At 40.3% G+C, this 72,089-nt stretch overlaps 1 protein-coding gene across 1 annotated transcript; it reads left to right on the top strand.

Annotated features, from left to right (window-relative positions):
* The first annotated feature begins 39,521 nt into the window (after positions 1-39,521).
* Positions 39,522-70,894, top strand: WDR36 (WD repeat domain 36). Its single transcript, XM_032675796.1, has 23 exons — positions 39,522-39,714; positions 41,416-41,443; positions 43,731-43,831; positions 44,325-44,442; positions 45,287-45,419; positions 47,084-47,138; positions 47,864-47,996; positions 48,957-49,132; positions 49,708-49,828; positions 51,795-51,860; positions 52,765-52,848; positions 54,336-54,490; positions 55,273-55,387; positions 56,595-56,760; positions 57,033-57,141; positions 57,871-57,950; positions 62,955-63,062; positions 64,027-64,124; positions 65,626-65,768; positions 66,115-66,231; positions 66,461-66,542; positions 68,461-68,648; positions 70,040-70,894. The coding sequence occupies exons 1-23, from the start codon at positions 39,568-39,570 to the stop codon at positions 70,187-70,189; spliced, it is 2,673 nt and encodes an 890-aa protein (XP_032531687.1). The 5' UTR covers positions 39,522-39,567; the 3' UTR covers positions 70,190-70,894.
* The last annotated feature ends 1,195 nt before the right edge of the window (positions 70,895-72,089 follow it).

Genomic DNA, 72,089 nt, shown 5'->3' with positions numbered 1-72,089 from the left:
ATAGACCAAACTCCTCTCTCTCAGCAATTGTAAATCCAAAATTAAGGGGCCCCAATCGAGGAAGTGTGGAAAAAAGGAAGAAATAACAACCCTTTATTAAAATATATATGTATGTTGGCAAAGACAGTAACAGAACACAAAAACAACTAGACAATAGTCCCCTTCAAAAAAAAACCCAAACCACAGTCTGAATACTTCTCTGTCCTCTAGCGCGGTTCTAATCACAGTCAGCAGGGGGCGCTGTTGGGTCACTGGAGGAGCAGAGCCTGCAGTGCTCGGTGTTGGCCTGCAGGGGGCGCTGTTGGGCTCTGGCGGTCGCCGTGTGGGGGTCTCGGATCACGGGAGAAGCCGAAAAATGGGGACCCTCCCCCAATGGAAGAAGGGGAAAAGAAAGGCAGTCCACCCCCACGGAACTCACTGTTGTCCTCGGCTGACAGTGTTTCAAGGCTTCTCCTTTTCTCCCAATGAGCACAAAACTCTCCGATGAAATCGCAGCAAGTTCGGGCTGGAGGTAGGGGCAGTGTGCAAGCAAGCCAAGGCAAGTGGTCAGAAAATGACCAGGTCGAGAGCAAGAAAAATGGCCTCAAAGCTTTTTTCAAAGCACACAGACTCCCCCGTCTCTGTAGTAGAGAAAACCCAAACTGTTCCTCCTTTATCACATTATAGAATTAGCCAAAGCCAAGTGAAGATATACTTCAGCTACAATAGGTGTGTTTGTTGTCATTTCCCCTCCATAAAATGGGCAAACCTCTGTTCCAAGCTTAGGTCTCATGCTATTACAGCAGCAAGGCCTCCCATTTTGTATTATAACTGCAGATGAAGGACCAATATAAATAATACGAGATTCATTACTTCTGCAAGTTAATTAGCCATGGAGTCAGATGACGTCGAAGAGCAGTAGTGGTTTTTTGTGACCTTCTGCCTTTCTTCTGTTTTCAGGGGGCCTTTAGAAAATAGATCTGTAGATCAAGCTTTTGATGACTAGAGTTTTGCTGGCTTAGAAACTTGTCTAACAACCTTCATACCAAAAGACTAGGCTAAGCTTCAGTGTGTCTTTTGTTAGGTTGCACTAAGCTTTCTAGAAAATGCTTTGGTTTGCAAAACACACTGTAGAAATCTTACAGCTTGCAGTCCACAGAGACAACTCTCTTGCTGACTGAATACAACCAAATCATCACGCTAGTTAATGTATAACCAGACAGCCCAAGTCTTGTTCCTTCAAAATGTCATTTAAAATGTCATAAAAGTGGTTTGTAGGCCATTTGCTAAACAATGACCTGAAGTGCAAATTTATGACACTATGAACAACAGAGAAATTTTTCAGAGCACCAGAATTCATTTTTGTCTTCAGATGCACCAATTCAAGTCTGAGCTCCTCAAGATGCTGAATTTGGTTTATCATACTTTATTTCTTTAGTGCTTAGCCCAGTGGGGCACTGATGTTGATAGGATGCCTGGAAGCATAATCATAACTTAATCAAACTGTATACAGTACTAAATAGGCCCTTGATGTTTATATGAGCAGAGTAAAGAGCACAGGAAGGGAATAAGATGGCTCAGATTTGCTTTTAGTGCATTTTGCATTTTACCAGGAAATTAATGGTAACATTACAAACTTTCAGAGTCTTGTAAATTGTTCTTATCGATGTTGTGTACCCAAACCTACCCTCAATAATTTTAGCTGCATAAATGCCTTATCCCATATTGGCAATAGCAAAGAAAAATGCAGTAACCAATCAAGTATTTTCAGAACTTGGAAAATAGTTCACAAGTGTTACAAAAATAATTTGTGAAATCATAAAGCAGAAGCAAAAAATGTCCTGTCTGAATTCAGCATATTTAAGAGCTTTTCCAAAGATATGTTAAAAAGTGTTTGCTTCAGGTCAGTCAAATTCCATGTTGCTTTTAATCTTAATTTGTATTATGGGAGTACTCCACAGCCATGGTTAAGCAGAGGGCTCTTCTGCCCTGGGCAAACACGGGGTGAAAAGCTTGTCTTTCCCTAGAGTGTAGGGTAACAGTGAGGATTTGAGACAAGTGGACTGCATAAACCAGGCATTAGCTTCCTAGAGATCTTTCTGCATTATTTTTATCCTGAATGACAAACCCTGGAGTCTGTCAGTGTAAATTTGGCAGCTCTTGAAGTGAATAACTGAATGATCACAAGCACACTTCACTTTACCTACTAAGGTTATTTTATCCTGAGCATCATTTTCTGAATTTCTCTGCAGTTTGTTTATTTTTCATCATTCTATATAATTTTGACATGGTAACGAAGATAATAAATAATTTGCAATTCATCAGCCGCAAAATCAGTTGTAATCCTCCCTCCAACTTATTTTTTAATTTTGTGCTGTTACTACTTGGTGTGGTCATCTGTTTTTTCAGATAAAATTCACTCTAAATTATGCTTTACTTAACCTGCACATTTTGGTGTTCCTTAATGCCAAGAAACATTTGTTCTGAGAACCTTTTATTATCTTCATTTGTAAGCTACTGTCTTAATCATTGATTTCACATGAAGGTAACTTGATCCTCACTCTTATGTCCTCTAATGCTTGGAACACAGCTTTGAGTTGCACATTGCTCAGGAGACTGTTACAGCCATTTAGAAAATATTATGGCTAAAATTTAAACATCTGTGTGAAATTATTTATTGTGGTTGTCAACAATTTGGACCTTTCACTGACAAAATATTAAGACCTGGCAAAATCACCCAGAGGCAATTACAAGCTTCCTATCTAAATTCCACCTGAGAATTCCAATGGGATTTTTAATATCTCCCCTTTTTAAATTAGTGCTTTGAAGAGATAAGATACTCAGGATGAATGTCATTTGTTCCTCAAGGCAATTTTTTTTTCTCTTCCTCATTTCAAACATTTCCCTGTTGCATATTTTTAATTTGTTTCATGAGTCAAGCAGAAAATTAAGGCAGTCAGGACTTTAACTAGAGTCTAATAAAGGCTATTTCCTTAGTCTGCGTCTGTTATGCCCTTGCTTCTCAAATAGAGTGGTAGCAACAGATACTTTTTACAGAAAAAAAACCAAAACACTGGGTGTTTTTTCCTTTCTTTCTTTCTTTGAGGGTAGAAGAGGGAAAAGAAATAAGGCTGCCACATATCATGCTTTGAGACAGGCTTTTCACCTTAGAACTTAACAACTAGTGATTAAAGGCATCAAGTAGATAGATATGTATGACATCTAGGGATGTTGCCTAATGAAGGCTTCTATTTAGGAGTAAGTGTAGACTAGAATTGATGCATGGATATTAAACAAAGCATATACATGAGCTTCCAAGCAACTGTGTCCCATCCATGTGGTCAATTCTGCCTATGGAATTAAAAAGAAACTGTTCTATCAGTGGTGCTTAAGTAAAATGTGTTCTCGTACATGTCTTGCAGACATACATTGAGAGAGGTCAGTGTATTGTATTTCTAATTCTTCTACAAAGAACTCAGAAAATACTGTAAGTAGCGCTTGTTAATTTTTGTTCCGGTACATGTTGCTTCTTGGTGTAGGTAAAGGTATAATGATTAGTTTCAAAAGTGCATTTTCAAGCATTTTATTATTTGCTTCTGAATCTTACTAACCTACTAGAAAGTGATTTTAAGTTAGGATGTGAAGAAATGCTTTGGGTGTGCATTAACATGATCATCAATTAACAGCATCAATGCACCCTGCGTGCCCTTCCCGTGATTCAGTAAAATGTCATCTTATATGAAAATAGTTAGAAGAAAAAATTTCTCATGATCATACTTTCAGCTTTTAAAAGTTGCCATCCCACTTATAACCTGCAAGGATCTGAGACTCCTGTGTATTAACTGTGATATATATATCTTAATCAGTCTACACATCTCAAGGAAATTGGCTAAGAGACCATCTTGTCTCTGGATCAAGACAGGAGTTAGCCACGAGTTCAGCCTGCAGCTGCCAAGTTCAGCTAAGCTGGGACAGTGGGGAGATCCGCACAGAGGCACCACTCCCTGCACTGGTGGAGGGTCTTTACTAAAGGTGAGGGTCTAACAGAGGTGAAGTACCTCAAGGGTAAGGTGTCAGGTGTCTTCCATTTCAAAATCTTGACTTCAGGCATTTAAATTCTTCCTATGTCCCATTTTACGTATCAGCTGTGCTAGACCACAGTTTATCACAGAATCATAGAATCATAGAATTACAGAATCATAGAATCAGCCAGGTTGGAAGGGACCTCTGAGATCATCAAGTCCAATCCTTGATCCACTACTACTGTGGCTACTAGACCATGGCACTAAGTGCCACATCCAGTCTCATCTTAAAAACCTCCAGGGACGGAGAATCCACTACTTCCCTGGGCAGCCCATTCCAACGTCTGATTACCCTCTCTGTAAAGAATTTCTTCCTAATATCCAACATAAACCTCCCCTGTAAGACCATGCCCTCTTGTCTTACTTGTCTTAGCTGCCTGGGAGAAGAGACCAACCCCCATCTGGCTACAATCAGATTCTAGTGTCAGTCAGGTCTTACCTTCCAATGAAGAAAAATTGAGTTCTATCTTTAGCCATGCCTTGAAATAGTGCAACCTTCCAGAAACATAAGCATTTCTGAAAATATTTGTGCTAGAATTATCAACATGTGAGTGCTGTTTAAAGTTTGCAAACCTTACAAGTTAATCCTAAACATTAGGATTACATCCTACACACAGTTTGTATTTGTTTCTTACTGTAAAACATCTTTTTTTTTTTGCACGCTTAGTTTTTATAACTGTTAATGGTCATTTGAGATTTAAACATGAAAACCTGAGCAAGGACAGCCTCTGGGAAACTTCTGAAACTGATATCAAGACCAGACAAAATCTGAATTAAAACAGGGTGTGTTTGATATACTAGTGGGCATACTATGATTACTTTTCTACTGAGATGAACTAGTGAGCCAAAACTAATACTTTTATTAAATATTCTGGTATTTGCTGGGCAAATCAAACACTGAAAAATAGATATATCTAAGGGCAGTGTTTATTATCTTGATGTTATCTGTTATTTTTTAATTCCCATAATATTTGCTGCATTTTTTTCATTAAATAAGCAAATCCTGGAATTGTAAGACTCTACTTTCTCTATAGGAGCAATGCTCATGATACATATAACAGCTTGCAAGCACAGACTCAGAGAAAGATTAAGGTAAAAGGGACCTCTGGAGGCCATTTAGTCCAATTAGCTTGTAAGTTAGACCAGGCTGCTCAGGATTTAGCCAGGTGGGTTTTGAAAAGTCACAGGGATGAAGGTTTTGCAGTATCTGGGCCATGCACCTCTGTGTTCAGTCAGCCTCATGCTGAGAAATCTACATTACTCATGAGGTAAAGCAAAAAACAATGTTTCTTAGCGTAAATGGAACAGTAAATGGAATTAATATAAAATGATACTATCCTTTTTTCATTACTTAATTAAAACAAAGAAACAAAAAACCCTCAACCCACATAATCTCTGTCCCCCTCTCCAAAAAAAACATACCAAGCACAAAAGTCATAAAATAAATAGTTCTATCTAGAGTAATACCCAGGAATGGCAAGAACTTGACTTTCAAAAAATGCTTGAGAAAAAGATGATTCAAGGGTAGGAAGGAAGACTGAAACCTACACTCTCTGTGAACCCTTGTGCACCAAAAGATGTCCAGCAATGAGTCAGCTCCTGCAGGGTGGTAAATGCAGAAACTAAAAAACTGTAAAGAAGAAAATAAGAGCAGGGGAGGAGACATATCCATTTTCACATTCCTAAGCAGCAACAGGACATGCCTTTCATTGAAAAGAAAAAGTAAAAAAGCTATCAGAGTTAATAAATAAATAGCAATAAAAACCTATGAGACATTAACTAAAAGAAAGGGGTAAAGTTTGTAACTAGGTCTAAAGAGGTAGGTATGCCCAAGGCTTGATTTGCACCAAAACCAAAACCTCTGGCAGCTAATAACCTGAACCTTATGCCATCTGCTAGAAGAAAGAATGGAACTAGAACTAAAATTGAACAGAACCAGTGAAATGACAAGTGATTCAGTACACTACATGGCCATTTACTGATGTGACAAAAGATGTTCTGAGATACTAAAGACATGGTGGTAAGAATAAAAGTCAGTATGTTCCAACATGGTTGCAGGGTTTCAAATGAAATCTCACAGATTCATGGTGATGGTTTTGTCTGGAAGTTACTTCTTGATATCATAGAGTTCAATCCAGCTGCTCAAGCAGGGTCACCTAGAGCAGGTTGCTAGTGACCATGTCCAGTAGGGTTTTGAATATCTCTGTGAAAGGAGACTCCACAATCTTTCTAGGCAACTCTCACAGTAAAAAAAAATGTGTTCAGATGGAATACCATGTTTTAATTTTTGCCCAGTGCATCTTCTCCTGTCAGTCGGCACTACTCAGTAGAGTCTGACGCTCCGTATACATGTAAAACGTGTGAACAACAGTTAAGATGGGAAGAATTTAAAGTTAAGCAATCCAAGAAAGGAGAATACCTACATCATTCTGAGGGATAGAACTGCCAGTAAAAACTGCATTAAAGATTTTTACTCTACAAGAATATATCATCAATAGCTAGATTATTGAGAAAAATATTCCCATAAGAGTCACCATCACAGAAAAGAGAGACGTTTCCTGAAAAAATAGAGATACTGTATAACAGCCAAATATGAGTCAGGATATTCCAAATCTACTGTGTAGAAATGACACATATAGGAAATTGCAAGGACCCTTTTTGCTGGAAACTATGCAAATACTACTTTGTTTTGAGTCTTATTCTGATTTCCAGGCAATGTGTCCACAGAAAAACCAATGATGCACAAACATACCTTACTAAGTGCTGTGCATTATCAAAGAAAGAATAATAACTTCCCCGTAATGACATGCAATTTTCCTTGGAAGATGATATCCTTCCTCCTTTGCAGAAGTTCTTCTGGTGTTCTCTTGTCTTCTCTCTTTGAACTGTATCTCACTTTTAAGTACAAGCTCATCTCCCACCTGTGCACTGACAACTCACAGATCTACTTTCTGCTTCCAATGTCTTTTGGTCCCAAGTAAATTCTTGTCCTGTTTCTTTGATATTATCTAATATTATCTAATATATGCCATAATATCTGATAATATTGTAATAATAATTCTTGTGAAACATCAAAAGGAGAGACACTCAAGATCGATTGTGTTGCACAAAAAGTTTGTCACATTTTGAAATTAATCACTAGCCGTAGGTATTTGTCTAGAATATATTGTTTAAAAATATAACTTTTTTTAAAGCATTAAATTTAGCATCCAGAGATCTGCAACATCACTATTCAAAAAGCATCACGCCCTAACATGAGGGGGAAAATGAAAACAGAGTTGTTCTAACACTAGATTTTGGGCTCTGCTCTGGAGAAGTGTGAGGACCCTGCTCACTCACATCTGCCCTGCAACACACTCTTCATCTTCACCAGGTTTCCTGCTTAGCCACTGTGCCACTGAGGTGCAGCAGTCCCCTGCAACACGGCTATGGCAGCAGCCTTTAGACCTCCATGTCTGGGAGTTTCCTGATGGGAGTTTAGTGCATATTGATGACATTTGCTGGCATTTTCAATTCAGAGAGGCGCAGATGTGTTTGTTTCTTGTGTTTGTTGAATTCTTCTCTGCTGATGTGACTTTGTGATCTATCTGCCCCTCTCACTGACTCACAATCTAGGAGATAGCAATATGCATCACACAACTGTGTTATCACAGAGTTTACAGCATAATATTGACTCATCAGCTGGACAAATGCCAGAAGTTTTCCCAATCTTTTAAAATATTTTTTTATATTCATGCATATTTTGAGCAAAGTATATGTCTGTGGTTTCTTCTGAATAAAGATCAGATTTGGCCTTCCTGCTGTATTGCTTTGACCTGGAATTTTACCTGCATTAGAGTTTTTCTCTTTGGTTCAAGGCAAATTCTTAATTTTTCATGGTTGTACCCTATATTACTAATCACCAAAACCCACGAGACTTAAAAGAAAGACTGAATCCTTCCTGAATCCTGGGTCCATCCTACTCAGTCAGAATGTGTATGCATTACTTGTGATAACTTCTTGTTAAATAGTGCAGTTGCAAGACCAAAGTGATGGTCATCAGTCTGGAGCTCCTGCTGGAAGGCAGAGCTCAGAAGTAGTGGCACAAAATTACAGCTAGCCTGCTACTGAGGAACCTCAATTTTTTTTCCCAAACTCAAAATTCAAAGCTATTTATTTGCTGTTATGTGCTGGTTTTGACTGGGACAGAGGTTCGTTTTCTCACATATTAACTTGTATGGGACTATATTTTGGATTTGTGCTGAAAACACATGGATGTTTCCATTACTGCTGAGCAGGGCTCACACACAGAACCAAGGCCTTTTCTGCCTCTCACACCACCCACTCCACCAGTGAGCAAGCTGGGGGTGCACAAGGAGGGGACACAGACAGGACAGCTGACCCCAACTGACCTAAGGAATATTCCATATCATATGGCATCATGCTCTGTACCTAAAGTGGGGGGGATTAGAAGAAGGAATCAGAGTCAGGGACATTCAGAGTGATGGTGTTTGTCTTCCCAATCATTGTCACACATGATGGATCTCTGCTTTACCGGGGTTGGCTGAACAACTGCCTGCCCATAAGAATGAATTCCATGTTTTGCTTTGCTTGTGTGTGCAGCTTTTGGGTTTACCAGCTGTTTTTACTTCAACCCACAAGTGTTCTCTTTTTTATGCTTCCAATTCTCTCTCCGATCCCACCAGGAAGGTGTGAGGAAGTGGCTGTGTGGGGCTTGGTTGATGGCTGGTGTTAAACCCTGACACCTCCATGCCATCAGCTGGCAACTATTTGCCCAGCAAGGAGGTCAACTTGTTATGTTGTGACTGCCTTCCCAGGCAATGGGACTTCTCACTGCTTTGTCCTCGTATCCTTCCTTCCTTCTTCAACCTGTTGCTTTCTTGATGACCACCCCAGGTTTTCTGCTCTCCCACATACCAGGCCTGCCTGTGAGGTCCTGTTCCCTCTAACTGTATCTGTGGCAGTGGTGGGAAAACAGCTCTACAGGTCCTTCCTCCCTCCTACTTTGGTAGGCTTCCTAATGGGGAAACAGAGATGGTGGGTAGAGTGGCATTTCAGTCTTCTTCCTCAGCCTCTCTGGTCTCTCTTACAGTTGTGGAATACTGTCCATCTCTTCTTGTCCCCATCCTTTCACACCGAAAGGAAGAGGGACAGGAGAACAGCCAGTTTGAGAGACTTTTCCTTTTGCTGAAAAAAGAAGGTCTTGCTTCTTCAAGTAAGCTCAGACCCTCCATAGCTCTCAAAATCAGTCTACCCTATACATCAGATTCTCTCTATTTTCAAGACCTGATTTTTCCTCTTAGTCAGTGCTGCAGGATAATTGACTAAGGCTTTGAGTCTAAATGCATGCCATCTTTATGTCCCAACAGAAACTTCATTAGATACTTCTGCTCTCATAAGACACCATTCTCTCAGTCTTCCTTCACCTTGAGTACATATATGAAATCTCTTTACAACAGCCACTGATAATAATGTTGGTAAACAGAGAAGAGCCTTGTAATGCCCTAAAAGAGATCTGTGTGCATATGATATGTATGTGCGTGTGTGTGTCCCTGTCTATGTAAACACACATATGTGGGTTTATGTATATAGACAATCTCTGAATACAATGCTGACAAAACAGCAGTGATTCATGTTACCAAAACTGCCCAGTGTTTGACCACAGAAAAAGTATAAATGAATTTTTGAAAGGACCTAACCACTGCAACAGCCAGATGAAACCCACCTGGAGCTGCTGCCTAGCCTTTTGGTACAGAAGAAGGATCAAATTCTGAATACTCTCTCATTTACTGTGAAAAATGACTCAACAAAAGACGGGGCTCTGAGAAGCCTGATCTACTTGATGTCCCTGCTCATTACAGGGGAGTTGGGCTAGATCTTCTTTAAAGGTCCCTTTCAACCCAAACTGTTCTATGATTCTCTGAAAAAAAGTGAGGTTTGCACCTGTAAATCTTCAGCATAACTTGTTAAAGGTGGGCAATTTAGCTTCATATACTTCATTAAAGCACAAGGCCTGAAAAGGTCTCAGTTTCTTGTGCTATGAAGACCTTAAAGCAATGTTTAGGAGTCCCTTACTCTTTTTTCTTATCAGAACAGGTTGTGCTGTAACAACTGTTTATTCTACTTGAGAAAATGACAATGAGAAGTGTTATTTGTCAACAAGAGATGCTACAGAAGCTTGCCAGCAAGTTATTGCCTTCATGTTCTACATTTGAGGGAGTAGCAGCATTTTTTTTTCTTTTCTGAACATATATATTGACTAGTCTGCATTTTAAAAAGGAGATATCATACCCAGGAGAGAAGACTTTCAAATACATTTACACTGTTACACTGTTCTTGGCATCTCATCTTTTCCGTGCTGCTGCCAAACAAAGTTAATATATTTATTATTTTCTTCCTTCTAAAATTTGGCAATATTTTTCTGTTATTCATAGGAGTGCATCATAAATTGATTGTTTAGCAGAACATATGAAATATTGCATGAATACACAAAATTTATAGAAAATTGTACCAACATATGAAAAAAGTAATTATCTGAGTCCAAAAATTGACCCTAATAGTATTTTGCTCTTCTTTTCTTTGCGTGGTGCACTTGTTACACAGTGTGATGAGAAAAGTACCAATTCTCTTTGATCTCTTCAAAGACCAGGCTCTAGAAGGCTCCCAGAGCCGATACTGAAAGAGACCAGAGCAGGAGAGAGGATGGGCTGGAGAAGATCTATGTGTTTAGAAGCCCCGTTTAGGCTCTTCACAGCATTGATATGATTTTCAATTGTCAGAAATCTGAACTGAAGATGCCATACCATTACAAAGCATTATTCAGTTCCTTACTGTAAAATATTAGGAATTTTGCCTCCTAATGTTTACATACTTTACATAGAACCTTGTAATACTTATGTTTCAGAGCATGATATTTGGCATAACAGGAATTGAGTTCAAACTAATTTGAAACATTTTTAAAAAGTGGTCTGAGCGTTAACTTACTGAGAAAGAAGTTATACATTGTCATTACATTCTCCAAGGTCCCATGATGCTGGTGTCATGGTGACCTGGGCTGCTCCTAGATACTGACTGGCGTTTCCTATACTTGTTGATGATTTTATTAGATGCTGAATTGTATTGAGTTTTGATTACAAAGACAGGCAGAGAAGGTTGGGATTGTTCAGTTTGTAAAAGGGAAGGATCCGGGGAGACCTTATAGCAGCCTTCTAGTACCTGAAGGGAGCCTACATGAAAGCCAGAGAGTGACTTTTGACAAGGACATGTAGTAATAGGAAAAGGTAGAATGACCTTAAACTGTCAGAGAGAAGGTTTACACCAGGTATTAGGAAGAAATTCTTTACTGTGAGTGTGGTGAGACACAGGAATAGGTTATCAAAAGAAGTTGTGGATGCCCCATCCTTGGAGGTGTTCAAGGCCAGGCTGGATGGGGCTCTGAGCAACCTGGTTTGGTGGAAGGAGCCCTCAACCCACGGCAGCAGGGTTGGAATGAGTTGATCTTTAAGTCCCTTCAACCCAGACGATTCTTTAGTTCCGTGATTCAAAGAATTAAGAACTTTCACATGCACGGCATGTAATTGGTAACAGTCTTTTCTCATTATTTTTAGTTTGACTGTCTCATAGCTTTTCTGCAAAAAATCACCTTACTAAAACGAGAAGATGCAAGAAATGAGCTGGAGAGTCAAAGACACATCCTCATCCAGGTACAGTCAAATGGTCTAACTTTATTCCCAAAATACATACATTATCAAGGGTCCTACAGGGTTCACATGCTCTATTCTAACTTTCTATTGGTTACATTTACTTTCACACACTATATCTATAACTTTATTGGCTCTACTAGCCAAGGCACATTTCCAGGCCCCCCCATCTTCTGGTTTCTCACACTCTGGATAACAACCTCCTTCCTTGTTTTCCTCTATGCAGCTTTCTGATATCTGCTGCTCAAGGACACACATCTGCTGCTGGAGAACACAGGTCCCTGCCGTCCGGCACTCAGGCCGGATTGTGCAAGCAGGCCTGAAGCAGTATATGTCCTGCATCATCTAAGATTCTTTCAACACCTTACTTGTCTCTAGTCTACTATTTTGTTTCCTGAATTTGTCATTATCACACTATGCCCAGTTGTCCACCAGTTATGATTCATGAACTTGCCTTAAGCCAAAAATATTAAAATTCCCACTTCCTTGTAGTATACCAAGAATACAGCATGGTGTAAACTGATCACAGTTTACAGAACTGATCCCAGTTCAACACATACTTTTTCACAGAGCTTCCTCCAAACTGATTTATTAATCAGTTCACTATAAACACTCCTGGAAGAAATGCCTTTGTATGTCTGTGTGGTCGTCCTTTTTCCATTGGTTTTATTTGGGGCTTTTCTGTTTGGTTTTCTTCAATACAACTTTGAGACCTCCATTGAATCTTTAAAGTAATTTGTTTGTTCCTGCCTGAAGGGAAAATTTTTCCAGCTTCTTCCCACAAATTTCTATGGATTTTCTGTGGAAGTTCCATGAAGATGACCTTCTTTTACAGCATTAATCAAGCAGATATACACTGCTAGGTGCAGAGTAAAATCACAGCACTTATTTTACCCTCTGTACTTTAATTAGTAGCCACTTTCAGAAACTGTGTTGTCAAGTCAGAAACTAAAATATTAAAGTTTAATTTCATATTTGTAGTTCTGAATAATTTTTTTTAGATAATGCAAATGAAATATTGTTCAGGCTTGCACAGAGTACAAGATCAATTCCAGAAAAAGTAGTGTCTACCAGACTTTCTCTTTTGCAGACTGCATGATGTCCATTACAATAATTTCTCTCTTGTTACTCTCTGTGATACAAAATTTGCATTATTGTTCTCATGGTTTTGCACTTGAGTTTCCGCAGAAACCCTATACCATGTAACCCGATGATTGACTTGGAAAATGGACAATGTCACTTTCTCCTTTCTTGAAATGTGAACATCTGTTTACTTCTCAAGTAGCTTCATTAATTGGGGTCTACTAATCCAACAATTCTAAAATTAACTGTCTAGGTACTACTAGCCAATGATCAGGAATATCCATCCTCATTTAGGATGTTCAGGAGGAAGAAAAAAGTAAAGGAAGAGAATCAAGACTTAAATTTGTTGGCCTTTCTTCAAACAAGCTTCAAACTCCAACTGCAGATTTATGCCCCTGCTATTGCTTCTAAATTTATGTTAAACATTTTTCAATTTGCTTCTTAGAAAAGTAGTTCCAACTATAACCATTACTCCAAATCAGCCTACAAATACCACTATGTAGAGATCTAAATCTAAACTTCTGTAAGCAGTGAAGGTTCTCCCTGGCCAGCAACCACATTCACATAAGGTTACAGTAGTAAATTAACACTATGCTTATTCCTTCTATCACGGATGATGGATTACTCTCATGATTACATAGTTGGTGTTCGATTTTTACTGCAGTGCCACGAATGTCTCTCCATCATTCAGATGCAGTCCAGAAAGCCAAGTATATCCTGGGCTGCATCAAAAGCAGTGTGGGCAGCAGCTACATAGATCCGCATCACCATCATGGCTAGGCTTCGCGAACGAAGATTTGGGAAGGGCTCTACCCACATTTGCTACAGGCATGCTGGTGGCTAAAGAGGCCAATGCAAGATAGATAAGATCAGTTGCAAAAGGTACAGCAGAAAGATTCCTTGTGTGGTATCGGCAGGATACGATTCTTTCTGCGTTGTCTTTTCTCTTTGATGGTGGTCCTGCGTGCATTCTCAAAGGAAGCAGCAGTATTATAGACAGTGTGTCTCCAGACCTCCCAGTTGGACGCCAGGGTAGACCAGCGATGAAGATCAATGTGGTCAAGGCTGAGATGTTGCTTCAGGGAGTCCTTGTATCTTTTCTTTGGGGCTCCTCTCTTGCAGCAGCCGGTGGCAAGTTCACCATAGAGCACGATCTTAGGGAGGTGGTGGTCCTCCATCCTGGAGATGTGTCCTGCCCAACACAGCTGTGTTCTCAGCAAACATGGCCTCAATACTTGTAACTGCTGCTTGTTCTAGAACAGATGTATTAGTCACATAATCTGACCAGTGCATGTTTAGGATTGTATGGAGACAGTATCGATGGAAACATTCTAGGAGACACAGGTCACCACCTGTGTGGTAAATGACCCATGATTCGGACCCATATAAAAGAGTAGACAGCACAATGGCTTTGTAAACACTGATCTTTGTACTTTTCTTCAAGTGTTTATTTTGCCAGACTCTTTTATGGAGTCTTCCAAAAGCTCTATATGCCTTTGCTAACCTGTTGTCTATCTCCCTGTCAATCTTACCATCCAAGGAGATGAGGCTACCTAGGTAATTAAACTGCTGGACTGATTTAAGCTGTGATTCACCAATGGTGATATGGGGATGACAGAAGACTTCCTGAGGTGCAGGTTGATAGAGAACTTCTGTCTTCTTTAAGCTGACTTCCAGCCCAAAAAGCTCAGCAGCATCTGCAAAGCAGGATGTTAAACGCTGCAGAGCTGCTTCTGTGTGAGCGACGAGGGTGTCATCGTTGGCGTAAAGCAGCTTCCGGATGATTTAAGGTCTTAGTGTGGGCCTTCAGTCGCCTTAGGTTGAATAGGCTCCCATCAGTACAATTTCGAACGTAGACACCATCTTCTTCATCGAGGTCTGCCGTGGCCCTTTGGAGCATCCTGCTGAAAAAGATTGTGAATAAGGTTGGAGCAAGAACGCAGCCTTGTTTCACACCACTGGTTATTAGAAAGGGCTCAGAAAGTGCATCACCATATCTGACTTGGCCGTGCTGATCCTCATGGAGTGAGATGATCATTTTAAGGAACTCAGGAGGACATCCTAAATGTTCCAGAATCTGCCACAGACCTTTTCTGTTCACGGTATTGAAAGCCTTTGTAAGACCAACAAAGGTTACATAGAGACCTTTGTTCTGTTCCCTACACTTCTCTTTCAGTCGTCTGAGAACAAACACCATGCCTGTGGTGTTCCTGTTGGCTCTGAAACCACATTGGCTTTCAGGAAGAAGTTCTTCTGCTATAGCAGGTATTAGTCTGTTTAAAAGTATTCTTGCCAGGATCTTGCCAGCAATTGAGAGCAGATTAATACCTCGGTAGTTTGAGCAGTCTGATTTATCTCCCTTCGTCTTATACAAGGTGATGATGACTGCATCACAAAGGTCTGATGGTAGTTTGCCTAGTTCCCAACCTCGCACCACAAACTCGTGGAATTTAGCGTGAATAAGGCACGAACGTCGCTCAGACATGAATGAGTGCCAGAGCAGAATTAAGGTTTATTACAAAACACTTTGGTTTAAATACAGCACTTAAACATGTCACATGATCTTCCAACCAATAACAATCAAGTACTGATTGAGCATGCGTGAGAACCCAGAAAACTACAACTCCCATGATTCCTTGCTACAGCCCCCATGCTTTCAGACTTCAGGTTGAATTTCATCAACCCCAGCTGCCTTGCCGATTTTCACCTATTGTATGGCCTTAAGAGTTTCTTCCATAGTAGGGGCAGTATCCAATTCATTCTTCAGTGGTTGTTCTGTAATGTACTGAATTGTTGAGTCTTGAACTACACAGTTGGTACTGAAAAGAGTCTGAAAGTGTTCAGACCATCGGTTCAGAATGGAGGTTTTATCTGTTAGAAGCATTTGACCATCTGCACTGAGTAGAGGGCTTTGGACCTGGTGTGTAGGCCCGTATGCTGTTTTCAGGGCCTCATAGAATCCTCTGTAATCACCCGTATCTGTGCATAGTTGAACTTTTCCTGCTAGACTGATCCACCACTTGTTCTGGATGTCACGGAGTTTCTGTTGGAGCTTGCTGCACGCGAGATGAAAGGCTGCCTTTCTTACATGACAAGATGGCTGAGCAAGGTGTGCTTGGTGAGCAGTTCTCTTCTTCCTCTACAATTCCTGGATCTCTTGATTGTTTTCATCAAACCAGCCCTTGTTCTTCTTGAAGGACAACCCTAAGGATTCTTCAGAGGATTGCAGGATGCTATTTTTACTATGCGCCAAAGTGATCCAGGAGAGGGATCTATGGAATGATCCTCGAGCCTAGTTTGAAGGTTTGCCTAAAAGCTGTCTCTCACTTTAGCTGATTGAAGATCGTTCAGTTGGAGTCTCCTCCTTGGGATACTGCCCCTTTTAGGTTTGAACTTAAGGTTGAAGTTAAGTTTACAGCGCACAAGCTGATGGTCTGTTTGGCATTCTGCACCAGGCATCACGCGGGTATGGTGGACATCGCGAACATCTGTCGCACCAAGACATAATCAATGAGGTGCCAATGCTTGGACCTAGGATGCATCCAGGTTGTCTTCAATCTATTTTTCTGCTGAAAGACAGTGTTAGTGATGTTTAGCTGATGCTCCGCACAAAACTCTAGCAGACGGCGGCCATTATTGTTGCAGTTTCCAACACCATGCTTGCCTCCTTTCCAGGCTTCAAAGTTCTTTCCTACTCAGGTGTTGAAATCACCAAGGATAATGATCTTATACTGCATTATGAATACCAAGTCCAGTTCTTGTTCCCTCATCTGAAAAAACCAGACAGATGGGAAAAGATGATGGAATCTCTGTAAAAGAAGCTCTTCCACCAGCAAGATACAACTGTGGATGTATCCAAGGGATGGGCAAAGGGGTGACTAGGGAATGTTTACTTATGACAAAAGGCACATGACACTCTCAGACATCAGATTTAACACAGAAAATGGAAGCGTTTTTCTAGTCAAACCATAGTCAACCTCTGGTATAAATTACCTTAGGAGGTATGAAAATGAAGGAATGGAATCAGGTAGGGCTTAGAGCAGATCCACTGAGGGCTATTAAACGTCACTAACTGAAAGCTGTCCCTGGCTGAGGAAGTCCTTGAACCACTGATGTCAGAAACTGGGTTAGTAAGCCAAGGCAGCATCCATTTTCTACACAACCTGTTTCTAGTACTCTTTTCCAAAGTATTAATCACTTGAGACAGGATAATAGAATAATTGCAGCATTATGGACCTTGATCTTGATCTTCTGTTCTTCTGGGTCTGTTTCAGGCCCATGCTGACCCAAAGCAGAGATTAAGTTTGGTCTTGGCCCCTTTGCTACCCCTCATCAAATGTGGGAGGCTGCCAGTGAGTCTTTTGACAGTTTAGCTCATGATAGATGTAGCGGGATTATTTCTGGGGATCTTATTTCTGTCCTTCCACCTCCACAACTTCTCTGGAGCTCTTCTCATTACAGGAATTTTCCCTCCCCAGCTTCTCCAGCTTGGCAGGTATACGTCTTTGCTAAGTCAGGACCAGGCAATCTATACTCTCCAAATGTTCAGGAATCCCAGGACTTTTCACCAGGAAGCACAAAGCCTGGCTGACACTTTGAGTAAGTGTGTACAACCCAAGAAACACATTCCTGAAATGGAGGTTTTCCCTGCTACACCAAGTGAACTCTCAAAGGGATGAGACGACACACAAAAGGGTTGATCCAAGAAAGAAGCAAAGCAGCTCTTGGGAATAAGCTCAGAATTCAGATATGGCCATATAAATTCAGTCCATTCCCTAAGCATGCTATAGAACATGATTTAAAAGTGTATAATCATAACTTAGGAATGTCAACATCATAGAACATCATTTTCACACATAACTTCTCTTGAACATTCACTTCACACACTCCTTACTGTTTGGGTCTTGTATTTCTAAGCATTATGTTTCTTCTCAGACTCTTTGAGGACATTTATAAATTTGTCTTTCTTGTCAATTCTTCTTAAACTTTCAGTTTAATTATGTAATTATTTTCATTTTGAAGACTAAAATGTCAAATCAAGCACCCATTTTGAAAATCATAGAATGATAGAACTGTTTAGGTTGGAAAAGACCTCTAAGATCATCAAGTCCAACCATTAACCTAACAGTGCCAAATCCACCTTTAAACCATGTCCCTGGTACCACATCTACAAGGTTTCTGAACACTTCCAAGGACAGTGATTCCAGCACTTCCTAGGCAGTCTGCTCCCAAACTAAATATCCCCTCATGCAACTTGAGGCCATTTCCTCTTGTCTTACCACTTGTTATCTGGGAGAAGAGACTGACACCTGCCTTACTACAACCTCATTTTAGGTAGTTATAGAGAGCAATAAGGTCACTCCCAGGACTCCATTTCTCCAATCTGAAAACCCCCAGCTCCCTCAGCTCTTCACAGGACTTGCGCTCCAGACCCTTCCTCAGATCTATCACCCTTCTCTGGGCATGCTCCAGAGAAAAACAGGAGAACTCCCCCCTCCCCCCAAGATTTAGGTGGGGATAATGTGGATAATTTCTAAAACAAAGAGAATAAATGTTTATGAAATCTGTGAAATCCCCAAAATTTATTTCTTTTTTTTTTAAGGAATTGTAACAGCTGTCCTCTAACATCCTTGGCATTGGAGGGAAGGAAAGTAATAAATAAAATACTCACTTTTAAAGAACCCTCCAAATTAAACATCTAGCCATAGTTCAACTTTTTGGTTTTAGGACTGAAGCAAAAAATGCTATTAAAACTGAGCATGACTCACCAATGTAAGATAAGGAAAAAGAAAAAGCAAATATCATAATGCAATTTAACCTCAAATGTCATTTTTAACAACAAGACTCATAATCTCTCAGCTGCAGAGTTGAGTCTAGTTTCTGTTGAAAAAAAAATGTTGACCAGGACTGACCTGGTCAGTCTAACTGACCTTTAAAAGTAGTTTGAACAAATTTTAGTTGTTCAATTCAAGAACAAGTACCCTGAGAGAAAATAACATCCCTCAAGAGTACAAAAAACATCTGCAAAGAGCAAAGTGTTTAGTTCTTTTTCTCCCAGGTGGGAAAGATATTGACTAACGGCCTTAAGATCTGTTATGGGTGGTATAGAACGGACACGAGTAAACACTGTTTGAATAGTAGCACTACAGAAACTTGTCTAGAGCAGTCATGTTATTTTCATAGCTGGATGTGATCAAGCACATGGTGACAGGCCCTCTGTCAGATACAGGGTAGATACAGATGATTGTGCCTTGAGGAATGGTGTAAATTATCATCTCTTGACAGCTGTTCTACCTCTGTGTATTTTTATTAATAAAGAAATATTGCCATTGTTTATATTCCCTCCTGAAGTACTAAGTAAGTGTTTCCTTCCCTCATTCACTAACTGCTAACAGATTCATAGAAAGAGCTCCATTGCCCTGTCATAATCCCTGCCAGTTGGAATTAATTTGGAACCTTACATATTATGATTTTTTTTTTAAGTTATCTTATTCCTTTATACTTAACCTTAGTCATGGTAAGTATTGGCTTCAGGGAGACCAGGGCAGAGTTCTTGCTATAAGTAGTACCATCAAAAAGAGGGAAGATAACCACATTACTGTCTTTACTCATCATTGACTTTTCCAGTCCAAACAGCTTCTATCCCAGCTCCCATATTAAAATCTTCCTTGACAAAAATTAACTGTCTTTTTTCTGGGTAAATATTTTATTCTCCATCAGGATTCATCAATGAAGTAAAAGGCTTTCTCAGAGTAGGACACCATTCTCTTTGGATTTTCCTGAAAATCACTCTTCTAATAGGATAAATATTCACAGAGGAAGAATATCATAAGCCAATTATCTAATTCCTTTTGGGATTTGATTATGTTTTTTGGATGCTGAAGATCACATTGGTTTAATCATGAGCAGATAGCTCATGTTAATGCTGTGTTAAATATGGCTTTGGATCTAGGCCTGTCCATAGATTTCCTCTGTTCCCAATAAATGTGGTCATTCCCCACCAGAAAACAGGATTCTCCACAGGTGAGGTGGTGTTGCCTTGGGGAGGTACATAAAATGACATTTATTGGGAAATCTGTGCCATTTGCTTTGTGATCTCCTCTTTGTTGGTCATCTTTCCTTAACATGTCATTGATAATGACCTCAGAGGCTCGTGGGGTAGACTGTCTTCTCTCCTCTTTGTACTCATCCACCATTACATAAAAAAACTGGGAGATTAGGGTAGAATAAACAAATCTGAGAATGTGGGGCTCGAGCTTTTATGACATTTCTGTTTGTGGGCTAAAACGTTTATGCAGAGGTTTACCTGTGGTTAAAGAATGGAGAACTTTATCTCCAGGAGCAATAGTTCTTAAGCATTGCTATTTGTAATCTCAGTTATTTTAGAAGCCATCTAGTTTCCACTCCCCAAAAATACTGGAGTTTAAATGGCATGCTTTCTGGTTTTTTTTTTAATTTCTCTGCAATAGTCTATGGAATATCAGAGTATCAGTATCTGGGCTCATTAGGGGCTAGTTTCATTTCTATTCCTAACAAATGACAGCTTGGGAATTGTATGCTTTCTTTTGTAATGCCTTATCTAGAAATTTTTTAAGACTCTCTTTCCAAATATCTGATTTATTTGTTGTGTGGTGTTACCAAGTGGAGTTGAACACAGTTGTTTGAGTGATTTAGTGGCTGGTTTGTAAAATACCATGTGATTTCTATATCTATGGTGTCATCAATATTTACTTTTCCCTTCTGTGCAACTACAAAGTAAAAATGTAAAAACTCCAGCTTCTTATCTGGAGTTACCCATAAAAATGTAATTAAGTTGTCTTCACTGAAGTACATTAGTTCTCTGTTAGATTTGATCCTTACAAATAAGAATATACAAGACTTCCCCAGAAATTGTTAACCCAACACATAGGATGCAGAATTGAAACATTAAATGTAGGAGGTTCAAACTTCTCATCCCAATTACTTTGAAAAAGGGCCTGGAGCAACATTTTGTCATGGACTTTTCAAGTTCACAGATAAGCTTTCTTGACTAGATCCAAGAGCTGTGATACTCATGATCTTATTTCCCATAAAAGCAGCCGTATCTGGAAACTGATGAAAGGCAGTGTCCAGACTTTATAACTTCCTATTTATTTGTAGTATTTGGCATGATACACTTGGATGTCTGTCCCAACAGAGGAATGGGAGAATGTCTAAAAAGTTTACCATGTGGGCTTTCTGCCCCAAATAGCTGCATTCAAGCCAGTGGTTTCTCAGGCACACCCTTTTTTCTTCAAACTCAAAAGCTAAAGGAAGATTGAGAAATTTTACTTTCAGTTAACTGCTCTTCATTCTAAAATCCAAGTAGGGAAAAGTGTCCTGGAAAATATTTTTACATCCTATCTTATCTGAAACATTCTGTGGTGAGTTACACACTAAGTGTATTTACCTACTTTCTCACAGACTATAATTAGTGTTTCAGTATATAAACATAATCTGCACACACTTAAAGTGGTTTTGTCAACTTTTATCAAACTTGACAAAGCATTTACCAAAACCACAAAAATAGTCTGTCAGAAAGGTATAATCTATAATGGAGTTCTTTCTAGAGACCAATAGAGGGTTTTAGCCATTGGAAACAGACTGGTACCTCTGATACCAGGGATTTTACCTAGTAAAATTATCATAATTTTACCTTCTAATTTCCTGCTTTACTTCTGAATTCTTGACCCGATTTATTTTAAAATGTTTGGAGTCTCAAAAAACCAAGGTTAGAAAGTTTAGCTTCATGTGATCAGATGCTCAGTTTCGGTAGCACTTATATGCTGTCCCCCCCACTCACCAGGAGAACAATTTGACTGCCTGACATTAAGTACTTTCTGAAAGCAGCCCATGAAATCAGTCAAGCTCACAGTCTTGTAGCTCACATTCCCTTAGATATTTAATGCTGACTTGAAATTGTGTTCAGCAGCATAATGCTGTGGAAGCTGTCATTAGAACCTGCCACCAGTCCAATACCAGGATTACTCAAAATGTGGTTAAATCCAGCTTGCTGATCAGGCCAGCATCCAGAGCAAACAAACACGGTGGGATGACTCACCCAACTGAAGTGCTGCAATGGATGACTAAAAACTCTTCAGAAAGGATAGGCAAGAAAGGAGAGGCGGTGGGGTAAATCTATCAGTTAGTGAGGGTTTTTACTGTCTATAGTTTGGCAATGGTGATGAAGGGGTCAATTGTCTATGGAATTCTCTGGACCTGCTCCAGCACCTCAATATCCTTCCTGAACTGAGAGGCCCAGAGCTGGACACAGTACTCCAGGTGTGTCCATCAGCACTGAATACAGCGGAAGAATCACTTCCCTGGTCCTGCTGGCCACATTGTTCCTGATCCAGGCCAGGATGCCCTTGGCCTTCTTGGCCACCTGGGCACACTGCTGGCTCATATTCAGCTTCCTGTCAATCCAAACTCCCAGGTCTCTTTCTGCCTGGCTGCTCTCCAGCCACTCTGTCCCCAGCCTGTAGCACTGCATGGGGTTGTTGTGGCCAAAGTGGAGGACCCGCCACTTGGCCTTGTTGAACCTCATTCTGTTGGAATCAGATCATCTCTCCAGTCTGTCCAGGTCCCTCTGCAGAGCCCTCCTGCCTTCCAGCAGATCAACACTCCCCCCCAACTTGGTGTCATCTGCAAATTTGCTGATGGTGGACTCAATCCCCTCATCCAGATCATTAATAAAGATATTAAGCAGAACTGGGCCCAACACTGATCCCTGGGGGACACCACTAGTGACCAGCTGCCAATTGGATGCAGCACCGTTCACCACCACCCTCTGGGCTCAGCCCTCCAGCCAGTTCTTAACCCAGCAGAGAGTGCCTCTGTCCAAGCCATGGCCTGCCAGCTTTTTCAAGAGAATGCTGTGGGAGATGGTGTCAAAGGCTTTGCTGAAGTCCAGACACACATATCCACAGCCTTCCCCTCATCCATCAGGCGGGTCACCAAATCATAAAAGGAGATCACGTTGGTCAGGCAGGACCTGTCCTTCCCAAACCCGTGCTAGGTGGGTCTGATCCCTTGTCCATCCTGTAGGTGTTGTGTGATTGCACTGAGGGTGGTCTGCTCCATAACCTTGCCAGGCACTGAGGCCAGGCTGACAGGCCTGTAGTTGCCCAGGTCCTTCTTGCAGCCCTTTTTGTGGATGGGTGCGATATTCGCCAACTTCCAATCATCTGGGACCTCCCGAGTGAGCCAGGACTGTTGGTAAATGATGGAGAACAGCTTGGTGAGCTCTTCCTCCAGCTCCCCCTTCGCCCTAAGATGGATCCCATCTGGTCCCATAGACTTGTGAGGATCCAAGTGGCTCAGCAGGCCGTAACTGTTTCCCCCTGGATTACAGGGGGCTATTCGGCTTCCTGCCTGCATCTACCAGCTCCAGAAGCCAGTTGTCATGAGGACAATCTGTCTTACTGTTGAAAACTGAGGCAAAGAAGGTGTTAAGTACCTCAGCCTTCTCCTCATCTTTGGTGACTATGTTCCCCCCCAAGTCCAACAAACAATGGAGGTTTTCCTTGCTCCTTCTTTTGCTATTGATGTATTTGGAGAAGCACTTCTTGTTATCCCTAACAGAAGTGGCTAGATTTGAGTTCAAGTTGTGCCTTTGTCTCTCTAATTTTCTTTCTATGTGACCTAACTATATTCCTAAACTCTTACTGAGTAGCCAGCCCTTTTTTCCATAGCTGATAAACTTTCTTTTTTCCTCTAATTTCCTTCAAAATCTCCCTGTTCAGCCCAACTGGTCGTCTTCCCCACTGGCTCGCCTTTTGGCACACTGGGACAGCCTGCTCCTGTGCTTTCAAGACTTGCTTCTTGAAGCACATCCATCCCTCCTGGACCCCGTTGTTTCCAAGGGCTGTTTCCCAGGGTACCCTCTGAACCAGTCTTCTGCATAGGCTGAAATCTGCCCTGGGGAAGTCCAGGGTAGAAGTTTTATTGATGGCCCTCTTTGTGTCCCTGAGTATTGAAAACTCTATCATTTCATGGTCACTATGCCCCAGACAGCCTCTAACCACCACATCTCCCACCAGCCCCTCTCTGTGAACAGCAGGTCTAGCAGGGCCCCACTCTGGTAGGCCCATTTAGCAGCTGGAGCAGGAAATTGTCCTCTATACACTCTAGTAATCTCCTAGACTGCCTTTTCTCTGCTGTGTTGAGTTTCCAGCAGACATCTAGTAGGTTAAAGTCTCCCACAAGGACAAGGGCTGGTGATTTTGAGACATCTGCCAGCTGCTTGTAGAATAATTCATCACCCTCATCATTCTCATTGGGTGGTCTGTAACAGGCTCCCACTAGGATGTCAGCCTTGTTGGCCTTCCCCTTCATTCTGATCCACAGGCACTCAACCCTATTGTTACTGACTTCAAGTTCTACAGAGTCAAGAGATTCTCTAACACACAAAGCCACCCCTCTACCTCTCCTACCTTGTCTGTCCCTTCTGAAGAGCTTGTAGTCATCCATGACAACACTCCACTCATGACACTCATCCCACCACATTTCCATGATGGTGACTACAGCCGTGCAAGTTTTGAGCTGGCTTCCTGCCAAGTCTCCGAAAACTTGACAACAGGGTCTGCTTCCCAGAGAGGGAAGAAAAAAACCAAGCAGCCAAAACTATAGCAAAAATATATATATTTTACATATAAAACAGATATATATTGTGAGAATATTATATACCTATAACCCCAGAAACCCTAAATAGCTTCCTAAGGGAAGAAGGGAAGGGAGAAGGGAAAAGGACAAAATAGGATGAAAAGGGACAACAACAAAACAAGTCTACACAATCTGAAAACCCGGTAACCAGCAAACTGAAGAACTGGCAAAATCTCACCACTTCCCTTGAGAGAAGCAGGACGGCTGGACACGGCCCAGCACTCTCCCCTCACACGTGGCAGACAACAGCAGTCACTGCAGGCCTCAGCTCCAGACAAGCTAGACCAAGACAGGGACCCACCGTTCTTGAACTTTGCCAGAAAGGAAGAGAGCGAGGTCCCTCCCGCTGGCTTTATTTATACCTCAAGTTACATAAAGGAATAGCATGGAATACTTCTGTGGTCACCTTCCTAGTTCCTTCCTGGTTACAAGCTGGTCTCCAGGAAGGCCTAGAGTGAAACCATCACAACAGCACAGCTTTCCTGCTGCACAATGTTTTCCAGCTCCTATTGTTTGTCACCCACACTGTGTGCATTGGTGTACAGTCACCTCAGCCGGGCTGCTGGTTTCACATCTAACTCTGGCTTTCCACCCTTAGGCTCATCTCTGGAGAGCCTGGTTTCAACTCCTTCCCCCTTCAAACCTAGTTTAAAGCCCTCTTGATCAGCCCCGACAACTTATGAGCTAGAGTCCTTTTGCCCTTGCTAGATAGATGAAGCCCATCTGACTCTAGCAGGCTAGGTACCATAGAATTTGCCCCATGGTTGAAAAAACCAAAATTCTGCCAGTGGCATCAATCCTTTAGCCACCTATTGATAAGATGGGTTTTCCTACTCCTCATTCATTCCTGCTACTACAGGAACTGAGGTGAACACCACTTGTGCTCCTGTCCCATTAACTAACCGACCCAGTGCCTTGAAGTTCTTTTCAGTTAGCCTGGTACCTCTTTCATTAATGTCATCACTGCCAGCCTGGACCACCAGCAGTGGATAATAATCTGAGGGCCGGATTAGCTCAGAGAGTCTGCTACTAATGTCCCTCACCTGGGCCCTGGGAAGGCAGCAGACCTCCCTGTGGGATGGGTCCGGTTGGCATATAGAGCCTTCAGTTCCCCTCAGAAGGGAGTCACTTACTACAAGTACCCTTCTTTTCTTTTGTATAGCTGTGGTTGTAATCCATCTGGTAGATGGGGTGCAACCTGCAGACCCTCCAGACAGACCCTCTTCTTGACTGCCCTCTACCTGACTCTCTGGGTCCAGGGCCTCATACCTGTTCTTTAAGGGCACTGTGGGAGGTGATGGGGGTCCGGGAGGGGCTCTTTTACCTCTCCAGTCAGGAACCTGCCTCTATTCCCCCCCATCTACTTGGTTTGCTCCATCTGCCTGATGGCAGGAGGGGCAGGGCTTCACCATCTTCTGCTGGACTTCTTTTGGGGGGGAAGGGGTGTGAGTCCGCCAGTCTATTTCCCTTTCACTCTCCCTAATACTTTTTAGCCTCTCCACTTCTTCCTTGAGCTCTGCCACCAGGCACAGCAAATCATTCACCTGCTCACATTGTACACAGGCGTCTCTCACACTGTCCTCTGGTACTAACGCCAGGCTCAGACAGCCGGTGCAGCCACTGACCTGAACAGCCCCGTCCTTCCTGGGGGCTTCTATCTGGGTTAGCACACTCCCCCTGAGAGCAGCAGCAACGGCTTTCGCTCGTTTGGAAACCATTGCTAGGTCGAGTTGACTTACAGAAAAAAAAAAAAAAAAACCAACAAAAAACCCAAAAACCGAAAACAAAACAACAACACACCACAGCCACACACCTACCTCATAACCCACCAGAGAGAGCTGGGAGGGGAGCTGTGCCTTTCCTGCTCGCCCTGCCTGCGCGAACTGCCGTGCCACGTTCCAAGTCGCTTGTGCTCCCTGGAGCAGTTTAAATCTTCCGGCAATGACCTCGGCTGCACCTCCCGGTCAGCTAATTAGGCCTGCAGGGCAGTTGGGCTAAGCTGGTCAATGCTCTTAAGGGTCCTTTTCAACCTGTATGGTTCTGTGTTTCTGTGATTCTATGATATTACCGTTAACATATAGTAATTTCTACCACAGAGCTGGTTCTTAGTGCAAAACCAGGAGGAGACCTGCTAGAGCATCTTTCTCTGAGATTCAAGAGAAATAAAAGGAAGTTCTGAAACAGATGGAAATATAGGCTTATGCTCTGAGCCCTATCATGAGATAAGAGCATTGGCACAAGCACTTCTTTCCTTCATTCCACACCACCTTTCATAGCCTACAGGAAAATGAGATTGTGTATACATTCCTTGGAATTAAATAGAACCGCACAGAAGGAGTCATTAACTTGTACTGCCTGTGTTTTGTCTCCTAAGAGAAACAAATCTTGCCATTCAGGCAACTGTTAATATATAAATGAGAAATACTGAATTACAATATGCAAAGTATCTGTTTTAAACATTTCTTCGCAATGAACATCTAAATGTTTTCATCTAAATAGTATGGATCTCTGAGCCACCTGCTCTGGTAAAAGTTGCCCTTACCCACAGTAGGGCTGTTGAAACTAGATAATGTTTGAAGTCCCATTTAACCCAGGCCATTCTATGATTCTGTGATGATTCCATATACTGTTCAGCTCCAGCACAAAGATGATAACTTGTAAACTGAGAAATTAGAAAATACTCATAGATAATGACGGTTTGTCCTTCAAAGAAAACTTAACTTTTTAAAAAATATATTTATCTGAAAAGATTGCCACATCTAAACTCCCTAATGTCTCCTAGTTGTTGAGGTTTTTCCTTGTAATTATATATATAATTATATTTTACTGGAAATGATGTATTTACATTTATACTCTGCAGTCTGTTCTTCTTAGAAAAACATGTTACTTACTAGACAACATTTGTTAACATTTCTAGTTTCTCTTGCCTTTAAGTAATTTTATTAAATCTATATGCTATACTTCTATTTATTAATGTTTCCCTTAAGTTATTTCACCCTTTACAACATTATGCTAAACCTTGCATTAATCTTCCCAAAGACCATGGTCACAAATACTTCTGCTAGTTTTTTGGTAGCTCTCTATTTCAAGGCCATGTGTGCATATAAAATATAACAGGATCAGAGTGAATTTAAGATTCCATAATCTTTTTTTCAGATTGCTTTTTTTTCCCTTTGTACTAGCTACTTTTAACAGAGGGAAAAAAATTAGGAAAATAGTATTTAGAACTTAAAAAGCAAAATCCTGTTCTCAACCAATCTCTGACCAAGCTATTTTTGTGTGAATGCTTGTGTGACAAACACTGAAGACATGCACATGGTGTGTGAAGAACATGCTTGATGTGGAGTCTTAGGCTGCAGGGTTTCCTCCAGTTCCACAAACCATGGCTTTGCTGCTTTTCTTTCTTCTTCCCACAATTAGAAAATCAGAGTGTGGCTGTCTTTAAACAGTGCTGGAATTGAAAGCAAAAGCTTTGATTTCTTTCACACTGCATAACACACAGTGTTTCCAACACATAAACAGTTATAACTTAAAAAATCCAGAGTGAGTTACCTCCAGCTGTTCATAATTTTCATCAGGAGACATTAAACAGAGATGGACTTGCATGAATAAGAAGACATTTCCAGTCACAACGCTTTTGAACCTGGTCATCCAGGCTGTAAGAACAATGTCTCCTAGTTCAGTTTAACCTACCAGACCCCACTTCCATTTGCAGCAGCAAGTGGCTCCCAGTTTCCTCTAAATTCCCACTGCCTATGAAAGGACACCGAGCAGCTGCAGTTGAGCAAATATTTGGGTTTTAATTCCCTGCAGGTCATGACCCTACTGTCCAAGTGCAATTCCCAGTAAGGCATTCCACATCTCCTGTGCCACAGGGAAGGAGACAGAAAAAATCCCCATGATTTACATTTCCTCTCCCTATGACCTTCTTCTTTCCTGCTTAACGTTGAGTGAAACAGGCACCTTGCTTTGACATCAGAGGATGTAGGTTTACTCACTGTTACGTTTTTGTTATGTGGCCACCTGTCAGGCTGTGTGCAGTCAGTCATACTGCTACATGGCTCCTGTCATGCTTCACATGACAGGACATTCTAGGGCCATGGACATAAGATTTCTGTCTCTCTATAGGGGAGAACTGCTTAAGTATCTAAATTCAAACTCTTATTTTCTTGTCCATCCACTTACTTCACATCGTGCTTTGAATGTCAGACACCTCTACCTTGCAGCTGTCAAGACTATGCACAGACTTGAGCTCTTCATTCCCTGAGCTCAGGGTACACCCCCTCTGGGAAATTAAATTTGTTATGGTTCAAACTCTATACTGATGTCTCTACCACATACACTTGTGGGAAACATTTTGCTCCAGTCAAGCCATGATTCCAACCAAACAACACCAACAGCAGGTCTGAACTTGTGCTTCCTACTTGGGAATGGGTGCAAGAGACACAGCATTCCCTACCCTCTGCCCTTCACCCAGCCTGGCTGCTAACAAGAGGCATTAGCATGTAAGAGGGAAATTAAAGACAGAGAGATGGCTGGCATTTGGGTTATCTGAAAGCAGACTTCTGGAGGGAGCAAGCAGGGGTGGCAGCAGGACTGAGAGAGCATGTGGCTACCTGCAGCCAGGCTGGGGCAGAGAGCGTAGCTCAGGGACTGCAGTCAGGGACTGTGCAGAGGTGTGGTGTGTACCCAGGAATTGAAAGGACACAAAACTTGGAACAGGACATAATATGTAAACAAGATGAAATGGATATGCACATTTTACCTGAACTTCAGCTTTGTTTGTCTCACACAAGGTGCAGGTTACCTTATCCAATGGAATCCGGTGGCTTTTGGCAATAGATGTATCTTGAAGCACACCATCAGGCCAACTAGTGAAAAAAGTATCAGCAGGAGAGAGGGTCCTGGCGGGAGGTAAAATCCCCATTTTCAGGCTCCAGTCCCCCCAGGAGTGATGCCAAAGAAGCTGCAATCCCTAGAGGGGAAGCAGCAGCTCCTTACATTGCTAGTCTGGTCTCTAGAGTGAGTGGGAAATACCATTGTCCTCCCCATGCACAGGACAGGCAGAGACAGCCTGTCTCTGCTGTTGGGCTGGCAAGGGTGGGAGCCATGAATGCAGGAACAAAAGCGAACTGCTGTGCTGTCAGCGCAGATTTTCCTCCAGCTCTCTCAGGCTGACAAGTAGGACAGTCCAAAGCAGTGATCTGTAAGGTGCTACCATGTGCTATATCTTCCCTGGCCTGTCTTGAAACTCTGGGTCATTTGCAGTGATGCAAATCCAAGACCATGAGACGTGTCCTTCAGGGGTCCATATTGGAAGCAGAGCTATTCAGTGTCTTTATTAATGACACAGATGGAGGGATCAAGTGAACCCTCAGCAAATTTGCGATGACTCCAAGCTGAGTGGTGCTATTGACACACTTGAAGGATGGATGCCATCCAGAGGGACCTGGACAAGCTCAGGAAATGGGCCCATGGAAGTCCCATGAGGTTTTACAAGACCAAGTGCAAGGAGCTGCACCTGGGTCTGGGCAACCCCCCTGTATCAGCACAGGCTGGATGATGAATAGATCAAGAGCAGCCCTGCTGAGGAGGACTTGGGGGAGCAGGTGGGTGAAAGGCTGGACATGAGCCATCAGTGTGCACTCACAGCCCAGAAAGCCAAACATATCCTGGGCTGCATCCAAAGCAGTGGGGGCAGCAGGTTGAGGGAGAGGATTCTGCCCCTCTGCTCTGCTCTGGTAAGACCCACCTGCAGTGCTGCAGTGAGACCCAGCTCTGGAATTCCCAGCACAGGAAGGACATGGACCTGTTAGAGCGAGTCCAGAGAAGGCCACCAAAATGATTAGGAGGATGGGGCTCCTTTCCTACAAGGAAAGGCTGAGGAAGTTGGAATTGCTGAGACTGGGAAAGAGAAGGCTCTTAGGGTGACCTAATTGCAGCCTTCCAGTACCTGAAGAGAGCCCATAGAAAAGATTGAGAGGGACTTTTTACATGAGCATGTAGTGACAGGACAAGGGGGAATGGCTTCAAATTGAAAGAAGGTAGGTTTAGATTAAATACTGGAAAAAATTCTTTACTGTGAGGGTGGTGAGGCACTGGAACAAGCTGCCCAGAGAAGTTGTGGATGCCCCACCCCTGGAAGTGTTCAAGGCTAAGTTGGATGGGGTTTGGAGGAAGCTGGTCCAGTAAAAGGTTTCCTTGCCCACCATAGGGGGGTTGGAACCAAATGATCTTTAAGGTCCCGTCCAACCAAAGCCATTCTATGATTCTATAACTATTCAGAATGTCATTAAGGAAGAGTTAAAAAGCCTGGGTAGAGGGTTTCCTATAGGGAGTGAGTATTACTGGGATATTCAACAGCTGAGAATCATAGCTCTGAGTGAAGATACTTTAAAGCAGGAGCAGAGTGAGAGTTGGATGTCCTCTTGGTTCCAATTACCAGGAATCTCCGTTTGCTTTCTCTGGGGCTGCACTGCATCTATGTCTGACTCTACTTGGCAGTCTTTCTTGGCTAGATATAATTCTGCATTATTTACATACAGCAGATTTCTGTCGTATTGCCTTTTTTGAGATCAGAAGGAGAGAAAATTCACCTAATGCCATGTTCCTTTAATGAAAAATAAAGCATGCTGTGGTTGGATCATGTGAAATGGATCCAGTGATTATGAAGAAGCTTAATTCTAATTATTTCTGCAGCCCTAGAAATACAACAGCATAATCCCTTTTTTGATCTGAACCTTCTGGTATTGGCTAGACTCACTTCAAATTTTTACTGAATTAGCACAAAGGCACAGGCTTGTCAACAATGAGCTTCAATCAGGATTGGCAAGATAAGAAGCTGTTTGGTTGCAAATTGTTTGTAATATTAAGGTTGTGTTGCCCTCCATAGTGAATGATGTATCAGTAGTATTAACACTTAATGTAGAATTTATCCTCTCATTCACCCATGTGTCAATTAAATAATTTACTCACTTTACTAATACCTGTGAGAAAAAACATTATTTCAAATCTTTCTTTTCTTTACAGTACTCTTCCATTACACTGATAATATTAAAGCAGTGTTAGTCTAATTATATTTCTCTTGAACAGTAGGCAACCAAAAGGTTCAGAAACATTTTATAAAATCATCATTGTTCAAAGTTAAACTAAGCAACACATTGTATAGAAGAGCAAATATAGGAGAAGGAACAGGCTACTGTTGAGTTTTAACTATTTTGTATCAGAAAAATTAAATGTTATTTAGCAATCAACATTTCCAGTTGTATATAGGTCATTCCTCCTCTTCTCTAGAAGTTGTAGGTCCTGTGACTGATCAAGGTAATGATGTCCTTTCAGTTTCAGTGCTCTCAATAACATCGAGTTTGGCTTTGTCAAGGCTTCAGAGTCTTTAATTCACCTTGCTGAATAAGTGCCTCAGGGTTTCTCCCTTGACAAACCACATCAATAGTTCAACTGGATTTCTACTGAAATAATTCTTGGATGAGACAAACCCCATGTATTTGGTGAAATATTTCAAATGTAGGAAACTGATTTTTCCTTATCTTTGCTAGCTTGAAAATCTTTGATCCATCTAGCTAAATGTGGTGGCTTCAAAGCTAGGAAAAATTCTTGTGTTGAGCTTCCTAACCTTGTTTTGATGGTTTAAAAAGTGTTTCTTATATGGCATATCCAGTTGTAATGACAGTCAATGGATATCCAATTCTAATGTAATGTTCATTATAGTTCAGCAGTATGCTGAGAGTTTTCATTTTATGTTTGAAATGATGGCTTCCGTTTGTTCAGATTTTATAGGCATACTGGATTTGATCAAAGATAAGTTTCAGTGTAAGTATATCAAATTTTAGAGAGAAGAATAGTGGAGTTACACCGAAGTACTACTGAAAAAAAGGGATTAAAAAAAGATGGCAGCACTGTTATAATGTCATTGTAATTCATTAACTTGAGAAATCCAAGCTATGCTTTAAAGATACTTAAACATATTAATAAGGCATGATCACAGAAGACTAAAATATCTGAACAGCCTTAACTCAGATGATCTAAGAATCTCCAGAATCATTATATGATTACAATTCTGATATTTTAGCATTTGTGAACCAGAATAGATGCAACTGGTGTCTTAGGATACGTTTTTAATAACTTCTCATGGGATTTCACAAAATGAGGAACGGGAGAAAGTAAGGGAGGAGTTTGACAGCCTGCAGGCTCTTCTCTACACATGAAAGGTAAAAGCTTAAAAATAAGCATTTAATAGTGGACTTGGAAAATTGTCAGGACTGGATAAGAACAGAAGAGTAAAAGACTCAGAGGCTGACATTGGAGATGTGGTGGTAGAAGATATCTGGACAGATAAATTGAAGATGGCAAGAGAACAGAGAATGGCAAGGGGTCAGACAAATATGTTTAACCCACAGACTGCAATCCCTTAAGGTCCATAATATTAACTGCAAGTGTGATGAGTCTTTGCAGTCTTCTTCTGGCAATGAATCACTGTGACTGCTCCTGGTAATGTGTATTTTATGCCTTCTAGCAACTGACCTGCATGGAGAATAACATGTCCCCTCTGTCATGATTAGTCAACCCGATTGGAAAAGATCTCAGCTAAGTTGTGGACCCTGCCAAAGCACAGTGGCCACCAGTCTGGCTCCTGATGCTGAAACTTCCCTTCCTGATGGGTGTTAACTTTCCTCAAGAGATGGGAAGTTAGTGTTGGAAACAAATAGTACTGAGAAAAACTTTAGGATTTTTATGAACATTTTGAAAGAAAGCATGCACCAGCTGTTGATGTTGTGGGACTTAGATAACTTGGTGTTCAAACCTAGGGCTTTCTATGTGCTGCCGGTGTTGGGAGGCTTCCAAGAAAGCTATTATGTATTCATGTCAGGACTTACATGCCTAAATCCTGCAGATGTGCTAATGGTCTAGATGACAGCTACCCAAATAAATACCATGGCTATATCAGATAAAAATGGTTAGTTTTTTTCCCAATAATGTGGACACACTTCTGTGTTTTGTTGACATCTCTTTTGCTCTCTGGTGGAAGCTGAGGTTTACCAAAGGCAACACCTTCTAGACCCTCTCAGAGCTGTATTGTTCATTGCCAGCCATCAGCCACCCTCAGGTGTTCCTGACGGGGATATACACACCTTTTCAAAGTGGCACATGGAGGTCATCATCAGCATTCAGCTGCTGCTTGTGTTCAAGAAGGTAAGCTCCTAAACATATGCATAGGAACAGTCTTGTGTGCCTGTGCCCAGGAAGAGCAGGATCCAAGCACTATACAGGAATGTGGAAAAAACATTGTGGCCAACACTTGGAATTTCCATTATGTTGGAAATTATGATATTTCAAAGAAAAAAAATTTGCATCATGTTCTGAAACAGAATTCTTTTAACAAAAACTTAGGAAAAAGTGTAAGGCCATTGAACTTTTTACTCCCATGTTCTAGGAGGGAAGGTTATCTGTAGGATCATCATTGTAGTCTCTCTCCCCACCTCTCCTTTCCAAGTACATAATTTCATAATTTAAATAATTCCCAAATCCTACATGTCCTAAGTATAATATGTTAAGCATCCTGGATACAATGGCATTTCTGCAGCAGTGCGGTACTTTAGGAAAGAATATATTGCTCATGTTTACAAAAAAGAAAAAAAAATACACACACACACACACATATATATATATACACATATACATATATGGAAGTGTCTACCAAAGTCAAAAACTCTGTGTTGGCTTTGAATGCTTCTTTTCCTGGTGAGGGCTGGCAGCATTCCCTCCCACACAGATACCATCTCAACCTGCAGCAAAATAGCAAAAGCTATTTCTTAATCCCATCTTCCAGATACTCAAGTACCATCACAAATGTGAGATGTTCAGTGCAATCAGGAAACAGGAATTAAGGAAAAAAGTAGGTGTACTGTAAGTATAAGGTCCATCAAAAGAAATGCCTCTTGTTACAACTTATTTGTCTTAATGTAAACCACTTACAAGTCCCTTGAATTTGGCCAACTGCTCAGGTCAAAAGCTGCTGTCAGAAGTATGGATGCAGCATTCTTATGGCTGGAGTGAGTAAAAGTTAAAAGTTTTGACTTGCTATAGTTATAGAAATGAACTGATTTTTCTAAATTCCTCTTTTACCCCTGCCTCTCTGGCTCATATATCGATAATTGAACCTTTATCTCCAAAGAAGTTAAAATAGAAAACAAATTTGAACACATATTTATCATAATTTGCCATTTCTGAGGTCACTGTTGAATGTAAATTAGAGAGTAGCAAAGACAGATACTATTTTTTATGGAACTTTCCCATACAAGAAAAGGAATTAAAGAAAAAGTAAGTAAATTCCTTTTTTTCTGAATAGACTTTGACTTGAATTTACTTATAAGCATGTTTTGAATGTCAAATTTTCTTTTATAGCTACATACAAATTTGCTTCCTTTAAAAACACGTTTTTTTCATTTGCTAATTTGATTATATTGCCAGTGTCTTTTCTAACCTTTTTCTACTACTAACTTCAGAGATACAGCTTCAAAAATAAAAGATGTGCATATTAATAGTAATGGAAAAGAATTTCAATCCAGTGTTATTTGCATTAAAACAAAGTTGTACCTTTTACCTACATGGGATTACTATGTTGTGTTTAGTAAGGACAAATAAACACATCCCATTCAGTAAAGAGAAATGAACAATGAAAGGTAAAAATTTACATGTTCCTGGTCCTTAGATCAGTATTAAATATATTCCTGGCATGAATAGGCTTTTCATTGGTTATAATGCTGGTTTTCAGGTGTACAATAAAACTCACCTAAGATGACCTTCTTTAGGTTGGGTGTACCGTTGATTATGAAGCTGTAAGAGGAGAAACACAAAGCTATTTAGAACACTCCCATTTTTATCAGCTTACTAACTTTTAAGAATCCGTTATTAGCGACTTCAGACAGAAAGCTCTGGAGAAAGATGAAGTCACATGACTCTGCAAGTTAAGAAACCCCCTTCTGGAATATGAGAAAAATACATTCTTTAGGAAGCAGGGATTTGTTTGGGAACACTGTAAGAGCGATGAAGGTAAGTAACCTGATAGGATTCTTCAAGTGCTCTGAAGCCCCATCCGAGCTCCGCTGCAGCTCCATGCACCTGCTGTGCAGCCGCATCGGCGTTAGTGCAACAGCTCTTAAGGCATCGATTTTGGCTAGATCTCACACACACACAAGACCAGACACAGAGAGTCACAGGGATGCGGCCACACTTTGAACCGGAGACCGAAATGCTCTGCGGGAGACCGAAATGCTCTGCGGTCCCTCCTGCCGTCCCGCTCGGAGCTCGGGAGCAGCGGCAGGCAGCTCCCGGCTGGGCTGCGAGATGCAGGACGGGAAGAAATAAAGGCAGAGAGCAGGGAGAGATCCAGGAGGAGAGCGGGGAGGGAACTCACTCAAGCGGACAGGCACGCACTGATGACTGACGCGCCTTGGCTCGTCCCCAGCTCAGCGGGTCAGACACGCGTGTTGTCCCACTGTGGCCGCGGCAGCCTTCCAGGGTTTCCCTCGTGATTCATGCCGGAGGAGCATTCCCCGAAAACAAGCACGTCCCCGGACGGGGCTTCCGCAGAGGCTCCCGGGGCACTTCTCGTGAAACACTTCTGCGGGACCAGAGAATAGTTGGTGCAGACCGTGGCAGAGGGGTCGGTGCCGGCCACCCTCGGAGAAGGAGCTCCTAGAGGAGAGGGAGCCAGCAGGGTCCTTTCAGCCCGGCATCCCAGGCATCCTAGTTGGCAGTGCCCCTGGCAGACTGTCCCCCGGCGTCCCTCTCATGCCGATCCCCAATGCCAGGACCAGTCTGTTCCCCGATGTCTCCGACATCCCGATCCACAGTACCTGAGGCAGCCTGTCCTCCGTCGTCCCGAGCATCCCCGTCCCCAGCGGCCAGGGCAGCCTGCTCATCGATATCTCCCACATCCCGGTCCCCAGTGCCCGAGGCAGCCAGCTATCCTGTCAGCTAACGCTGTCAGGAGCAGGCGCTCCTCGCCTGCACTCCCCGCAGCCTGCGCAAGCCAAGGGGCTCCCCGGGAGAGTGGTTTGCAAGGTAAAACGTTCACCTTCGAGAGAAGAAAACCCCCACAACAACTGTAGACGGCGTGGGGAAATAACCACTATCCTCCACCCGCTCCCACGCTACCGTGTTAAAACGATCCACTAGAGATACCCCTGCAATCTCCATGTGGGAAGTAGGGGCGCCTACCCCCGGGCAGTCCCTCTGCAAGATGCCCCGAAGCATTTTTTCTCGTCTTTGAGAGAAAATCGTGTGTTATTGCAACAGTCCACTCTGCAGGTGCACTCCACCTGTTATGAGTGCTATTCCCACTTGTTTGATGCAAGATAGTCTATTGCAGAGCTTCTGTGTTTGCTTTTGTTTGGGTTTGAGTTTAGATACTGCCTTTGATTATTATTCGTTATCCCAGTTTTCTTTTCGAATAAGTGACACAATCTCAAGACTGAGTAATTATTATTTACAGTTCTGGAAAGAGCTGCATGAGACATTCAAATGAGCCCGGTTATGGAATTGGAAACCTTTATTTCCGTAGGCGTACAGGTACATATATGAAGCCAGCAACGATCTGAAGCCTGGGAGGAGAAAAACAACGTGTAAAGACACCATGGATAATCACAAGGGTAACCAAACAGTTTCTCTAGTGCTTCCGAAGCACGGGCATCTCTGTCTTCAGATCTGTCTTCCGTGCCTTGTTGGGTCACGTAGCGGTGCAGGAGAATTAACCTTTGGCTTTTTCTTACGCAGTTCTTTGTGGCTTGATCATCTTTATTCAAATCACCTTCTTTCCACGGGGATCCACTTACAATTTCAGCCTTTGTAACCACGAGGAGATACAAGAGGATCTACTAAACGTTTTGGATCCAGACAAGACCTTCACACAAGAGGTTGGTGCTTTCTCTAGTGGCATCGGAGGGAAACGGTCGGGACGGCACTGCCTCCACGTTTTTATTCTTGACCACCGGCAGCTACTTTCTGAAAATCTCCATTAGCAAGCCGGGAGTCGGCTAGTTTAGTAAATCGGTGCCTGTGAAACAGGACCTTGAGGTTACGCCCAACTGTCCTCCCGCGACCTTCCTAAAATGCGCTTCACTGAAGCTGGGACTGTCAGGGACGGAGAGCTCGAGCCCGGGCGGCCGCTGGGAGAGCGCTTCCCGACGCTTCCCAGCGCCTTGCAGACTCTTAAGACTGAAAGTCGCTTGTATAATGAATGCTCCACTGACGCTGAAGATGGTGTCACGGTTGCAAAGGTGATCAGTGGTTTTAGAAGCTACGAGGATGGTTCACACACATCTTTCCTTAGCGATGTTTTTGGGGGTGGTGTTTTTGGGGGCGAGTAAGCCCCGCCGCTGTGTCGGGCACCACAGCCCGGAGCCGCCCAGCGCAGCCCAGCACCAGCTGCCCCGCACCGCAGGGCGACTCTCGCAGCCGCCCAAGCATCCCGAGGCCCCGACGGGATGGTGCAGAGGGCAGTAGGGATGTCTATAGTGGGGTGACCAAAGGGTTGGCAGCAAGGGGCCGTGTCTTTAACGAGCATCCACCCTGTTGTTTCCCTCCAGGAGCTACAACTCGATTTTCACACCTGCGAGGATGCGCCCTCCCAGCAGACGGGCATGCAGCAGTCCGAGGTTCGCCCAGGTGCAAGCACTCCCCGGCGGCTAGGTGGCTTTCCCTTTCCATAAAACAAACAAACAAACAAAACCCCTAAAACACAAACAAACAAAAAGAAAACAAAGAAAAGGGTGGGAAGGAGAGGGTAAGAAAGGGGGAAAGGGTGGAAAGAGAGGAGGGAAAGGGAGAAAGAGGAAAAAGGGGGAAGAGGGGGGGAAAAGGCCGGGAGAGAGGAAAGTAGAAAAAGAAGGAAAAGCGGGGAGAAGGGGGCAAGGGTGAGGAGCGAAGGGGGAGAAAGGGTGGATAGGTAACATCTTTTTAAGGATGCATGCGGAAGCGCTTGAGGGAAAGGGGGTTGAGGGCCGGGGTCGTGACCAGCCGTCTTTCTGCAGGATTCCCGGCGGGCGGAGCGAGCGGGTCGGCTGCTGGGGTGCCTCTTGGACCGGGCTCGGGGATGCGGGAAGCGGCCGGAGCTGTGGCGAGACATCCTGTCCATCCTACGGCGCCGCTGCCCCGGCTACTGCCTGGCGGGGGAGGGTGCAGGGACAGCGCGGCGGGGCCACCCCAGCGCGAAGAGGTCCGGGAGCAGCGCCGGGAACGCCGACGGGGCGGTGCGGTGGCGGGGTGCATGGAGCCCAGCCCCGTGCGACAGGAACAAGGCCCGGGAGCTGATGGCGGTGTGGAGAAGCTACAACAACTTGGGATAGGTGGCCTTGGGGGAAACTTCACTTTTTTTGTCTGCCGTATTGACTCTTTTATTGTTGCAACGGAGTCATCCTGTGGGGTAGTTTGGGTTTGTTTGTTTTTTTAACATGCATAATTTATTTAAAACCACACACACACAAACAAACAACAAAAAAAAAAAAAACAAAAACCCAGAACACCTCGGGAAGCGCAGTGGCTGCTGGAGCGGGCAGCCCGCAGACCCGCCGGGACGTACGCACCGTCGGGAGCTCAGCTCACCCCCGCGCTCCGCTGCCGCGGTGTCACCTGCAGCCAGACCCTATGCTTTGTGAGGAGAAAGGGGATAACAAAGTGAAGAATAAAAGGGGATTAAAAACCCTGAAAAATAAAAGGGGGTTAACACCCCTCCCCACCCCCCCCACCCCTCCGAATAATAAAAGGGCATTAAAAATCCCGAAGAATAAAAGGAAAGGACGCGCAGTGGTGGCTGCGGGGAATGTATGTAGCGCAGTGCGCGGGTGACGGTCCTCTGCGTGCCGCCGGGGTTGCGGGTCCTAGGATGCGGTTGCGGTGCGGGGACCACTTTCGGCGGCGCACGGCGGGGCGGGGCGGGCCGGCGGAAAGGGGGGCGGGCGCTTCCTGCGGGAGGATGGGCGGGAGGCGGATGCGGACACAGATCGGATACGGACACGTGCGGTGCCATGTCGCGGGAGGATATGGGGCTGTTCTCAGGGTTCCGAGTGCTCGGCCGCTTCAGCGGGCACGTCCCTCACGTTCTCCGCTACCACGGCCGGCACCGCGAGTTCTACGTGGCCACCGCCGTCGGGCGCAGCGTCCACACCTACAACGTGAGTACATCGCGGCCCCCCCTCGCCGCTTCCCCGGCATCCTGCCTCCTCCGGCCGTGCGGGGCGACCTGCTTCTTCCTCGCCTTCCTCCCCTCCCCGACCTCGCCATAGTGATGCGGGAGCGTGTGCGGGGCTGCGGCGCCCCGGGTACCACGGCCCGGAGGGAGGGATGGAGGCTGCTGGCTAAACAGGCCGGGAATGGGCTTGTTCAGCCATGTGAGGCAGCATTGGCCGCTACAGCATAGCGCATTCGGTTGTCTAAAAGCGGCACTTACAATGAAACTTCTAAGGTTCAAATTTGTGAGTTTTAGAAATCAGGCATTGTTTATTACGACGCGCTACATGGTCACAGCGCGACGAGTGCCCTGGGAATCATTTCGCCAGAATGCACACCGAGGTATTTTTCACTGCAGCTTGTATGTCTGCATTGCATGATTATTTATTTTTCATTCCTTGCATTCCTCTTATATATTCATGGCATTCCCAACACTTTTTAGCATATATACGTGTCTTTATAAGGTCGTCAGGGGTCTCTGTGTTTGGAGCCCCCAAAACTCCAAATGGCCACCTTGTGAAATTCTTCAAGACAGTGCACCTGGTTATGCGGTAACTGAGTGTTGTAACTGGCTGCCTTAGTTCTTCTCCTCATTGTTTCTTTAAATCATTTGGCTTGGCTATCTGTAGTTTCTGTGTTGTAAATACTATCAATCCTTCCAGAGGAACACCCAGATGCTGAGGTTTTTCCTTGTTACAAAATAAACCAAAGCTTGCCTGCAGCAGGGATAGTTGTGGGTTAGTGGCTGCACACTTATTTTTTGAAAGTGTGAGAAGAAGGCAGTTAGATCTTATTAAAACTCCTGTATGGAAGCAGATGAGCAAAATTGAGTTCTGCCAGATGAAAGGCTGTGATATAGGCTCATTTCTTGCAGTGCAGAGTCACAGGGTTAGTGCAGAGTTAGAGTTAGAAGGGACCTCTGGACATCATCCAGTCTCACCACCCTGCCAGGGCAGGGTCACCTGGAGCAGGTGACACGGGAACACGGCCAGGTGGGTTTTGAACATGTCCAGAGAAGGAAACTTCATGACCTCCCTGGGCACAGTCAAAGCATAATCAGTGTATAGAAACAGTAACTAAACAGAAGGGAATTGAATCGAGTGATTATAGTGAACAGTAGAGTGCAAACAGCATGGATCTTCCTCCACCTTTGTGCTGCCTTTTAGTGTTCACTTCTGCCATTCTCTTCACAGACTTTGAACTGAAAGAGTAATGATCATCAGTGGGAAAAGATGCTTGCAACTAAAGCAAATTCTGTGTGAGCAGATATAAAATTAGAATACAGTGTGCTTGCAGTTAAAATAAACTCAAAACAGAGGTGATGTGGAAATTAAGTTGCCCAAGCTCTGCAAGGTGTTTTAACATGTCTTCAGTTTCCTATGCATTAGGGTAGAATACATCAGGAAGCACAACTTAATTTTACTGAGTGGCTTTCTTTTTGCAAATGTATTGTCCCATTCCTTTTGACCTGCTGTCTACACGTTTTCCAGTAGATGCTGTTGTAAACTAAGATGAATAGTTTTTCTGTTTTGTGAGGTATGCAAATTAATCTCATTTGGTATCATTCCTAGAATTTTTAATTTCTGTTTATAGCATATTCATTACAACCAGTCACTAAAAATACCTTTTTAACATTTTCATTACAGGTGAAGAAGCTTGGTATTGTTTCTGTGAGTAAGTATGCACAGATTGTTCATTCCTATCATTTGTGGGTTTTTTAGCATGTTTGACATCTGCACTTGATTCTCAACTCAGAAGCAAAAAATAAATTGCATGTACTAATATTTACAATCAAATATGTTGAGAGGAGTCTCAGAAATATATCAATTTGGAAATAAGACTGCTGTTGAAATTGTAACTTAGTTCTCTTAGAGACATACTTTGTGAACCTTCTGTTCTTATCGTCTTGGTCTTCCAAGAACACCCCTAGGCCTAAATAATTGAACAGTGAATAAAAGTCAAGGACCAACAACACAGTAGCTGGGAATAGGGCAAGCTGTGTATCAGGGTACATTAGGAACGCAGCCAGCTGATAAGGGGAGACTTATTCTCCTGTACTTCCTGCTGGTGAGGCTGTTCCTGGACTGCAGTACCCAGTCAGTGTGGTTCTCTTCCTTCCACCACTCCCCTTTCTCCTGCAGGAGGGATGCTGAGGAGCTGGAGAGTGTCAGGGCCTACAGCATGCAGTATGAAAACGGACCTTGAAGTAACTGGATCTGTTTAGTCTTAAGAAAGAACAGATATGGGGTGACCTAGAGGCAGCCTGTTACCTTACAGGTAATTAGATGGCAGGGCTGAATTTGTGGTGGTAATGGTAGACAAAGTAAAAAGAGGCAGCAAACACAGGTTGCAGCTTGAGAGGGTCACAGTGGTGCTTAGGAAAAATGGCCCTAAGAGGTAACTGTAGTCTGGTGTAGAGCTTGAGCAGAACTCCTTCCCCAGAAATGTTCAAGACTCAGCTGGGCAGTTAACCCACCCTAGTACTGGTGATAGTCTAGCTTTGGGGGGAGCTGGTGGGATGCTGAACTGATTAATTTCCAGAGGTCCTTTTCAACTGATGTTTAGATAATTCAGAGGGGTGCATGCTGTCTTGAAAACTAGGGGCTTCTGTCTACCATCGGGTTTTTACAGAGACCTCATAAATAAAATATTTTTCATTAAAAGAGCACCTGTAAATGAGAGAATAAATGCCACACAACCAGGACTAGATTTAGAAGACCAGCTGTGCAGAGTTAACAGCTGTAAACACATTAATGTAACTTCTGTGTTCAGCTTTCAAAATCATAAAAGCATTGCATATTCTGTTCAGTGAGCTACATCTTCTTACAGAAGTAATCATCTAAGCTTTTTGGGAAATTGAAATGTTTACGTACAGTATTGTGATTGAAAAAATTAATGCTGTACCTCTGTCTGTGTGGTGGTGTTGGTTGGTTGATGTTATGTGGTTGGTGCTCTGAACTTTTTAACTGGAGTCTTCCTAAAACTGTCTTAGCCTAAGCAGACTTCATACAGCTCATGTAGAGTACCTATAACCTGGCTGTAAGCCTAAATCACTTCAGAGGTGCTGTGGGAAGGTGTGTAATATGTTCGAACAAATTAAACCTAAAGTGCAACCTTTTTTATTTTCTTAGTCCTTAGTTTTATCCTTTTGAAGCTGTGCTGCAGTACAGCAAAGGTACTGGTTTCTTTGTGTCTGATAATAATTCATAGTACAAAGCAATATTGTGGGGAAGGCTGGTATGTGATCATGCAAGTTTTTTATCATAGATGTACTCACACACTTATTTTTAATCTGATGTTTCTCTATACAGTTGTTAAGTGCTGTAATTTGCATTTTTATGTTTCCCTGGGTTGAGAGTATTTTTTCCTACAGTATATTTTTCAGTTTTCTACCATTTGAGACCGCACCAGCAGTTTGTCAGTGTGGTCTGGAACTTTGACTCATTTCCCTTTTGAGCTAGTAAAGTAGCAGATCCCAATAGTAGGTACTCCTTCTGAACCAGTCATGAGGTGGTGAGTGAGATGTATTCTTAGAGCAGTAAATTTCCAGTTTCTTTACCTGTGATCAGGAAACAGATGCAGGAGTTATTATTAAACTAATAAGCATTGCTAATGCTGAGGTGTTGATTTATCATCTGTGTTTCCAGCCTTCACAAAGATAACACCTTCACTTACAGTGGAAGTTCAGTAGTTTTACTGTTAAGTGTTTTTCAAAAGAACCACCTTGTGATCTACCAATCTGAAGTTACTTATGATGTTGTCACCTTTTTATTGTAATGTTTTATTGTAATATTGTAATATTTGCATTCATCTGAAATGTGTACATTTTTCTAAAATTCAATGTAATATTCAACAGAAGAGCTTTCTTGGTGAGTCACCATGCCAGAGAAATATGCTATGAGGTTTTCTCTTTCATTATGAGCCTGAGATTTGTTTATCTTTTCTTTTGTTTGATTAACAGGTAATGCTTTGCCACAAGACATTACATGTTTGGCAGCAGATCGCATGCTGATATTTGCTTCATACGACAATATTCTCCACGCTTTTGCCAGGAACAAAGAGGTTTTTATTAGTTTACTTATTGCTTAGTACAAGACAGCTGTGTAGTGTTTGTGGTATCAAGACGGTTAGTTTTCTACAGATGTTTATTTCTGTAGCTGTTTAGTACCTTCAATTTTAGGGAAACAAACTGTAGAGTAAAGAATAAAAAGCTTAAAGCAGGAGGATGTAAATGCAAATTCTGTAATGGCTGACCTGTGTTTTATGTATTAATTATAATAGTTAAATAGTTAGTTAAAGATAAAAAAAATAAGTTGTTAATTCACATAAGTGAACTGAAATTAAATAATGAAAAATATTTAGGTAGAATATTTTTGCCAGCAGTTTTAAATGTCAGATATAGTTATCTGTCTTCCACTTCAGGTTGTGTGGCCTTTCCATGTGTTTTATTTAAACTTAGTTGCTTTTAGTCTGCTAGCTGTCCTCAGGTATTACATTAGCATAATATGCTGCCCTAACAGCTTGTATTAAAAGCGTTTCTATTTTGAATTTATAGGTGGTTCATACCTATGAAGGTCACAAGGCCAGGATACACCTTCTACAGCCTTTTGGTGATCACATCATCTCTGTGGATGTTGATAATGTTCTTATTGTTTGGAATATACAGTCAGAAGGTGAGAGACTTTTTTTTTACTACTTTTTAGGGTAAGATTGTTAAACATTCATTAGTTTAAAAAGGAGTTTTGTTAAATGCACATATTCAGAAGTAGTTCATTCTTAAAAAAGAAAATTCCTAAATGGTAGTGCTACTTGTTAGTCTGAAGTCCTAATCCTGCAATAATATTTCATGAATGGATTCTGCATCACATGCAGAGACCCAGTAGGGTTCCATATAGGTGTAAAGAGATAATGGTTATATGGAAATTACATTTTAGTTTTTCATTTTCTGGTAAAGACTGCGATACAGCAGCTTTAACTCTATCTGAAATTGTGTAATTCCTTGATATTTACCAGACTGGGTAAGACTAAATTCTAATGAATAATCTTCTGACTGCCATTGTCAAGTGCTTTATGAAATTGTGCTTCAGTGCCATAAACTTTTCCTTTAGAAAGCATTGCCATTGGTGTGACCAGTGTTATTCCCTGGATCTTGTGCTTCAAAAGTGTCTGTAAACAGGCTTTAGAATTTGAAGTTGCTAGGACAAACAAAAGGCATGCTAATTAGATGAGGTGTTTTGCTCAGGCAGGAGCAGGAATCCCTCAGAAAGATATAAATCGCTACAGTTCTGTAGTAGATAGGCTTATAGGGAAAACATGTACCTTGGAGCCAACAGATGTTACAATGTAAAGCTGAGACTGTCCTGTTACACATTAGCTAATCCTTTAATGTAAGAAACACCAGTTACAGGATTTGTAAAGTAAACATCAGCTCTTGCTTTTACATTTGCAAAGGGATGACAAGCCTGCAGATTTGTAGGGGTAGCGACACTAACACTGTTCCTTACCTTTTTTTTGCAGAAGAGTATCTTCAAGTGGATTTTGATAAAGCCACTTTTGTCGTTTCTGCACTTCTGCATCCCAGCACCTATTTGAATAAAATTCTCCTTGGGAGTGAACAAGGAAGCTTGCAGCTGTGGAATATAAGGTCCAAGTAAGATGCTTAATAACTTGACTACACTTCATACCCCAAGTAGCTTGATATACTACAAATAATACTTTTAAGTATTACAGGTTTTGAACATGGAATCTTTTACCAAGTATTGGCAAAAGTTTTCAATTAGTCTTTCTCCAGGAACAGAGAATGCTGCTGCCTCCTGAATGCTGACATCTTTCAGGTTGCATGTTTTTTACTGTCCTTGCAAAATGTCAGAGGTTGTTCAGGACTTTTTTTTTTCAAATTTCTTGAAATCACATAGCTTTCCCATGAAAGCAATTAAAATAATAGTAAAAACATATTCAGGCCTTCCGCCTCCCTTGTTACCTTAATTTTTTCGTTGTTGTGGATACAAGGAAGTGTTGACAGGTATTGTGGACGTAATTACTAGCATTTGAGCCTTACACTCAAATAAGAGATGTGTAGACATGCCATTGTCTCTGAGCATGTCCGAGTAGATCATCATTCATAATGTCAATATTTCCTGTCTACCAAGATCACCCGCTTTTCCAACTCGTGAAAATTACAAGTACAGTGACTTTCCCTGCATGTTGATGTACACACTGCAAATAGATGTTAAGTCAACTTGCTTAATTCAGTGTTTTATTTTCATAACCACTGCATACTTTCAATTATATCACTGTTATTTCTTTTTGTTTCATATTCTAATGTTTTAGAGATGCCTTATATGCTATATAAATCAGGAAATAGGAATAACCTAAAAATACAGAAAAGTAAATGTCTCTACTCATAGTATTTTTACATCTATTCAATGCCTGTCACAGCATCTTGAGATGCAGTACATCCTAGATGACAAAAAGTCTACCTTAGATGGCTTAATTTCTCTGTTAATTGTGTAAAAACTTATGGCATGTTACTGTTCTTTTAGCAGTATTGCTGGGTTAAGCACTCTATGTTTTTGCCTGTTTGTTCCCTCCATAGATTGTTTTGTAGATAGGAATGGAAAAGCTAGACCAAAAAAAAAAATTAAAGAATTGAGGAGAAAGTTTGATTGTATCCGGCAAGAAAGGAAAGTGAGAGGTGGTGACATGACTGGTAGCAGTCTTTTAAGAATGTCAACCTATGCCTGTGGTGATAGAACAGATTTTAATCATGTCCTTAAATAACATCTTCACAATTTTACCCTTGATAAGTGCTGCATGACTACCTTGTCTTTGAGCGGTCCTGCTTCATATTTTGGCTGTTACCATGTCTGAAAGGAACAAGATGGGGTGTGCTTGTAGTACATACTAGTGTCTTAATTTAGGGAAGTTACTCTGCACGTGAAAGATTTGATTCTATTAGAAGTTGAATCAAGACTGGCTTTTTATGTTGATGTTGAGAATTCTGCAGAGGTGTGATCGTGACAGAAATGCATGGGGAACAACTGGCATAGAAGGGTCTTCCTCTCTGTTCATGGCATATAATTATGCCACTGTTGTGGGATTAATGCATGGCACTAAATTTTTCAATAAAAATGAACCATAAGTTTTATTCTTAACTCTACTTATTAGTGTCACAGGGTTTTTTTTGTTTTATCTGATTTATAAAAACAGAAAACTGATTACTTTTCCATGTAAGTGCATGTAAAGCAGCCATTTTGTCATGGAAGATTCCCCAAGGGTTAATTGATTTATAGATTTTGTGTGTTTGTTTTCCAGCAAACTCTTATACTCATTTCCAGGATGGGGCTTCACGGTCACAACTCTTGCACAAGTTAGTACTTTTGTTGCCTTTTATTTTTGTGCATAACTGGTCAGCTGGCAAAATATAATTGTTAAAAATTACAGCAGTAAAGATGGCTTGTATTCTCTCAGGTATTGTAATAACCTTCTCTTTAGTGAAGGTTTATTATCTGCTCTTCCTCTAGTCCTAGTTATGTTGCATTTAGGATCTTAGTTGTTTTGTGTTTATCACCTCTATAGTCTTCACTAAATTATATAAATTCACAGAAACAGTTTTGGAGGTTGGTAAAAGGTAGATTTTGCTGATTCAAGAAGAGATTTTGTAATTGTATTTGCTGTATTTTTTTTAGATATAAAAATTAATTTAAACTTATTGGTAGCATTGATGACAGCTTTGAAAAAGGTCAGCAGTTGTCCAGGATAAAACTTGTACACGTGGAGGTGTGTGGCAGGGTATATAATGAATAATAACCAGAGCTACTGGGCACTAAAGTGATGTGTTTTTCAAAGGATTCTAAGCTTCTGGAAACCAATAGAGACTAAGCACAAAATATTGCATCTCTTTTGGTTTTTTTTGTCATATCTTCAGTTTTGCATTACAGTGATATAGATAGAAAATCTCATGCAAGATGCCTTATTTTTTTTCTTTACTCTTTGTCCCAGACTTAGATACATTGTCTTGAATGTATTGGCATTACCAGTGTAGCTGCAAGCTTTTCCTTTTTCATTTTAGTTGCTGTTCAATTTTTCTTGCAGGCGCCAGCAGTGGATGTTGTTGCAGTCGGTCTTGTATCTGGTCATATCATTGTACATAATATTAAATTTGATGAAACTCTAATGAAATTTCAACAAGACTGGGGTCCCATCACAGCAGTATCTTTTCGTACAGGTAAGTCTTAGCAATTTTTTAGTGAAAATATGTATAAAATCACTAAAACTAAGTGGGACACAGGAAAATATTTTTTGATAAAACATTTCAGAATCAAAATTTGTGCTGAGAGTTCTAGTTTTCAAAGGCTGAAGGTAATAGAGAGAAGTTACCAATAAGTAAGGGAGATCATGCATTTTCATCATGATTTATAGTGCTATTTTATAGCATTTTCTTGTATTCTGACTCAGTGCACGGGAAGTGTGACATACAGCATTTTTGGAAAGAAAAGTTTGTTTACAGTGTGCCAAGAGCTAGCACAGTACAGTTATCAGAGTTAGTGCACAGTAACCAGTACACCTTAGTTTACTGTCCAAACCTACTTCTCAGCAACGTCTTCCCCCCAGATAAAGTTAGAATGTTAATGGTTGTGTGACTACTGAATGGATGTAACTGGGGAACACTTTATTTTCACAGCTTTTTCTTGTCTAACAAGTATGTACTAATTACTAAAGGTAGTTATTTTGATGTTGATCCTTCCAACAAGCTGTTGATACTGAATCTAGTCTCTCATTCAAAAAGAGAAATTCGCAAATCTTATCAGGATATAGATTGGTGTAGACCCTGTTGAGGAGGAGTGGTACTGGAGAAAACTGTGAAAAGACTTTTGAGAAGTAGAATGTGTCAATATCTCTCGTGCTTTCAAGCAAAACTTCTAGCACTCACTGCTGGATTTAGATATTTTGTTGTTATCTGATATGAAAAAAATCCTGGTTTTATTATCAGTGAGCTTTTTTTCTTTTCTGATTGAAATACTGGAGTGTTACAGTTAAAACATATTTATAGCATCAACTTGAGATTTTTTTTCTTGTGATTTTAGCTTTTTCTTCATCAGTTCTGCATCAGTTTAAAGATGTGAGAAGTCAATAAGGATGTGCTGAATAGCTACAAACAAACCTTTTTTTACTTTTTTTTGAGCAGATGGACACCCAGTAATGGCAGCTGGCAGCCCGGTTGGACACATTGCTTTGTGGGATCTAGAAGACAAGAAGCTGATGTGTCAGATGCAAGATGCCCATTCCACAGCAATAGCTGGCATGTCGTTTGTCCCTGGAGAGCCACTTCTTATTACTAATGGCGCTGATAATGCTCTACGGGTGAGTTATAAGAGCTGCTGCTGTCTGCTGTTACCTTTTTGTTCTCTGGGAGACCTGCAAAGTGTAAATGTTTAGTTTGGATTTGAAGTAGCAGTTCTCAAATGAAACAAATACAGCAAAACTCAAGTTGCTGGTTCCTCAGCTGGACTGTAGTTTAAAGATTTGCTACCATGATGCCATTTGCTACCATTATTTCATTTACTGCTTCGTGGTAGCATTAAAGAACAAAGCTTAAGATCCACTTTTCCAGAACCATACTTTATATCCTGGTACACTATCTTAAGTCTTGATCTGTTTTTATAATGTTTTGGATCACAAGCAATTGCTGTTGATAAAACTCCCTTGTGCTGCATGTCTTCTGGTGCTGTCAGCCTTTGGTGGAGGGGTGGAATGAACAGCAGGAAACAATTAGTTTCTGTGACAGAAACTTCAAGAGTTTTAGCGTGAAGGATGAAAGCCAGCATGTGAAGTTCGCTGCACCAGCTCCCAGCTAAACCTGTTCCACTGACTAGAGGTGCACTTACTGACAGGGCAATGTTTATCAGCCTCGTTTCTCTGCTTATTTTGGGATGCAGGTGTGGATTTTTGATGGACCTGGTGGTACAGGTCGTGTATTGAGAAGCCGAATGGGACACAGTGCACCACCAACAAAAATCAGATACCATGGGCAAAATGGAGAGCAAATTCTTAGTGCAGGTATGAGTTCTCATTTTTGTTTGTCAGCCTGATTTTTTGCTGCGATAAAGAAAATTTCACTTAAGCTGAAAAGTTTGAAGCAGAATAACATCGGAGCTGCTTTTATTATCTGTATTTATGTATTTGATAAATAAAAATCAATCCATTATCTCCTGAGAAACTATCAGCTGGTGAAAATGAAAACCTGTAACAGCTAGGGAAATCTAGTTGTGACAGGAGAAAAATAAACAGCGTAATGCATTTAGTAACTGAGAGGAGGCACACTGCTTTTCCCACTAGTTTGACCAAGCTTTGTTGCTTTTGTACTGTCTTTGTAATTTATTATGGCTCAGTTGTGTCTGTATTATATATTTTCAAGGCTGCTTCTTACCGAGGTATTAATCTAGAAGTGTAAAAATGCATAAGTGACTGCCCTTCCTTAGAAACTAGCATATTTAAAAATCCTTTAAAGGACCCCTTAGGAAATGATGTGCTAGATCAGACTTTTGTACTCCAGTGCACTTAAGTAATGGAATGGTAGAGACTCTTCACCTAGTCTTCACTTACTGTTAAGCAGTGAATTGTTTACGTGGGCAACATTTGACAATGTTACACTATGTTTTGATGAAATGTTACATCCAGTATGGCACAGCAATACATGGTGCTAAAACTACATACTGAAATCTCTTGCTGGCCATCCAGCTAGTAACTTGGATTCAAGTAACAAGTTCCTTGACAGTAATTCAGCTCACAGAAGATAAACCACAGTATCAATTAAATCTTTCTTAACCAATCTTCACATTTGCTTTTGCAGTTTACTGCAAAACTTATGGAGAGGACACAGAGGCAGTCACTAAAATGAAAAGGATCTCAAGCTCTGAGATCTGATGTATCTGCAGTGTAAAGAGATTGTCTCTCTACATTCCTTTCTGAAACAGTGGTAAAACTTTGTGCAGCAGAAATGAGGTAGCAATGCTGTGAGGTGTCTTTCAGGTGCTAGTGGTTTTCTTAGAACAGGCATCTCTACAAATTAACCTTGTAAAATTTCACTGTTGTCACAGACTTACCTCATGCTTAACCTTTCTCCCAATTCCGAATACACAGATCCTGACTTACGTCTCCATCACAGCGGCAAGGAAACGTTGCTAGAATAGTATAATTGTTCAATTGTCTTTCAGATTCTTTAAGTTCACTTTGACTAATTTTCTGTTTCTTTACTTATTTGGAGTAGTAAAAGTGTTTTGTGATTCTTGTGATTTTTCAGAGTCATCTCAATGCCTTTAATTTTGTATGTGTTGTGCAGTTTTGTTTTCTGTTGGGTTTTGGTTCTGCCTTCCTATGTCTCCCCCACCAAGTGGACCTGTTTGCTAGTTTCAAATTTGAGCTTTCTGTCTCTATATTAAATTCCTATCAGTTCTGAGAGTCCCATTAGTGTCCCGGTTACAGGAAAGATGGACAACCCAGCTTTTACCATTTTCGTTTGGGTACCAGCTTGCTGAGTAACCTGGATGTAGTTCTTAATCAGTCACAGCATGTATTGGTTAGAAAAATAAAGGAAGGAATGTTGTAGTTATTGAAGGGAATATATAACGTCATGAGAAAGCTTTGGAAGTATTATGGAGGCATTTGAAGGATGCAACACTTTATTTAATGTTCTAATTGTTGAAAGCTGGGTACAGCTAGATATTGTGGTAGAGAAAGGAGCAGAGACAGAGGAATTAACATGGAAAAGATGTCCATGAAGAAGTGTCATTCTGGTCATGTGTGGGGCAAAACTGTAGGAATGGAATGTAGGCCGTAGAAAACTAGGCTTCATTAGTTATGCTGCTTATAGTGTATCTGTATTTTTTCTTGGACCAGAATTTTTAGTAAATACTTTATTATGCTGTTTGAAGTTGCTTATTAGTTATCCTTTTATTTTCATTTCTCAAATAGATTATGCATAAGTTGATTTTTACCCTTCTCTACTCTCCTAATTTTTTGTCAGGTCAAGATGGAACATTGCAGTCCTTTTCAACAGTGCATGACAGGTTCAATAAAAGTTTAGGACGTGGTGAGTATTTCAGTCAAAGTACAAGTATTGGGGGAAAAAAGCTCTGAAAAGTGTTTATGTAAATGTTAAGCAGGCTTTATTTTCCCTTTAACTGTTGTATAAAAATTAGTCACCTCAGTTGTTCTGTAAACTCAGTCCTTCCTGCAAAGTGTACTTTCAGATTTGTTTGTACTTTAAAAAAGTAATTTCCATAGCCTGGCACTATATGCTCCTTCACCATGGGAAATGTTGGGCACGACTTTTGTATTTAAAATGTATAAGGCATTAGCTGACATTTAAGTATGTGTAATTACAACTTTTTACCATATTCCCCTTCTATTCAGTTGACTAAATTGATATTTCATAGCTTGAGTTCCTTTGATCTAATGTAGAGTTTAACTCAAAACACATCTTGCACACAGTGCCATGATATAGTTTGGAGAGCAAGGATCAGAAAGACTAAAATAATTCTTAGTTTTAAGTGTTTATCTATATGGTTGTATATGTACTTAGATCTGTTTGAAAAGACATATGCAGATTAATTGGTTTTGTATATATATCCTTTGGGTATAAATTTGAAATTCCCAACTCTTTGGTTATTGAAGGGGCTGGGTGTTGCATATTGCTTTGTGTAGTCATGTCTGTATGACCATGTTTTTAGCTGTAATGGGGGAACTTCTACCTCAAGACTTCAGCACAAGATCCTGGAACAAATAGGCTGAGTAGTACATCTATGTAAAAGGCTGGTGATTTGTTCAGCATCACATGAATGTTGACAGGAACTCTGATACTATTCTTACCTCTGTGTTTATATAAGCCAGATTTTTCTGTTTAATAGGAACGTTATGTTTTGTTAACAATCCTTTTTAAACCATTATTCTCATTTCTCATCATGAGACTGAGACACTTATCTTCTATTTTTTAGGTTCAATTAACAAAAAGAAATCAAAAAAGAAAGGTCTTAAGCTTGACACGATGGCACTTCCACCAATTACAGCCTTTGCTTCGGGTAAGTGGTCTTTCACATACATTACAGAGTAAATGTTAATACAGTATCATCATATATTCTTTTAACCCTCAAGACACTACTGTTTTGAAAGCTCATGATATAATAACATGAGATTATTGAGCATCTGTGGCCTTTCATGAGTTGTTGACAGGTTAAAATTACATTTTATTTTGTAAAGTTTTGTAAATGCTCTTTCGAAAAGAGCATTTTCTTTTGAACGTCTGTCTTGCTCTTTGGCTTGAAAATCTCCTGCCAGAATCTTTTGGTGTATATATTATTCCAGCTGGAGAACCAGCCATTAGAGGGGGGATGAAGATCTTTTTCAGCTGAGGAAATCTTAGGAACAATGTCTGATTTTAATTCCTCAGCTCTTTCATTTGAGTGACTTTTCAATGTCAAAGTTCAAGTAATCTGTTCATTTGTAATTCAGTATGCAGATAAGGAGCCTAACTTTTTTGAAGCAGAAATACAATTATGTTTGCTTCATCAAAATGTGCTTCTTTAAATTAATGACCTCCTCTTGAAGTCTGTTTTGTCTTAAGTGTAAATATTTTCTCTTCTGAGGATGGTTTATTGTTTCCTATGTTGAAAGATCTGGATTTACAGTTTTGTGTAGCCATTTGACACATATGACATTCATATTGGTAGTGATACAGACATTTATACTTCAGTGATACAGACTATCTGTACATACTAGTTGCAAATATCTCTGTGTATTTTTAAAATTTATATTTGAATATAATTAATTTTGAATTAATTATTTTTAAATTAATATTATACCTTCCTGCATTTGGAGACATAAACCCCCCAATTATTTAAATACGTTATGGAGTTGTTTCCTTTTTGCTATCTTGTCTTTGGTAAAATGAACCTGTTTGTATCTCCTTTTAGTCTTTGAAGTTCAAGAAATATCCAGTTTCAAACTCTCAATTTTTTTTAATGTATATATTATGGAAAAAAGGCAAAGTTGCTCATTATTTAGACTTTTATATATAATATTTGACTACAAAGTTTGGATACTGAGCTTTGGAGAAACAAATTTTCCTGGAAATGCAAAAAAAGTGTTTTGCTGTGTGGAGCAGATTTAGCTCTTAATCCCAGCTTTAATTTGTTATATAGTGGCTTCTGCTGCTTCAACAGCTGAAGAAACAGCTAACAGACTCAGCTGGAAATGTGTACAGATGGAGCAATTTAAGCCCCTTGCATTGGAATATGCTTTTCAAACTCCATAGGCTAAAACATACAAAGACGTAAGGCATCCAAAAAAATGCTTGTGGTTCTGTTAGCAATTTATTTGCACTACCACATGCACAACATTTTGCCAGGTGTTTTTTTCTCTATGGCAGCCTTTCAACTGTGGAACAAGAACAATAAATATGAATTGTTCTGTCTAAAATTATTTCAAAATACTCTTTCCTAAGATATCAGAAAAGCTTGTTTGACTTTAGAATTACTGTTTGTAAAAGGACTATATGTTGCATTTGCAGAAGTGGCACATCAGAGCGACTGGGATGCTATTATTGCCTGCCATCAAGGGTATATAACCTGTACAACCTGGAACTATCAGAAAACTTCCATGGGAGCTCATAAACTGAGACCTGAAGAATTTAGCAAGTACAAACCTATTGATATATATGCAACAGTAAGTTTATTTCTTATAATGTTTCTTCAGCATTACAGTGTATGTAAAATGCTTTACAACTTGAGTTGGACACAATGACATTGTGTTGAACCCACAATGAAGGCAATACAAATGTTTACTGAGCTTTACCTGCTTCGTAGACAAGTAGTTACTGTGGCACACTTCATATGCTAGGCATTGAGCAACTCCTATATCTTGTGATAAATTGTTTTTCTGACCTTGTGTGTAGTAGTTAAGTGGTAGATAAAATAAAGATAATTGTAAGTACCCGGTTTTCTTTTGGCTACTGGATTGCTTTGGATTGTATTTTTCCAAAGACAACTAGACCGTTGTTTCTTTGTTTCTTGCTGTTTAAACTCTGTGTGAACTTGCCTTATTTTAGGGTGCCACGGACAATATGGACATTCAAAGAGGCATGCAGTCACCATGCTTACACTTTATCTTAGGGATTGAATTTGTGGATGTCTTGATTTTTTGGGTTACAGTGTTGATATTATTACGTATGGCTTCTGATGGATGTCACTAAACTTTCATCACTAAGCATTGGCCTTCTCATTACATGTTGACTATTTGCTTATTTTAAGAGCTCCTCCCTCTACTTTTCTGAGATGTAAGTTGTTGGTTCTGTGCAGGTTTCCTTGAAGAAGTCTTATATTAGTATTTTGTATTTTACATATTTTGTATGCTACGTATCATCTAACAACTTTGCTGATTGATATACACTCAGAGAATTTTTTTTCATAGGTTCTTTTTTTTGTTGGTTTTTTTTATTCCCTTGAAAGGCAGTTGATATTACCTCATGTGGTAACTTTGCTGTAATTGGGATGTCAGCTGGACAGGTGGATGTGTATAACATGCAGTCTGGCATTCACAGAGGGCGTTATGGCAAAGAAAAAGGTAAGGATTGCTAGACTTTTAAAATACTGGCTCTGAAAAGAACAGCAGTAACCTGTTGTTCTGTCATCTAAGATATTTAACATAGGTTCTGAGTTGAATTTGGGAATCTTTTCAGTGTCTCTGATTACCATACACTGTCCTATGTTGCACTGCAGTCAGAAACCTCATTTGAAGGACAGGATCCTTACTAGTTTTAACAGGTCTGATGTTAGCATATCCTTGGTTTTAATTAACACAAAATTGTCAGTTCCAAAATGTTTAGCACCAAAATGAAATCCTCTGGCCTCCGCTCTTTTTGAGATAAGCACATTTCTTGGCTTCTTGTTACAAGGTTCTATCTCTGAGATAAATTTTCCCATCTGTTTTGTGCTCCCTGCTTAAAAATTAAACAGTATTTTACGTGAGTGGGAAATTAAAATCCTAAACAAGTCTATTTCTTTGCATATGGTATTATTTTTAATTATCCAGCTGCAAAATTATGACGTAATGTGGCAGTGTTCTGTCGTTTCCTTTTAATGGTTGCATACATATATATTTCATGTCATGTATCCTCATGCATGTTTTTTGGTCCTCAAGATCTGATTGTTTTGTTGTAGAAACAAGGAAAGAACCTTTAAACGTTACTGGATTTTTAAAAGCATAGGAAGTGATCTCCTAATAAAATAATTGGTTGATAACAGGATGAGTTTTCTAATTTTATTTACTGACCAGTAGCTCTAGGCATAGATAAAGAAATAAAATTGATCTAAACCCAGAGGAGCTATGTCTTGTCTTTACACTGCAGTGTAAAGTAGCCTAGGAAAACTTCAAGACTTTGTGCTGGAACCAAAGCTGGAAATTTTTTCTGGAGTGGTCTGGCCTCCTGGAGGCATTCCCCTAAGTGATTCAAAAAGTCTCTCAAATCTCACACTCACAAAAAGCTCCCCAAAACTGAAAACAGAAATATGACCTAATATTCAGCTTCAGCTGCTCACAAATTTTTACTTGTATTCCAGGTGTTTACTTTAAAGCAGTTTGGTTTCTGTACAGGTTAAAAAAATATGATATTGGAGCAATCTTGTCAGGTGGCTTTAGAATTGTTTGTCACTTGCTTACTGCTCATTCAGTGTAGTTAGGCAAAGACATACAGAATAGTTTTTGGCATTCAGTTGATTTCTACGCTAAGTTTAAATTCTGAAATAATGCTCTCTTTTCTCTTGATTTGCAGCGCATGAAGGGGCCATTAGAGGGGTAGCAGTGGATGGATTAAACCAGCTGGTAATCACAGCTGGTAGTGAAGGATTAATTAAATTTTGGAAATTCAAAACTAAAGAGCTAGTTTACTCCACTGAACTTTCTTCTTCTCCAAGTGCAATTCTGCTTCACAGAGATAGGTAAGAAACTGTGCATGTGCATGTTGTTTTGCTGTACATATTTGTCTGAAATGGCAACCAGCATTCTAGTTAAGTTTATATATTTGATGCTTTGAAATATAACTGACTACTAGACACAAAACAAAATTATTACAAGATATTTTATTAGACTGGAGGAGTGTAATAATGATATTATCCAAAATTATTTTAGGATAAAAGATACCTGGAGCAATGTTAGGATATTTTTTGTCTCTTGAGTATTCACTATCATATGTGTTAATGTTTCTTGGCAGTGGTATTCTGGGAATTGCCTTTGAGGACTTCAGTATTAGTGTTTTGGATATAGAAACGAGGAAGATTGTCAGGACATTCTCAGGACACCATGGACGGATTAATGACATGGTAATTGTTAACTCATTTTCTGTAAAGGTGACATAGATACGTAATTAATTTTAAAGATAATTAATTTCTCTGCAGGTATTAAGTCACTGAGTATTATATTCAGCTGTGAGTTGTGGAGTTGTAGTTCAGCTCTACAGCAGTTTTGGCCATGTTAGTTTTCAAGTTAAAATGTATAGTGTTGGAATGGCCATCTATTTTTAATGTACTTTGGGATTTTACTATGATTTTGCCAGAAGCTGATTTTGGGTCAAACAAAATAAAGCATTAGGAATAATGAAAAACACATTGAGAAGCAAAATTGTACAGTAGTCTCGGCTGTGTACATAGAAGAGATGAGTCAGGTGTAAACAGATCTGAGATTACACTACACAATGACCATTCCTTATTTACAACTTATGTAATAGTGTTTTGTAGAGTTCATTGCAGTAGTTTTTAATTCTAAATGCTACTAAATGAGTATTTATTTCATTTTTTCAATTTTATGCTTAGTGGTTTTCATCACTAACAGTCAAAGCACTTTGGTCCTGACTTTTGTAAGTCAGATCTGTCCTGTGTCATATATTTAAACCTGTTTCGAAATAGGTTTTCTCACTTTCAACAGTGTGTTGTCAGTTTTGATTTATCACCTGACCATTTCATCCTGGTTTTAGGCAGCAGTCTCATCTTGACAGTGCCTCTTGTAGGGATTGGCTTGTCCATTGTGCCATTAAATTGACTATTTTATTTTAGACTTTCAGTCCTGATGGTCGTTGGCTAATAACTTCATCAATGGACTGCACCATTAAGACTTGGGACCTTCCCTCTGGATGGTGAGTCACTTTAAAAACATATAGCAGAACTAATAATCTCATGTCTGATAAATGGCAAAAAGCCTTCTGGCTTGATTATCTGTCACCAACTTGTGCTATGTGATATTCAAAGTTGCACATGGTATTACAACTCAGTTCTCAGTATTTTTGTTATGTCCAATGCAAGACCCTTTTTCTGGGTCTGCGGAATAACAGCATCTTTAAGATCTGTTGAGGACACCTGGAGTTTTCATATAGTGTCAGTGAGTGTTAATTTATTCTTTGTCTGGAACCAGCATTATAATCTAAAGGTCAAGAGGTTGCTTAAGCTGAACTGCATTGTGATATGCTGAAGTATTCATGGAATCATAGAGTGTTTTGAGTGGGAAGCGAGCTTCAAAGATCTAGTTCAACTACCGTGATGTGGACAGACACTTCTTTCACTAGACCAGGTTACTCAAAGCCCCATCCAACCTGGCCTTGAGCACTTCCAGGAATGGGCCATCCACTTGGCAACTTGTTTGTGCAACCTGTTTCAGTGCCTCACCACCCTCATCATAAAAAATTTCTGCCTTGTATCCAGTATAAACCTACACCCTTTCAATTCAACACTGTTGATCCTTGTCCTTTCACCACAGGCTCTGTTAAAAAGTCTAACTCAACCTTTCTTACAAGCCCCCTATAAATACTGAAAGACCAAAAAGTCATTTCCCCAGAGCCTTCTGTTCCCCAGGGTGGACCCATACCAACTCTCTCAGCTTTTCTTTGTAGGAAATGTGTTCCAGTCATTTTCCTGGACTTGCTCTAACTTCATATCTGTCTTGTTCTGGTAGCCCCAGAGTTGGATGCAGTACTCCAGCTGGTTTTGTAAATAGAAGCCTGTTTTCACTTACATTCATTTTAGCACACAATAAGGCTTTACATCAGTTATATTTTTAATGGCAACTGCCAAAAATTCTCCTTTGTGATCCGCTGTGAGTAGGCTTCTCCCAGAGTAAATTTGGCCGAGAAATATATGAGTACACACAGGAAGTTCAGGAGCCCAGAAAAAAACAAGGTGAAAAGTAACTTAAGAGTTCTGTCAGTGCATTTTTTTAGCAGCATATCAGATAGATGTGCAGTGCTATGCAGCGTGCAGTTCTGGTGATCACTAAATGGTTTCACTGGGATTGATTAGTTGATGTGGTATGGTCAATAATTTTGTATACTGTTAAAAGTTTTACTACCTAAAGTGTGTTGAGTATCAACAAACAAATCACCTGTTCTTACATGATGAATGACACTAGTCTAAAATAGGACAGTGTGATGGTTTCACTCTAGGCCTTCCTGGAGACCAGCTTGTAACCAGGAAGGAACTAGGGTAATGACTTAGGAAGTATTCCATGCTATTCCTTTCCGTAACACAACATATAAAAAGGTGCAGATAAGAGAGTTGGCTCTCTTCTCTCTTCCGGTGGCTGAAGGCGACAGGTCTCTCTGTAGATGGGCTTTGCTTATATAGACCAGGGCCTGCTACTCAGACCTGCCGTTATCTCCTGTCTCTCTGGGAGGCGTGGGGGAGTTGGCTGCTGCCTTGCACACCTCTGCTGCCCCGATCAGGGAAGTATTTAATTGGTTTTTATATTTATTGACTAGCTCTCTATTAACGAGTATACTGAGCAGATATTTGGTTTTAGGCTTCTTTTTATCTCTGTTTCCCCTTCCCTTTTCCCTTTTTTTCCCTCCTCCTGGGAGCTCCCTGTTGTGGATAATATATTCAAATGGTATATATATAATTGTAAATATATTTTTTTTTTTATAGAATCCCATTTCATTCAAACTTCTTTCAGTTTTTTTCCTGTGGTTTGTTTTTTCTTCCCTCTCTGGGAAGCAGGCCTTGTTGTCAAGTTTTGGAGACTTGGCGGGAAGCCAGCTCGAAACTTGCACAGATAGGACGGACATTAAGTGTTGTCTTTCCAGTATAAATGGGAAGAAAATTAACACTCTGTTTGGACTTCATCTTTCTAATACTCTTTCCCTTCCAAAATAATATGCCTGCAAAAAATTGCAGTATTAATTAATATCAGTTACTTCATTTGATAACATAACACTTTACAGTAATAATCTGTTCATAATGTTTTTGAAAGTACCCTAACAATAGTTCTTATTTGCATGTAACAAAATTACATATTTTGTCTCTTCTCTCTGATTGCAAGAAATTCAGATCAAGCTGAAATCTAGGAAGATATATGACAAACCCTGGGTTTGAAAGTACTTAGGTTAAATTATTCTTCCAGAATGTAAAGGCAAGGTTTTCCCTTAACTGTAGGAAGAGGAGTGTATTGTGTTGTGGTTTGAGAGCCCCAAAATCCAGTTCTCGAGTCCAAACCCCCCCCCCCCCCCCCATCTCAACCCAGTGTGAGATGAGTTTTCCAGACACCACACAAGACTCAAAATGGGGGGAAAGGGAATTATATTACAATGACTGTACAAATAAATATTACAATACATCATATACAATCATAACTATCCTATTATAAATCAGTATTTGCAATGGATCAATCTCTTCTCCCTCCAATAAAAGTCCAGAAGGGAAAAGGAAAGATCCTTTCCACTCTTAAGAGCAGCAGTGTCTCTAGGGCAGCAGTCTCTCTCTTTCTCTCCCATGCAGCAGCTGTAGCTGGATCTCTTCCATTACACACGAGGGGGGTCTCCAAGCCCCTCTCGGCCCTTCGACTCCAAGCGAGGGTCTTCTTCTTCCGTGGGCTGCGTTCACTGGGACAAAGGTCGCTTCACCACGTCATATCATGAAGGGCAGGAGTCTTTGTGACGATCCCTATCCTCAGGGGATTCAAGCTCCCTTGCAGAGCTCCTGTGCTCTGTCATCAGGCTGCTAGCTTAGCAGCAGCAGCAGAGGGGGCAAAGCCCTCCTCCACATTCCTTTTGGCCGTCTTGGTCCAGCTTTCCAGGACACCTGAGCTTCTCAGCTCCTCTCCTTCCGGTGCGTGCTGCATTTTAGGACTTCCATCAGGTGGGAGTCCACCACCCTTCCTCTCTAGGAGGGATCTCCAAGGAGTTTGGGGAGTTTATTTCAGTTCTTACCCAAACTCTCTCTGTAGAGCTTAGTCCTGCTCTGTCTCCATCAGACATCTATGTGTCTCTCCTCCTTGGCTGCAATGCTGGCTTTGCTGCTTCTCTCTTATCTCTTGGCTTTCAGCCATAGCCTCCATTCGCTGCTGTTTCTGTCGCTGCTTCTGCTGCTGCTCACAGTGGAGAAGCATCCCCCAGCTCTTAGCTACAGATACTTAGCCCAGTCTAACACTGTTCCAAGTCCCTGTAGCCCCCCAGCCAGGGGCTGGGGAGGCCCAGCCCCCAGTGGGGCTCCAGGCCCCTCTCTCTTCGTGGCCTCAGAACATGACCACCTCTCCAACAACAACTACCACATCACCTTCTTTTCTGGTCTGCTTGTGATATGTTTATATTTTGCAGGAGCGCTGATTGGGTCAACCCCAAGGGTCACCACCCCCTTGGGGGTTACCATTTTATAACTCCAGGGGGAAAACGTTTTTCCCCCACCACAATTGACAAGAAGGAACAGCTTTTAATAAAAAGCCTGATGCTTGCTTTACTCCTGTGAGTCATACGTAGAAGAATTGACTTATAAACTCGGTGTTCTAAAGCCTCAGCTTTGATACTGTTCTTATAAAAAGATGGAAAACATGTTTCTAGAATCCTACCTTACAAAAATTACTAACTGACTTAGATAAATGGTATGACATCTCTTAGTTAAACATATGTTTTTACTTGGGAATGCCGCTTCACTGTCCTTATGTATTGTAAGTATTCCTAGTGGATGTTTTTAATGTAGACCTTTTTGAAAATCGAGAAAGAATTGCCCATTTATGTGAAGAAAGACACAAGCAGGAACTTGGTGTATTTTATGCTGAAAGGGATGAATCTCTTACCTGAGATTTGAAACCTGTATCTACCAACATACCAAAGGAAATGTTGGGGAAAAAAATGCAGGGGAAAAAAGGCTTTTATTTTTAACATAGTTTGTCAAACCATCACAGGAGTGCATAGTATTTAAGAAAATACATGCCCACAGGATTTTACATTTTAAACTGCTTTGTTACATCAGTATTTTTTCTATGGTTAGTGAGCAAAACAAGGTTGTAGAACTAGCTGCTCTCATCAGTTCTCACTTTGCTTTTGATTTTGGTCCATAAACAAGAGCAAGGTATTCCAGCTCTCCATTTTTCTTGTTGTTTCTCTTGGTAAACTAGTTGTCAAATTCAGCTTTTACTTACATTTTGAAGTAAATAAAATTTATACCTCAACAAGTGACAAGCATGCTATGAACCTGGACTGGAGTGGAAGTCTGGCAGGGCACGCATCATCCAGGACTTATGGCATCATCCAGAACTTAAGTGTCGCTCTGTTAGAATAGTCACATACTACTGAATATTTTAACCTTGTTTTTGCATGGTATTTTTTCAATTTTCTGCAATAGTGAAAGGAATGGTCAAGGAGTAGTATATCAGGCTGAAGATATGGTAATGTCAAAACTGTTGCAGTTAATCAAATTTTGCATTGTACAGTTCATTCTTTACTTTGGAAACATTAGGTGCAAGTGTTACCCAGCTGTATGTGAAGTGTGTTGAGAAAGGGAATTATCAGTTAATGGCAGACCATTAAAAGATGAGGTCAGAGCAACATGGGGCTGTTTGGGAGCTCAAAATTTATGGCGCTAAGAAGGTTAGCATTAGCCATAAGGAGTTAAATGTGGACAGGTGGTTCATCACATTTTCCACAGAATGTGAATGTCTAAGGAGGTGCCAATTTTAGAGAATTTTATAGAGATGAGTGGTTTGATGCACAGTGCTGTTCACTTGCTAAGTTTATATAATATATTTGAATACATCTAATACCCTGGTTTGTGTGCATACTTCCAGTGTCCTGTTTGCATTCAGCTGTAATTCAAATATGCATAGATAAACAAGTTCATTTTGCTGAGAATTTCTCTGTTGTGTTTCTTCTCCCTAGCCTTATAGATTGTTTTTTGGTGGACTCTGCAGCTGTGAGCCTTACTATGTCACCTACAGGAGATTTTCTAGCTTCAGCACATGTGGATGATCTTGGAATTTATTTGTGGTGAGTGTATAATACTTATGTTTCTACACAGATTTTCAGATGGGAAAGAATTCTTCTAATCACCTTCATTGCAAATAGAGAACTGCTCTGTGAAGTATCATCTCCAGTGTTTGTCTCATTGTAATTAAGGGAGATATTCTGTATTGCTGAGATTCATAAATCTTGAAATTTCCGCAGTTAAGGTATTTATTCTGATAATTAAATTATCTTTTTTTCTAAATATTTCTTTCTTATTCTTAAAAATTCCTGTTATGCCATTCCTGAAGTTTTTCTTTGTCTCTATTTTTTTTAACCCCTTTGAAATGTCTTTATTCAAATAGTGTTTCTTTTTGAAGTGCTTTTCTTGTCCTGCTACACAGCATTGTCTGAGACTTGTGAGTAGTATTTGAAAGTTGTGATTATTTCTCTTTATTAGTGATAAATGAGCACAGAGATAACGTGTTTTAGTTCAATTTCCTCCTGATAGGGTTTTGAAGCAAATGACTGCTTAGGTCAGTACTGGAGTAACATACCATTTAAGTGTTTTGGGGTTTTTCCCCTTTCATTTGATAGATCTTTCAGGTTACATATGTTGACTATAGTTTTGCCTGAGGAGTGTTCAACTGTTAGACCTTCCTTGTGAATAATAACAAATATTTTTACCTAGCCCTGGTTTATATTGGCAGATAAAATAATTTGCCAGAGAAATAATTCAGCAGAATGACTTGTGTACATGTTCCTTAATCATTATTAAATGTTCTTGGCAATAATACTTCAGCACAGCCTTTATGTTTCAGATTTTCAGGTGATATCTGTTGATGTGTTTAATTTCTTGCTTATCTGGTAGATTAGAAAAACTGATCTTGACTAGAACCTGGTGAATTGCCATAATGCAATAGTTTTAGACTGCAGTAAAAATCATGTCTAAAGTGCTTGTTCCCATTCACCTGAAGATTGTTTTTAAAATGCCTGTCTTATTTTTCAGGTCAAACCGTTCTCTGTATTCACTTGTGTCATTACGGCCCCTTCCTGCAGATTATGAGCCTTCTTTGGTGACACTCCCTAGCACCTGCCCTGTGCAAGGTAATTTTCAGATGAAAGCTTATTTCATTTTGAGTTTGCTATTATATTTCAAATAGAAGATGATTTGCTTCCTCAGTGACAAACTCATTGTGTTTTACCATGCCTTCTCGGAGCTGTTCCTAATGCTTCCACCATTTTTGGCATGCTTACTCATATGCTAATACTATTTACTAAAATCTAGTCATGTTTCTATGTTCAGACACGTGGAATTACATTGTGATGATTTCAACATCTTTGAGAAGATTTTTTTTTTTAGTGGCAAAAACATTGTGCTATTTGCTGGCTTTCTTTAATCCCAGACTCGTGTAAATACCTTATGTTTTGACGTTTGTGGGGCCAGTTTGAAATTAACATTACTGTCTGGCACTGGGAAGGAGATTGTTCTTTATTCCACTTCCCTCGCAACTTGTTTCTCTCCTTGTGTGCCACGGTATATTCACTGCTATGTGTTGTCTTGTTGGCGAGAGAATTGGGTTCAGCTGACCCTACCTTTCTAGATTCCTAGTGAAGGAAAGGCCTAAATGGCCTTTTAGCTGCATTTAATCGAAATGATTGTGCTTCTGAGGTCCTCTAGGTGGCGATCTTGTCTGCCCAAGTTTTGCAGTGCTTGCATTTCTCCATCTGGAGGAGAAACACCTAGCCATGGGCCACTAAAAGAGTGAGGAACATGCTTGATGATGACTGCTTTATTAAGCACATACTTATTTGAGATACTTAAATTAGGGAGAAAGGATTTCATCCAAAACCTCTGAATGTTTTTAACCTGATTCTGGCTGAAAGCTTTAATCTACTTCCTGTTTTCAGCAAATGTCAAGTTCCTGTTTAGATGCTCAGAGCTCTTAATGGTTTTTACAGGTCTTTGTTATAGTGGGCTTTTCTATTAGATTCATTGTTTTAGCCATGTAGCATTTTGCAAAAAAAAAAAAGGGAGAGTAGAGATGTTTGGTCAAGACCACAAAGGAAGTCCAGAGAAAATCTTATGACAGACATTTTGTTGTGGGATGTTGTGCTTTAATGTTGAGATTTTCTTCATTTTTATGTGCCACTTCAGTCATACCTGTGAAGAGATTGTGATGAGGTTATGAATATGGTACATATTTAAATGCAAAGATTTTACACCTTTGTAAAGTTTGTAGAACTAAAATTTCTGTGTATATATTTAAAAAGGTTAACAAAATTTTAACAGTAATACATTGTTCTTTTAGAATTCTATAAATTGTTTTGATATAATTTCAGCCGAAGTGGACAAATCTTATCAGTCTTTAAAATTTTGTTTATCCAATTCTGCATTTTAGCTATAAGTTTTTAAAATCTAAACATTATATTTCATAGGGTTAACAAGATTCTGTAGCTTTTCAACTCTAAGTAATGCACTTATATCCATAACTGTTATGCATTTGTTATTCAAAAATTGCAAGATACATAATAATACTGGGTTTGATTTAAAAAAAAAAAAAAATGTGGAGTATGTATGTTCATAAACGATATCTGTTCCGGAAAGATGAGGAAATGTCAGGAGAAGAAGAGCCATGTGATGAAATGATAGAATATGTCACACCTGAGCAGTTGGAAGAGCAGCTGGTGACCCTTTCCTCATTACCGGAATCAAGATGGAAAAACCTCCTCAGCCTTGATGTTATCAAGGTACTGAAACTGTGGAAAAAATAGCAAACAGCCAGATATATTTCCCCTTGTTCTATGAGATGCATTACTGATTCGTGAAATTTGATCCCTCTTTTCAGGTATTTTCAAGATTTTGCTGTAGAAAGCCATAAGGTGCTTTTCAGAATTCCTGGGATTTGGGAGAGGAGTTGTTTGTCTTCTAAATAGTATCTTCACATTTACTAGCGAAACTTTTACCTATGTATTACTTTTCAGTTAGTGTTTAGAGTTTTCGTAGTATTTTAAAAATAAAACTCTTGACAAAAAAAAATTCCCATGTGTTCTTACTATGATGATGATTATTTTAATTCAAATATCTAATTAACAGAAAAAAAATAAACCAAGAGAGCCACCAAAAGTTCCGAAGACAGCACCTTTCTTCATACCAACAGTTCCTGGTCTTATACCCCGATACGTTCCACCAGAGGAAGAAAAAGATACACAGGTAAAACCAACAAAAATTATAAGTTTTTTTATCTAGTATATTTGCAAAGAAATCTTAAATGCTTTTTAGTGCTGAGTGAAATTCCTACTGACTTTAAAGTGCCAGTTTTAACCCATTCCATTAATGCATATTTGCCTAAGTCTTTTATTCTGTCAGTAGGAAAATAATCTAAGTTGTAAAAATATATTTTCATATTCATGTGCACTCGTTTAATACTTTTGTGGTCTAGTCAAAGGTGGTAAACCTTGGAGTACTGGCACAGAAATCTGATTTCTGCATTCATCTTGAAGAAGCTCTGAGCACTAATGAATGTAAGTTAATAAAATACTTCACTAAAAATGTTGATGCTGCTTATGTTTTGAAATACATGTGCTTTCTAAAGTCAGAATTGTAACACATGGGAGGAAAAAATATGCATAGTACAGTAGCAAAGAGAATGACCTGATTAATGCATAGATAGCCAATCTAGATCAAGATCCATTGGTACTCCGGCTTGCCTGCAGCCTGGAATCCTTACAGAGAAATGCTGGCTAAAACCATTCTAGGAAGAGAAGGTAGTGCTTCTGAGATCATTAGCCTTTTTGGAGACTGTGGTGGTCTTGCCCAGAAAAGTGCTGTGTATTATTTGTGGGGGAAGGAAGGGATTGATTTGGTAAGAGATAGTCTGGTGATTTACTGAAACATGAAAAACATGATGTCCCTAGCAAGTTCTCCTAAGGGCTACTTCTCTAGGCATTCAGCAAACTTACACCTTTAAGTAATTGCTTTATAATTTAAAGCTTAAGAAGAAATGACATAAAAATAAGGTGTTGAATTTCTTTGAAACCTATTTTCAAATTTAATCACTTAAATTGCCTTTGGCATGTACCAGCTTAACTTGTGCTCCTACAGAATCATTGAAACTTAGTTGTTTTGAAAATGATTGCTAACATAGCTACCTTGGAAATGTAAATGGAGATTCACTGGCAGTTTGTCTACAAAGCAGTTCTGTTGGGAATTCTATTACCACTTCTTGAACTCTTTTGAGTTGACTAGCTTACTCAACTGCACTTGAAACATTTTGTGTGCAGAACTTTGTCTGTCACAAATGAGGTGTGTTTTTATGCTGTGTTCTTAGTATTTCTAACTGATAGTATTCTATTAAACTGCTTCTGGTGAATATTTAAGAACTGTACCAAGCATCTAGAGGCTGGCTGTACCAGGGAGCAAATGCACTCTTTCCCATATTGTATGTGTACCAATTTCATAACATGTTCCGTGCTTAGTTTTTTTAATAGCACAGAAGTTATTTAATGTATCTGTTTAGTACTGTTCATATCGTAATTACATTTAAAACTAGCAAATGATTTTCATAGGAATCAAATACAGATTTATACCACCTAAAGAATCTTAGCCAGTGTCTAATACCATTCGTTACCAAGATATGAGAGTCTTTGGGAATGATATGAGAATTTGGTCTTCTTAGTAACTTCTTAAATTACATTTTTAAAAGTGTTTCAACGATCAGTTGCATTTGCAACCAAACATGTTTTTGCTTCTTCATTTTTAAAGTAAATGGGTGGGATTCTCATAGGTAATCAGGTAGGATTGTAGAAATCCTGAGGAGGAACACTTATGAAGAGGAGGAAAGAGTTTTTAAATTGCATGTATTTCTACCATGAGAAAAATTTTTCCACCACCCCCCAGATCTCCGAAAAAGCAGGAGGAATTCACTTGACAAAAGCTGTAATTACATTAGATGCACCAGATGTTCCCCAGTTTTGCTTAATGTCAATAACAATAAAGATGCCTAGTAAAAATAGTACCTTATCACTTTAAGAGCATATTCACTGTTTTAGTAGCTTGAAATCCCAAGTGTATACATTCTTTTTGCCAAGAGATATAAAATGACAGTGCTATGTGGTTAATAAGAAATTTTGTTCAGCTTAAAGGACAGAAAATGGGGGGAAAAATGAAACAAATATAAAGGTGTTACTTGTATTTTTGAAGATGAACTTACAAATAAAGTACATGTGTCTTATTAGAAATGTACTTCTCTAGTATGTGATGGGACAGTAAATTAAAGGCAGGAAGGCATTTTGTTGTAAACAAAGTAGTAAGGAAAGAGTAGGAACTTGAAATTCATAGTCATTGCTTAAGAATTTGGGAATAAACCTGCCTTACGAAGGGTTTGTAAGGTACTTGTCTGCAGATGTTCCTGATAACATCTCATTCAATGTTTTAACACAGATGAAGTTCCACTTGACCTACTGAAAAGGTTGGGACCGTCTAATACTGAGATAGAACTACGAGGTTTGGCCCCTGAAGGTGGTGGCTCAATGGAGGTGATGCTGAGCTTTTTGAGAATGATTGGGATGATGCTGAACAAAAAGTACAACTTTGAACTTGCTCAGGCATACCTTGCATTATTTCTAAAGGTAATAATTTTCTTAAAAAATTTTATGTTAGTCCTGTTTAAAATTATGGTTGTGCAGTAAAAGGATATAATTTGTCTGCTTGAAAGAGTATCTTAAATGATTTTGTTTGGGAATGGTTTTAAAATGTCTAACTGAATGTATTGGATGATTTGACAACTCATCTGATCATATTCAAGAAAAATCTGCAAAAAACCCCAGGTATTCTGAATAGGACCCTGGCAGCCAGGTTTTATTCTAGTATTTTTTATTTAGAATTGTTTTTATTTTTTGTAACATACGTAATTTATTAATGGTTGTTAATTGTTAAGCTGATATATGCTATGTCTTAAGTAGGCAAAGAATTTAATGCACAGTGGTTGGGAAAGTAAATTAGAGATTTTGTTTGACTTACTGCTATACATTGCAAGCCTGACTTACTTTCCATGTCAGTGGGCTTCCTTTCCTCTGTTACTTGTTAAGCATCACAGAGCTAGTGAAATAATTCCCAGGTCTTGTGTAAGTCAGAAAGTTATTTGGATGAAGCACAGTATAAGTTAATCTTAGAGAGAAAGTCATTCTGCAGAAGATTGAAACTGTTCTGATTGATATACATGTGCTTAAGATACTCTGATTTATGAAACCATATGAAAGCAATTAATTACAGTTTACTGGTGAAACATTGTTATAAACATTCAGGCATCTTGTAATACTGGGGCATTCATGGCTTCTCTGGGCAACCTGTTCCAGTGCCTCTCCACTCTCACAGTAAAGAATTTCTTCCTAATATCCAAACTGAACCTACTCTCTTTCAGGCTAAAGCTGAATAGCAATACTCCCAGATTTAAATTGTAGCCTGGAAAACAACTATTCCATTCATTAGGTGGTAATAACTGCTACAAGATCGAAAGGTTTTTTCTCCTTCTGTTTTAACAAGGTTACTGTTTATTACATGAAGAGATATCATCCATCTGTATCAGTATAGAGTGTGCTGGCATCATTTTTCCTGCTGTATGCAACATGGATAACTAAAATAATAATCCTGATTGACCTCAGGGCATCTGTCTAGCTTTTCTAGCCTAGAGAGGAATTTGTGATGCAAATCAGAAGGAGGAGAAAGTTATGCTCTAGAAGAGTGTGTGATTAGGATAGATTCAGCAGCTTAGGTAGAAAAAGATCTAGTAAGCAGTAGCATATTGAAGATATTTTGCTGCCTTGTCTCATTTAGTACATATGTGGGAGTAAATGGTTTGGGTAAAACTAGCAAAAGAGAGGCAGCATGGAATAGAGGGAATTAATTCAAGGAAAAGGAATTCCTTACTTGGAAGGCAAAGTATTTCCTGAAGGCAAAGTATTGAAATTGAATTTTTTTATTATCGGTATTTGTTTCACTAAGTGCTTGTTTTCATTTTCAGTTACATCTGAAGATTCTCTCATCAGAGCCAAACCTATTGGAAGAACTATCCAAATTGTCAGTGCAACTCGAGGACACTTGGATTCGTTTGCAGACTCTCTTCAATCAGAGTCTGTGTGTTTTAACATATATGAAAAGTGCTCTGCTGTAAAATACTAATGGTTTTGTCTGCATAAAATTTCCCTTGGAATAATAATACAATTCATTACGAAAAATACCAGATTCCAAAAGTCATACTGGGTTTTAGAAACATAGAATCATTAAGCTTGGAAAAGAGCTCCAAGATCAAGTCCAACCTTTGACTGAATACCTCCCATGTCCACTAAGCTATATCACTAAGTGCCATATTTACTCATTTTTTGGGTGCTTCCAGGGATGGTGGCTTTACCTCTTCCCTGGGGAGGCTGTTCCAGTGCTTCTTCTGATGCTGTATTTTATACCTCTGCGTATGGCAGAGTATTTTAGAACATGCATAACTGCATATTTTTGTTGAGTTGGAGCAAAAATTAGTACGTCCAGCTATTCATGTTCTATTGGTTTTTGCTGTCAGTGAACAGACAGTTGAATTCAAGGCCAGGTTGGACAGAACCCTGAGCAACCTGGTCTAGTGGATGGTGTCTCTACCCATGGGAGCGAGATGATATTTAAGGTCCCTTCCAGCTCAAGCCATTCTATGATTCTATGATTCTATGGCTATAGCTAATGTAGCTAGTTATCGTAGGCTCTCATGGCCAAAACGGTAGATCAGAATGGAAAAATTACTTGGGGGAAAAAAAAAGAGGTGGGAATGTAATTTCTGTGCAGGAGACCAAAATCTGTTGTGTTTAATAAAGTTATTGTTTTTGCAAAAATAAAACAAAATGTCTGAATTATAAACATTTTATTATCATTAATTTAAAGCAATTTAATCTAAAAATTGTGCTCCTTTGAGATTAGTGCGCTTTTCCTATGAAGTTTGTAAAAATCAGCCTTTTTCTGACTTTGGCAAGCTGTGTTCTGTAGCTGCAGACGTTTGTTTCTGAATGCAGATATTTCCAACTGTACTACAAATACCTGAAGTTTAAAAAAAAGAAACACCAAACTAAACAAACAAACAAAACTTTCACTCATTTTTTATAATCAGGTTTTTTGGATGCTCAATTTCTTCTGAAAATTAGGTTTCCTTTCTTAAGGAGAAAAGATTACCAGAATAAAAGCTCTGAGTTTTGGGGAATTTTAATTGAATCAGATGTGGTTTTTTACAAATTAATATTTAGGTTTCAAACTATAAGATTTGGGCGTTGTTCGGGAACTCATGAGTGAAATTATCAACTTGGCATTTTGAGAGTACTTTCTCACAGCAGAAGAATCTCTTGAATGAGGCTTTTGATATATTTCACATGCTTCAGTTACATACACAGTCTAACAGAATAACTAATACAAATGTATGCAATTTCAATGGGTAAACTTCAAAGATGGATTCATTGCGTTTGGCACAAGACTGAGACAAGGGTATGGTTTTTGGTTTTGTCATGCTGTATGTGTAATTTTTCACATTATAGAACTCGTTTTAGTTACCTATACTGGAACAAATTATCTGCAAACACAGAGTAATCAGAGAATCATAGGACGGTTTGGGTTGGAAGGGATCTTAAAGATCATCTGCCATGGGCAGGGACACCTTCCTTTAGACCAGGTTGCTCAGGGCCACATCCAGACTGGCCTTGGACACTTCCAGGAATGGGTTGTCCACAAGTTCCCTGGGTAACCTGTTCCACTGTCTCACCACCCTCACTGGGAAGAATTTCTTGCTAATACCCAATCTGACCCTACTGTTGTTAAGTCTAAAGCCACTCCTCGGTCTGATCACTACAGGCACTTGTAAATCCCCCTCCAGCAGTGTTGTAGCCCCTTTTAGCTACTGGAAGCCTGCTATTAACGTCACCCTGGAGCTTCCTCTTCTTCAGGTGGAACAATCCCAATTCTTTCAGCCTTTCCTCATAGGAGAGGCATTTCATCCCTTTAATCATCTTCATGGCCCTCCACTGGACTCTCTTCAAGAAGTTATGTTT

Source organism: Chiroxiphia lanceolata, chromosome Z (genome assembly GCF_009829145.1).
Source record: "Chiroxiphia lanceolata isolate bChiLan1 chromosome Z, bChiLan1.pri, whole genome shotgun sequence".
Taxonomy (NCBI): Eukaryota; Metazoa; Chordata; class Aves; order Passeriformes; family Pipridae; genus Chiroxiphia; species Chiroxiphia lanceolata.
Note: the sequence above shows the minus strand (reverse complement) of the source record. Positions and strands in the feature narration are given on the sequence as shown.

Bases quoted from the DNA above. Each gene is read 5' to 3' on its own strand.
- WDR36 (XM_032675796.1), top strand. From the start codon at position 39,568: ATGTCGCGGGAGGATATGGGGCTGTTCTCAGGGTTCCGAGTGCTCGGC. The intron at 54,491-55,272 runs GTAAGTTTATTT...TTCCCTTGAAAG, and splicing joins CTATTGATATATATGCAACA to GCAGTTGATATTACCTCATG. The intron at 56,761-57,032 runs GTAAGAAACTGT...GTTTCTTGGCAG, and splicing joins ATTCTGCTTCACAGAGATAG to TGGTATTCTGGGAATTGCCT.